General features: G+C 35.4%; 2 protein-coding genes and 2 non-coding genes across 4 annotated transcripts in view; 3 read left to right on the top strand and 1 right to left on the bottom strand.

The window, feature by feature from the left end:
- The first annotated feature begins 8,513 nt into the window (after positions 1–8,513).
- LOC141715809 (small nucleolar RNA R71) lies at positions 8,514–8,620 on the top strand. The gene has a single exon (XR_012572558.1). It is a non-coding gene; the product is annotated as a small nucleolar RNA R71 (small nucleolar RNA).
- Positions 8,621–26,173: 17,553 nt separating this feature from the next.
- LOC141716232 (small nucleolar RNA R71) lies at positions 26,174–26,280 on the bottom strand. The gene has a single exon (XR_012572949.1). It is a non-coding gene; the product is annotated as a small nucleolar RNA R71 (small nucleolar RNA).
- Positions 26,281–61,721: 35,441 nt separating this feature from the next.
- On the top strand, positions 61,722–67,736 carry LOC141712450 (auxin response factor 17-like). The gene is made up of 3 exons (XM_074515395.1): positions 61,722–62,160; positions 62,772–63,479; positions 66,878–67,736. Exons 1-3 carry the CDS (start codon positions 61,867–61,869, stop codon positions 67,601–67,603), a joined length of 1,728 nt encoding a protein of 575 aa, XP_074371496.1. The 5' UTR covers positions 61,722–61,866; the 3' UTR covers positions 67,604–67,736.
- Positions 67,737–71,260: 3,524 nt separating this feature from the next.
- Positions 71,261–72,089, top strand: part of LOC141712449 (uncharacterized) — a 3,751-nt gene continuing 2,922 nt past the window's right edge. The window contains exon 1 of the mRNA XM_074515394.1: positions 71,261–71,572. The gene's annotated coding sequence lies outside the window, so the exon portion shown is untranslated. The remainder of the gene's footprint in view (positions 71,573–72,089) is intronic.

Genomic DNA, 72,089 nt, shown 5'->3' with positions numbered 1-72,089 from the left:
TTAGAGTTACCCACTAATCATGCACAACGTACATGAACCTATGCTAGCATGGCAAGTTCTAAATCTCAAGATCCACCGTCGCTTCACAAGAGATTAACACCCTATCTTATATGTTCACGACGCACATAAGACGAATACACACAACCAATACTAGATATCATACAATCATCACACACTAAAGTATTAAACAATTAACTAAAGAATTCCATAATAAATCCGTTGCAACCCCATGATCACGATTAGCCCATAATAGCACTTATCGTCATCATGGGTTCATATGAAATCATGATAAACAAACACAAGAAAATAATAACTAAACTAATTATATTAAAACAGAGTACGTCACAAGAGTAAATAAGTTCAAAGTAAGAAAACTAGCATCCAACGTTACAACAAAACAAGAATCACAAGAAAATATGCTTCCTCTTCGTTGCGGTGTGCTAAATCGGTCTTCTTCCTTATCTCCTTCACTCCTTGCGTAAAAACACGATCTTCTTCAATCCACACTTGTGAAAACGTCTCAAATCTACTTATCTAATAGTCCCATAAAACTCAGATTACATAGAAGTGGAAACCAAACAGAAGTAGAAGTCCTGAAATAATATATTTTTTTCCCCGACCCTGCGCGGCCGCTCAGCATAGCTGAGCGGGCGCTCAGCTTGCTGCGCGGCCGCTCAGCAATGCTGAGCGGGCGTTCAGACCTCTACTGGAAAAAATCTGATTTTGCTCCGTTTCTTCGCCGTAATCTGCCCGTTTCTTTCCTCTCGCAATGGTGAACACATGCCAAGGCTTATTCTTGATGATTCCTCCCCCGAAATGCAACTAATACCCTGAAATGCATAAACACTAGAAAAACGCATCAAATACACAAAATACTTGATTTCAAGACACCAATTTAAGCCATTTTAAGACGCTCTAAGTGGTATAAAATGCCACTTATCACACCCCCAAACTAAAATCGATGTTTGTCCTCAAGCGTCACAGACTTAAAAACAAATATAAAACATGCATGAATGCAATCTATATGAAAATGCAGCGATCCCCCTTACTACAATTAACCAACCAAATTGCAACATCTCAACAAATGCAGTTAGACAACTAAAGATCAATAAACTCATGTAAACGGACATACAGCCAGAAACGTGGTGTGTGCAAATGCTTAACAAATATGCTTCGGAACTAGACCAATTATTATGACTCGACTATCCTCAAGGCAATCACATGATTATACAAAGAATAAAAATTCTAGGCACAAAGTGATATACAACACTACAAGAATTCTGGAGCTTATTACGGAATCATGCTTTTTATTCCCAACACAAATGCTTATTTGACCGTGCAATGAGTGAGGTCTACAAAAGACTTATACAATGATATCCATGTAACGAGCGTTAGGTTAGCGGATCCCAGACTCTAAAAGCCTTAGGCCACTAGGCACAAAGTCCCCTAAGAACTTAATAACTCGAATACCAAAGAGCCCACTCTTGATCAATTATGCATAAACTAAAATATATATATTTTTTTTTATAACTTCTGAGCAAGTGCGTTTCGCTCCATCTTGCTCAACCCTAGACTACTCGCACCATATGCGAGCCGACTACTAGCCATTTGACGCCTAGCCACACTAGCAACAAATTCCATTTTTTTTCTCCAAATTTTTTCTTTTTCATGCCTTTATCACTAAGAACCTATTATCGAATTCTAAGCATAATAAATAGATTGACCTCGAAAACAACCAAATCATAACAACAATCTAGCCCTTACGCATTCTCTAAGACTTAGTGGAATTACAAGTGTTTCTAGCATGCATATCAACCTACACGACTTAATATCACTTTAATGCTATCACTACACTCGCATCAATATCACAATTCAGTCGATCAATCATTGCAAAAGGGATCATGGCAAATGCATGAGCTATGTGACATGATAAACAATAAAAGCTATATATAAAAAAAACTATATGGCCTAAATTATGCAACTATATGAACTAAGCTATCATGAATATGCAGCTATATGACACACACACAATATTCCTTAACTACCACCCCCAAACTTAAAATCTTCACTGTCCTCAGTGAAGGTAGTAGAAAGGAACACAGGGTATACCTACTCGGAGTCATCATCATCATCACCCTCAGTGGGTGGAGTATCAGGCGGCGGGTATGCAGAGTCCTCACCAAAAACTGGCCACTGGATATCAGCTCCAAGGCCCCGAAAAGCAGTCCCTAACGCAAGGGTGAGCTCCTGAGCAAACCTGCTCTGCGTCTCATACATGGCATCCATCCGCCGTGAAAGCCTCCTATACTGAGCATCACCCAACCCAGCACCCTCCTAAGCTCTCGAAGAACCAGCCTTATCACGCCTTGGCCTAGCCATAGTAGCACCTCGTGCTGGATGCCCTCCTGGAAGACGATAACCCAGCCCATGCTCCTCAGGTTCACCACCGGTCCACTCCTGCATCCCATTCAGCGTCCCAGAATCAATCGGAGCTGCCGGCAACTGCAACTGCTCATGAGCCGGCCAGTTCACTCCCACTGCTCGACATAGCTTCGTAACCGTGGATGCATAAGGGATGTTCATATGCTTCGCTCCCCTCAAAAACTTCAGAATTCCTTGGTAGATAAACTCACCAAGGTCCACATAGTACTCCTCATTCAGAATTCCCCACAACAACTGTGCTCTCTCAAGTGTGACCTCGTGTGCATTCGAAGAAGGCAAAATATTAGCACAAATAAATGCATTCCATGCACGGGCATACCTGTTCATGGCGATCGCCGGAAAGTGACGATACTCATTAGTGCCGGTCCTGAAGGTCCAAACTGTGCCCGGTCGACAGAGAGTCGCACAAATCAAATCCAAGTCAAAATCCTCAGCAGTTTTTTCATTCCAGTTCTCCTCCTCGAGCTTCCTCTCTCGCTGTCCAATCACACGGCGAAACGCCGCAGGGTGATAATCAACTGTCAGCCCTCGGACCACAGAAAACCCATTCTTTTCGGCCTTCGCGTTCGCGTAGAACTCGCGAACAATGCTCATCGGTACCGCTTCGGGTGACTCACAAAAAGCTATCCACCCCTTCTCTGCAATCATGGGCAGCAACTCACCATCCCTCCCCGATGGTAAAAACCCTCTCTCCTTCAGAATCAGCTTCCCCAAAAGCCTAGTGTACTCCTCCTCCGCAGCTCTGTCAGTTAACCGAGGCCTTGTAGTAGTACCCCTCGATGAATCAGCAGTAGGAACTGTGCTGCTGCTGTCAATAGTATGTGCTCTCTTGGGTGCCATTGATTCGTGAATAAAAGTGTGTAAGAACTGAATTTTGGTGCTTGGGAGAGAGTTTAAGTGCAGGAAGTTTGTGGGGGATATGTAGGATAGGTGTATGTATATATAGGATGTGGAGTAGGTTAAATTAGATTAGGAATGGGGTTGAGGGATAAAATCATGGGGTAATGGGAAAAGAATTCGTGGGTTTATGGGCTGTGATGGGTTTTTGTGTTTTTTGTTTGTTTTTTTTTTCTGAACAGTAAAAAAAATTCTGGTACTCGACCCCTGAGCGGTCGCTCAGCAAAGCTGAGCGGGCGCTCAGCTTGCTGCGCGCTCAACAATGCTGAGCGGACGCTCAGGGGGTCACTGGAAAAAAAAAAATTCAGTCCCTGTTTTCTGATTTTTTTGTGTTTTTGGATAGGTTATTAACTTCTAAGGGTTCCTGTAACAACAATTCATGGGTTGCCTCCCACGCGGCGCTTCTTTTTCGTCATTAGCTTGACGTTTCGTACCCTTCTCAAGTAGTCAACAAAATGGCACTAACCACTTCTCGGTTTGCCATGTCCCCATAGTAGTGCTTCAAACGCTGACCGTTAACCTTGAATGCTTGGTCCGGATCATTCTCAAAAATTTCCACCGCTCCATGTGGAAACACAGTTTTGACAATAAAGGGCCCAGACCACCTCGATTTCAACTTCCCTGGAAAAAGTCGGAGTCGAGAGTTGAATAAGAGAACTTGTTACCCCAGCACAAATAACTTAGGATGTAGCTTCCTATCGTGCCACCTCTTCACCTTTTTCTTATACATTTTGTTGTTCTCATACGCTTGAAGTCGAAATTCATCAAGTTCATTAAGCTGAAGCATTCTTTTCTTACCAGCTGCATCTAAATCCAGGTTCAACTTTTTCAATGCCCAGTAGGCCTTATGCTCAATCTCCGCAGGTAGATGACATCCCTTACCGTACACCAACTGAAATGGTGACATCCCAAGTGGAGTTTTGTATGCTGTTCTGTAAGCCCAAACAGCTTCATCGAGCTTTAAAGACCAATCCTTCCTTGACGGACAAACAACCTTCTCTAGAATGCGCTTTATCTCTCTGTTAGACACTTCCGCTTGACCATTTGTTTTCGGATGATAGGTAGTAGCTACTCGATGATTCACATTATAATGCTGCATCATAGAAGTGAACTTACGGTTGCAGAAATGCGATCCTTCATCACTTATAATTACCCGAGGTGTTCCAAACCTTGTGAAAATTTGCTTATGAAGAAAATTTAGCACTGCCTTTGCATCATTTGTTGGTAAAGCTTTAACTTCGACCCATTTTGAGACATAATCGACTGCCAGCAAGATGTACTGATTATTTCAAGACGAGATAAAAGGCCCCATGAAATCGATTCCCCAAACATCAAAGACCTCGACTTCAAGCATCACATTTAATGGCATCTCATCCTTCCTTGTCAAATTTCCCACTCTTTGGCAACGATCACACCTTAAAACAAACTGATGAGCATCCTTGAACAAAGTAGGCCAAAAAAAACCTGATTGCAGAATACGAGCTGTCGTCTTCTCACCACCATAGTGTCCGCCATAAACCGTGGAATGGCAGTCTTGTAATATCCCCTCCGTCTCACAGAACGGGATACATCTCCTGATGATCTGGTCAGCTCCCTGTCAAAACAAATATGGTTCATCCCACATATACCACTTCACCTCATGCAGAAACTTCTTCTTTTGAGCGGATGTCAAATTAGGAGGCATTACATTGCTGACGAGATAGTTTACAATATCTGCAAACCATGGTTCTTCCTCCTGAACTGCGAACAACTGCTCATCCGGAAAAGATTCATTGATTAACGTCCTATCTTGTGAAGTAGAATCGGGATTCTCCAACCTAGAGAGATGGTCAGCTACTTGATTCTCAGTATATTTTCTATCCTTAATCTCTAACTCAAATTCCTGAAGTAAAAGCACCCAACGAATGAGTCTCGGCTTCGAATCCTTCTTGGAAACCAGAGAGCGAATAGCCGTATGATCAGTGAATACTGTTACTTTCGTACCAAGTAGATAAGATCGAAATTTCTTGAAACCAAAGACTATAGCCAAAAGCTCCTTCTCAGTAGTGGTGTAGTTCAATTGGGCCCCATTTAAAGTCTTACTCGCATAGTAGACCACATGGAAGAGATTTTTCTTGCGCTGTCCCAGAACTGCACCTACCGCATAATCACTCGCATCACACATCATCTGAAACGGTTATGTCCAATCTGGTGCTGTAATAACTGGTGCAGTGATCAAACTCTTCTTGAGAGTCTCGAATGCTGTCAAACATTCATCATCAAATTTGAAAAGCACATCTTTCTCGAGCAAATTACACAACAGCTTAGATATCTTTGAAAAGTCCTTGATGAATCGCCGATAAAAACCCGCATGACCAAGAAAACTACGGATTCCTTTCACAGAATTGGGTGGGGGAAGATTTTCAATGACTCCCACCTTGGCCTTGTCCACCTCCAGACCCTTGTTAGAGACCTTATGCCCAAGAATAATGCCTTCACGCACCATAAAATGACATTTCTCCCAATTGAGTACCAAATTAGTTTCCACGCATCTTTTGAGTACGGCGCGCAGATTATTCAAACATTCATCATATGAATGTCCAAAGACGGAGAAGACATCCATGAACACTTCGACATTATTTCCAATCATGTCAGAGAATATAGCCATCATACATCTCTGAAAAGTGGCCGGGGCGCCACATAACCCAAACGAAACTCTGCGAAAAGCAAATGTGCCAAATGGACAAGTGAAGGTAGTCTTTTCCTGATCCTCTGGTGCAATACAAATCTGATTATACCCTGAATAACCATCCAGAAGACAAAAATACTCATGACCCGCCAACCTGCCAAGCATCTGATCAATAAATGGAAGAGGGAAGTGATCCTTCCTTGTGGCTTTGTTCAATTTTCTATAATCTATGCATACTCTCCATCCTGTAACTGTTCGAGTGGGGATAAGCTCATTCTTCTCATTTACGACCACAGTGATACCTCCTTTCTTAGGTACACATTGTACGGGGCTCACCCACGAGCTGTCAGAAATAGGATAAATGATGCCTGCATCCAGCCATTTCAGAATTTCTTTCTTCACCACCTCCTTCATGATGGGATTCAGTCTTCGCTGATGTTCCACGGTTGGCTTACTACCTTCCTCTAGCAGAATTTTATGCATACAATATGAAGGACTTATCCCCTTGATGTCTGCTATGGTCCATCCAATAGCCGATTTGAATTCTCTCAAAATCCTTAAGAGCTTGTCTTCCTCACTACCTGAAAGGTCAGATGAAATAATAACAGGTAACGTAGATGAATCACATAAAAAAGCATACCTCAAGTGTTCAGGTAATGGCTTGAGCTCCAAGGTAGGTGCTTCCTCTATTGATGGTTTGAGCTTTCCTTCAACATTCTTAAGGTCAGAAGTACCAAGAGATTCAAATGACATGTCCATCTTTCGCTTCCAGGGAGAAGCGTTCAGATATTGTAATTGCTCGTTGCCATCTTCATCATCGCTGTCAAAATCCCCCACTAAGGCCTTTTCCAGTGCATCAGACATTAGCATGCGATCGAGTTCCGAAGTAACCGCGGAATCAATCACATCTACTTTTAAGCACTCCTCATCTTCTGTAGGGAATTTCATTGCCTTGAATACGTTGAAGGTCACATCCTGATCTTGTACCCGCATAGTAAGTTCACCTTTTTGCACATCTATCAAGGTACGGCCAGTAGCCAAGAAAGGCCTTCCCAAGATTATGGGAATCTTCTTATCTTCCTCAAAATCCAGAATAACAAAATCTGCAGAAAAGAAGAGCTTATCCACCTTGACGAGCACATCCTCCACTATGCCCCTTGGGTAAGTAATGGAATGATCAGCCAATTGTAGAGACATGTATGTGGGTTTTGGATCAGGCAGATCCAGCTTTTTAAAGATCGACAACGGCATCAGATTAATGCTTGCTCCCAAATCACAAAGGCACTTGTCAAAGGTCAGATTGCCAATGGTGCAAGAAATGGTGAAGCTTCCTGGATCTTTCAGTTTTGGTGGTAACTTTTGTTGTAGAACAGCGCTGGATTCTTCCGTGAGAGCAACGGTGTCAAGGTCATCCAGTTTCACCTTCCTTGAAAGAATACTCTTTATAAACTTCGCATAACTAGGCATTTGCTCCAGAGCCTCAGCGAAAGGTATATTGATGTGAAGTTTCTTGAACACCTCCAGAAACTTCCCGAACTGTCTATCCAGCTTTTGTTGCTGCAATCTTTTAGGAAAAGGTGGTGGAGGATAGAGCTGTTTCTCCCCTGTATTAGCCTCAAGCAGAGTGTGTTCAACAGTAGTCTTCCTTGGTTCCGTCGCTTTCTCCTTTTGCTTAGATTCTTCATCTCTTATTTCAGCTTCTACTTCTTTTGCCTTTTCAGCATCAGCAACTTTTCCAGACCTTAAGGTAATAGCCTTGACTTGCTCTTTAGCTTCCTTCCTGCCTGGTACTTCCGTGTCACTGGGAAGGGTGCCAGGTTGACGATTGAGCACTACATTGGCTAATTGACCGATTTGATTTTCCAAGGTCTTGATAGAAACCGCCTGACTCTTGCATAACAGCTTAAGTTCCTCAAAATTAGCACTAGTAGGTACAGCTGTACTTCCCTGTTGAGGATATGATTGCCTTGTAGCATACTGCTGTGGTTGCTGGAATCCAGGTGGGTTAAACTGTTTACTCACTCCTTGCTGATATGGTGGCTGAATAGCATTCTGATTATTCCCCCAACTGAAATTTGGATGATTTCTGTTGTTAGGATGATAGGTCGCTGGCACAGGCTGCTGTTGTCGCTGATAATTATTCATATACTGAACAGATTCGTTGACAAGAGAACACTGATCCGTAGCATGAGAACCTGCACAAAGCTCACAAACCATAGCTATTTGATTAACTCCATATGTAGCCAGAGAATCAACCTTCATTGATAGTGCTTGGAGCTGGGCTGCAATAACGATGGCTGCATCAACTTCCAGAATACCTGCTACCTTGCCTGACGTCATCCTCTGAGTTGGGTTTTGATGCTCATTTGCAGCCATCGTCTCTATAAGATTATACGCCTCAGTATAGCTTTTAGCCCATAAGGCGCCTCCAGCTGCTGTATCGAGCATGGGCCGAGATTGGGCCCCCAAACCATTATAGAAACCCGTGATCACCATCCAATCCGGCATTCCATGATGTGGACATTTTCTCAACATTTCCTTGTAGCGTTCCCAAGCCTCGCACATAGATTCTGTAGGTTGTTGCGCAAACTGAGTAAGAGCACTCCTCATAGCAGCAGTCTTTGCCATCGGATAAAACTTCACCAGAAACTTTTGTGCAAGATCTTGCCACGTAGTGATGGACCCAGCTGGTTCAGAATGTAACCAGTCTTTAGCCTTGTCCCTCAGTGAGAATGGGAAAAGCCTCAACTTGATAGCCTCATCAGTCACGCCATTATACTTAAAAGTGCTACAGATCTCGACAAAATTCCTTATGTGCATGTTGGGGTCTTCAATTGCCGCTCCTCCAAAAGAAACAGAATTCTGCACCATCTGAATAGTGCCCGGCTTGATTTCAAAGGTGTTAGCTTGAATAGCCGGATGAAGGATGCTTGACTGAATGTCATTAATTTTAGGCCGAGAAAAATCCATAAGAGCTGGATCAGCTTGAACAATACAATCTCCCAAGTTTACTGGTTCTTTCCGCTCAGTTCCTGAATCTGAATCCTCAAAATCTAACTTCTCCGGAATATCAAGAACTTCGTCTGTCTCCTCAGCTGTATCTAAAGTCCTCTTGCGAGCACGAGAACGAGTTTGCATAAACGCTTGCTAAAGTACCTGAAACACAACCGGAAACAATAATTAACTACTACGTCCTAATCACTGAGTCCTAATGACCAATGATGGTAAGTACATAAACTAAACAAATACGCCGAGTCCCCGACAGCGGCGCCAAAAACTTGTTAGGGCGAAAACACGCGCTAATATTCACGCAAGTATACACGTTCGCAAGTAATATAGAATACTTTCTAGTTCGTTCCCACAGAGACTCAGACTAAATTATTATCTAATTAAACTCACTCACCAATGTATGATTACTTCTCAATGTTAAGACACTAACACTTAAGATTGTTGATTAAATATTAACTACAATTTACTACTTAATTAATCACTTACTTAACACTTCAAATTATCAATAATAAAACACTCATGAGATCACAACTTCATTACTACTTCCTTCAATAGTCATTGTTATTACCTTTAGCATGTGACAGTGATGATATTAATCGAATAACACGAAACTGATAAAAGCCAACTTTCATTGTACTAATACCATTCTACCAAGCATCCACAATTAAGATAGAAGTTGAATAGTCATCAATTATGTTGAGTTCCTATATGTCTACAGAAATTGACAACATAACGATTTAAGCACAAGTTATTCCTTTTGATTACATAGGGTAAATAAAACTGTTAGAGTTACCCACTAATCATGCACAACGTACATGAACCTATGCTAGCATGGCAAGTTCTAAATCTCAAGATCCACCATCGCTTCACAAGAGATTAACACCCTATCTTATATGTTCGCGACGCATATAAGATGAATATGCACAACCAATACTAGATATCATACAATCATCACACACTAAAGTATTAAACAATTAACTAAAGAATTCCATAATAAATCCGTTGCAACCCCATGATCACGATTAGCCCATAATAGCACTTATCGTCATCATGGGTTCATATGAAATCATGATAAACAAACACAAGAAAATAATAACTAAACTAATTATATTAAAACAGAGTACGTCACAAGAGTAAATAAGTTCAAAGTAAGAAAACTAGCATCCAACGTTACAATGAAACAAGAATTACAAGAAAATATGCTTCCTCTTCGTTGCGGTGTGCTAAATCGGTCTTCTTCCTTATCTCCTTCGCTCCTTGCGTAAAAACACGATCTTCTTCAATCCACACTTGTGAAAATGTCTCAAATCTACTTATATAATAGTCCCATAAAACTCAGATTACATAGAAGTGGAAACCAAACAGAAGTAGAAGTCCTGAAATAATATATTTTTTTCCCCGACCCTGCGCGGCCGCTCAGCATAGCTGAGCGGGCGCTCAGCTTGCTGCGCGCCCGCTCAGCAATGCTGAGCGGGCGCTCAGACCTCTACTGGAAAAAATCTGATTTTGCTCCATTTATTCGCCGTAATCTGCCTGTTTCTTTCCTCTCGCAATGGTGAACACATGCCAAGGCTTATTCTTGATGATTCCTCCCCCGAAATGTAACTAATACCCTGAAATGCATAAACACTAGAAAAACGCATCAAATACACAAAATACTTGATTTCAAGACACCAATTTAAGCCATTTTAAGACGCTCTAAGTGGTATAAAATGCCACTTATCAAACACGGGATGCTAAAGATATGCTAAGCCATAAATGGAAGATCTATTTTTTTATAAATAGAAATGACAAGTGACAGTTTAGAAAAGCTAATAGCATGTTTTATTATCCATTATGTAAACTAGCAGTTAACTAAGTTATAAAGTTAACACTGGTCCTTTAGTCAGATGTAACAATTTAGATCAAATTTCTTGTAATATTCTCAAGAAGAAGCTAAGCTCTTTATCAATAAATAGTCTAGAAATTTTGTAGCAAAACAGTCTTAATTTTAATATAAAATTAAGTGAGTTTTGAAAATCTGTGTTCTTTATATTTTTGCAAGTTTAATCTCTGCATGAACACATCTCACTACAAGAATTAATTTACTTTGTTCAACCATAAAAAATTAAGAAAAGCTCCAAAATAGTAAAACACATTCACCCCCTCCCCCCCCCCCTCTGTGTGTTATTCATTTCCTAACAAGTGGTGTAACGCCCCCAAATCCGAGGTCAGAAGATTTGGTCGTCACTATGAAACCTCAATCCAAAATAACCTGTTTAATCAAAATTAAATGCCAGCGGAAGATATTTATCATAAATGACCCCAAACTAATCCAAGATCTTTTAAGGTTACAGTTCTAGAAACAAGATATCCAAATTCCACAAATAAATTTTTCACTTTCTTTTAAAACTCTTTTCAATAAATTCCAACTCAAAACTAAACCCACTAGTATAACTTCGAAATGAAGTATACTAGGCCCAAATAAAATATACAACTATATATAATATAATATAAACAACTTTATATAATAAAACTTACACTAATCCGTAAACCCTGGACCAACCACCTTCCAAAAGCTTCTTCTTTGCTTCCTCGAATTACGCAGCTAAACAGCGCAAGCTAATCCTCACTGGAGGTTAAATTTGAAAACAGGCAAGTATGAGCGAAAGAAATGCTCAGCAAGTTAATTATAACATATATAGGGTCATTTTGATATAAAACCGACATCTGCATCAGCGCAGAACATTTAAAAATCATAATTGCTGAATCATAAAATTATAGTAGTGGAACCCCAGAATTGATTCCTTAATTGTATTCAAAAACCCTTTTTATATTTTCCAGCGACGTGCTTCAGCAAGACTATGAATCATAACGAGAATAAAACTCGTAAAACAGTGTTTACGGAAATATCGTAAACCACAATAACATGAAACAATGATTATGGATTGAATCATAAACTTTACTCAAAACCAAACTCTTGAGATTAATACTTATTTTGTTGTCATATCAAATTAGATATCAATACGAACTTTGATGCTAACAACATTCCATACTGAAGTCAACCCTAATCATCTGTACTAATACCACATTTGATATTTAACAACAACATAAGTATCAGCATAAATCAGAATCTGAATCAAAACTGCATTTCACCGTTAATCCAAAACAGAAACAGTAGATAAATCATTTATTCTATGAATATCAAAACAATATCATACTTTAGATTGGAATCCTCGAACGACGGTGTGTTGCCGCCGGTGATCAGCCGCGGAGCAACACCGGTATGCCAAGTATATCCAACTAAACAAAGGGGCACCCAAGGCACATATCGGCCTAGCAAGGTGTTATATCCTGTATAACACATAGCTCATACTGGACCGCCGCCACGGCCTCTTACGCAACCATCCAATCTTAAAAACATTTTATTGAGAGGGGTCATAATACTCGACACCCTTAAAAACTTTTATTCCCCCATTTACTTGGGCAGAAAAACCAAAACAACATCATCTTTCTCAAAATCCAAAACATTTGTAAATCCAATAAGTTGATAAGTAAAATCACTTAGCTATTCTGAACATAGAATAGCAGAAGAATATTTGCATGATAATTCAGCGATATGTAAAACATTTATCGATTCTAAACTGAGAATAGGAAAAGCAACACTTGCATGATAAGATTTAAAATAAATATCACTTGAACAATAAGTGATGATAGGGATACTTGCATAATATGAATCGAATTAAACGTCACTTGAATGATAAGTGAGGTTAGGGTACTTGCCTTTGGGTTTTAGTAGTTAGTCACACTCGCAAAGACGCATCTATTCGGACATTCTGTCACAAGACATCTCTGTCCTGCTTTTCAACACCTTACTGATATGCTGCTCCTGCGATTGCTAGAAGCCAGATATCCACTTCCATTCCATCTCACTCTTTATCCAACATCTTGTCTTGATCAACTCAAATGATCCGCATCTATAATTAAAATATAGAACTTTAATTGTCTAATCGATAACCACTCGACGAACTACGCGTCAAAAGCCTAATGTCTACCCATACGATAGCCCACACATAAACGAAACAGTCAAACACAAGACTCTTGACCCACATACGCACATAATTCACATAGCACGTAAGCACATAACTCATGTATCACATAATTTATAACACACATCCCTCGATTCGTCAAAAGGTTCGACTCGGTATGTTTAAAACTGAAATCAGGTCAAAAATATGATTTATCGATGAATTAACGACTCAGAATCATTCGTAAAGCAAGTGACCTTTCGAAACAAAAGGGTTTGGGTCTTGAAAGTATTTTTATTGAAAGCAGAATATTTTTCTGAGTCTATACGCGTTCGTTTCGTATTAAACGGACGAACGGTTGATTTTCTACGAATAAAATACGAATTATTCAATTAATAATAGTATTAATTGAATATTTAATACTCTATAGATATTTTTAAAAGCCCAAAATAATTATTAGGAATTATTTGGCTTAATTATAAATAATTATATTTTATTTAACCATTTATAAATAAAATTAATTGATTAAATGAATTAATCAATCAATCAAATCCATAAATAATTAACTAAAATAAATTATAAATAATCAAATCAAATTTGAATTTTTTTTTAAAATAATAAAAGAAATTAATTTTTGGAATTAAAATAATTCAGTTAACTATTTAAAATAATTAACTAAATTAATTTTTGAATTTAAAAACAATTTTTGGAATTTCAAATGAATTTTGAATTATTTTCTGAAAATAATTCCCAGAAACATGTTTTGGAAAGGGGTCATCTTCTTTGATGGATCAAACAGGATATTGAAGGAGAAAGATGACCGGAAAACTTTGAAGAACTCGCCGGAATCCGGCAACCTTCAACCAAATCCGGCAATCCCCGTTTTGGTCAAAAACGAGTGCTAACACCACGGTTTTTAATCGTCTTCGATCTACAATTCAACCAGCAGCAACAATAACACAAAAATCATCTCATATCATCCCTGTAGCTCCGAATCAGACCACCATCACCATTAAAACCGACATGGAGCTCAAGAACTCCGGCGAAATCGCGAAACAAGCCAAAACTCCACCAAATCTTGCAATTTATATATCAAAACGAAGCTAAAATCATGTATAATCTATTCCTATCATCATAATCAACAACCAATTAACGTATAACCCAAAATATTGAAAAATACAAACTAACAAAACCAAAAACTCGACTATAACCCTCCGGCAATAGAATGAACACAAAAATGGTATGAATCGACTCTAAATAACATGTTAAAGCTAATCCTAACATCAAAAACAACCAAAAACTCCTGAAAATCAAGAACCCAATTCGTACTAAAATGATGAACTACGTTTTTTGAGCATTACTCCACCTGAGTTGATGATTCTGGTATCAAAATAACGGGCTCGAAGAGAGCTTCGATTCGACTACTAGATCGTCAAAAACGGAGCAACGGATCTCCAGATATCGCAAGATTAAGATCAAGAATGGATTGAAACCTCCAAGAACAAGTTCTTGATTTTTGTTTTTAATAAAAATAAAAATGAAATAAAAGAATAAATGGGCTATTTATATTTTCTGAAAAATAAATACCCCAAAATCAATTTAGGGTGTTTTTATTCCCTAATTAAAATAATTAAGTCCCAAAATTATAATTACGGGGAATAATTTTAAAAACAGTAAGATGTAAAATTCGTATCAAAATTTCCCAAAAATTGCAAATATTTCAAAATTGTAGAAATACTGGGTATTTGAAATACGATTGATTTTATAAAAATAAAAACACAAATTTTGTAGGGTTTGACGTCCCGGTGGGGTCCTGGTTCATTAATTTTTAAAACACAGAGACGATTCCTAAATTAACAGAAAACCCCGAATACCCATAAAATACAACCAGACTCACATAAAACGAGTAACGTAAGTAACCACGCGTATAATTTGCGGATCGATCGATATAAATACATTTTAAACACGTAACACGTATCCTATTGGATCATATAGGATTCAAAAATAGGTTACTTAGCCACTAAGTAATTATTAATACGATACAATTTAATATCAGATTTGGATAATTCTCAAAACTGGGCTTCTTATAAAATACCTTATACGAAAATAATGTAAAAATATCCCGTCTCTCGAGAATACGGGTTTTATTTATTACCGAAATAACTATCGTATCGAAAATTTTGCGTCGGCCGCACACGGGTCAAACCGTAATCCGGATTGAAAAAGTCAAAACACGGAAAATGTCCGGAATTACCAGATTAGATTAGGAAGGAGTTTTCGGAAGAGTTTCGGGTTATAAAAACGCAAAAACGGTTGAAGTCGGACGATTCCCGGCTTTATAAAATAATTTTGGTAATTATTCAGAAAATAATCAATAATTCATAAATCAATATAAAATCATATAACAGTCCAAAAATTACCAGAAAAATATCATAATTATCTATATTTTATTCTGAACATATAAAAATTCAAATATTCAAATAATGTCACATATAAACACCCAAACATCAATTCCATTTATCAGATAATTCACCAAAATTCACATAAAATCACATAAACAATTCTAGATAATTATAATAATAAGATTTGAAAATATGGAATATTACAATCTACCCCTCTTATAAGGATTTCGTCCTCGGAATCAGCAGAAGAGAGCACTAGGGATCTTCTAGCCAACTTTTCATTTCCAAATAACCTCAATTTTCCATAATCTCAAATAAATCTTGTATTCCTTGTATAATAAAACTTTTATAGGAGCTTCACCGTGCACCACTGTTCCATTCACCTCTTTTGACCAATTTCTCAATAGAATCACTTTTTACTGATCGCGAGAAAGAAGAATAGAAAGAAAGATAGAGAGAAGAAAATAAAGATAGATAAAGAGAGAAATAAAGAAACAGATTGACTTCGGTATATGCCACTCATATTTTAATCGCATTGCAGTCCACTGTCGTCCTTCGTAATTTCATCACATCGCCTTACTTTGACTTGGACAGGATACTCAACTTAACTTGATTGGCATACCTTCGAATATTTGGAATGATAAAATCATAGAATTTCAAAAAGAAGAGACTTTGACACCATGACGGAACCAAAATCTGAATTTGAGAAAAAGTATTGTTGAAATAAAAGAATAACTGAGAGATCAATATGATCAAACGAACTTGGTATTGCGTGTCCAAATTAAGACACTACTAAAGGTTGTTAACCTTCATGTATTCACAACACACACAAGTGATGGTGTCCCATCCAACTCCTATCACACAGACAGGTATACCTTGTGTCCCCTATAGTTAGAGTTGTTCATCTCAGTCAAAATACAAGAATATCAAAAGAATCCAAAATCAAATGAATAAAAGTGGAAAGATTTCAAAGCTGATATTTCTGAAAAAAATGAAATCCAGAGAACAAAAATTTTGACACCAAATGAGCAAGTGGTGTCACATCACCAAGAAACTATCCACCAGATAAGAAAAGTGGAAGTTCAATATCACAACTTGACAGAGCTATCAAAACCTGAACAATAGGCTTCATGACAACCTCTGGCACATTTAAAACACAGTTATGATTGAAAATGAGTGTTAGGGAATATATCCTCTAACAGATATCCCTTTATGAGAGAAGCCAAAAGAAATTATAGAAAGAGAAGGTATTGCCAAAGTCTTAATATTTATCTTCAATTTGAACTATCCTGTTGACTCGTCATCCGATTCTAGACACTTCTTCATGTTTTAAGGATATCGATAATCTTCATCATCGTCAAATCGTAGTCTCGAAAGATTCCACAATAGAAGTTTTGCAATTGCCAGGAGTTCCATCCAGCTCAGCACAACCATCTCAAACGAATACGCCTTATCTTAACTTACTCGTTGGTACTATATCCGATAGTCCAACAGGAACTCGATATGAGCTCAAACGTCCTCACATAGCTATACACACTCCTACACACTCTCGTTTCTAGTTTACTATAACCTCAGCTCTGATACCAACCTGTAACGCCCCCAAATCCGAGGTCAGAAGATTTGGTCGTCACTATGAAACCTCAATCCAAAATAACCTGTTTAATCAAAATTAAATGCCAGCGGAAGATATTTATCATAAATGACCCCAAACTAATCCAAGATCTTTTAAGGTTACAGTTCTAGAAACTAGATATCCAAATTCCACAAATAAATTTTTCACTTTCTTTTAAAACTCTTTTCAATAAATTCCAACTCAAAACTAAACCCACTAGTATAACTTCGAAATGAAGTATACTAGGCCCAAATAAAATATACAACTATATATAATATAATATAAACAACTTTATACAGTAAAACTTACACTAGTCCGTAAACCCTGGACCAACCACCTTCCAAAAGCTTCTTCTTTGCTTCCTCGAATTACGCAGCTAAACAGCGCAAGCTAATCCTCACTGGAGGTTAAATTTGAAAACAGGCAAGTATGAGCGAAAGAAATGCTCAGCAAGTTAATTATAACATATATAGGGTCGTTTTGATATAAAACTGACATCTGCATCAGCGCAGAACATTTAAAAATCATAATTGCTGAATCATAAAATTATAGTAGTGGAACCCCAGAATTGATTCCTTAATTGTATTCAAAAACCCTTTTTATATTTTCCAGCGACGTGCTTCAGCAAGACTTTGAATCATAACGAGAATAAAACTCGTAAAACAGTGTTTACGGAAATATCGTAAACCACAATAACATGAAACAATGATTATGGATTGAATCATAAACTTTACTCAAAACCAAACTCTTGAGATTAATACTTATTTTGTTGTCATATCAAATTAGATATCAATACGAACTTTGATGCTAACAACATTCCATACTGAAGTCAACCCCAATCATCTGTACTAATACCACATTTGATATTTAACAACAACATAAGTATCAGCATAAATCAGAATCTGAATCAAAACTGCATTTCACCGTTAATCCAAAACAGAAACAGTTGATAAATCATTTATTCTATGAATATCAAAACAATATCATACTTTAGATTGGAATCCTCGAACGACGGTGTGTTGCCGCCGGTGATCAGCCGCGGAGCAACACCGGTATGCCGAAGCATATCCAACTAAACAAAGGGGCACCCAAGGCACATATCGGCCTAGCAAGGTGTTATATCCTGTATAACACAAAGCTCACACTGGACCGCTGCCACGACCTCTTACGCAACCATCCAATCTTAAAAACATTTTATTGAGAGGGGTCATAATACTCGACACCCTTAAAAACTTTTATTCCCCCATTTACTTGGGCAGAAAAACCAAAACAACATCATCTTTCTCAAAATCCAAAACATTTGTAAATCCAATAAGTTGAGAAGTAAAATCACTTAGCTATTCTGAACATAGAATAGCAGAAGAATATTTGCATGATAATTCAGCGATATGTAAAACATTTATCGATTCTAAACTGAGAATAGGAAAAGCAACACTTGCATGATAAGATTTAAAATAAATATCACTTGAACAATAAGTGATGATAGGGATACTTGCATAATATGAATCGAATTAAACGTCACTTGAATGATAAGTGAGGTTAGGGTACTTGCCTTTGGGTTTTAGTAGTTAGTCACACTCGCAAAGACGCATCTATTCGGACATTCTGTCTCAAGACATCTCCGTCCTGCTTTTCAATACCTTACTGATATGCTGCTCCTGCGATTGCTAGAAGCCAGATATCCACTTCCATTCCATCTCACTCTTTATCCAACATCTTGTCTTGATCAACTCGAATGATCCGCATCTATAATTAAAATATAGAACTTTAATTGTCTAATCGATAACCACTCGACGAACTACGCGTCAAAAGCCTAATGTCTACCCATACGATAGCCCACACATAAACGAAACAGTCAAACACAAGACTCTTGACCCACATACGCACATAATTCACATAGCACGTAAGCACATAACTCATGTATCACATAATTTATAACACACATCCCTCGATTCGTCAAAAGGTTCGACTCGGTATGTTTAAAACTGAAATCAGGTCAAAAATATGATTTATCGATGAATTAACGACTCAGAATCATTCGTAAAGCAAGTGACCTTTCGAAAAAAAAGGATTTGGGTCTTGAAAGTATTTTTATTGAAAGCAGAATATTTTTCTGAGTCTATACGCGTTCGTTTCGTATTAAACGGACGAACGGTTGATTTTCTACGAATAAAATACGAATAATTCAATTAATAATAGTATTAATTGAATATTTAATACTCTATAGATATTTTTAAAAGCCCAAAATAATTATTAGGAATTATTTGGCTTAATTATAAATAATTATATTTTATTTAACCATTTATAAATAAAATTAATTGATTAAATGAATTAATCAATCAATCAAATCCATAAATAATTAACTAAAATAAATTATAAATAATTAAATCAAATTTGAATTTTTTTTGAAAATAATAAAAGAAAATAATTTTTGGAATTAAAATAATTCAGTTAACTATTTAAAATAATTAACTAAATTAATTTTTGAATTTAAAAACAATTTTTGGAATTTCAAATGAATTTTGAATTATTTTCTGAAAATAATTCCCAGAAACATGTTTTGGAAAGGGGTCATCTTCTTTGATGGATCAAACAGGATATTGAAGGAGAAAGATGACCGGAAAACTTTGAAGAACTCGCCGGAATCCGGCAACCTTCAACCAAATCCGGCAATCCCCGTTTTGGTCAAAAACGAGTGCTAACACCACGGTTTTTAATCGTCTTCGATCTACAATTCAACCAGCAGCAACAATAACACAAAAATCATCTCATATCATCCCTGTAGCTCCGAATCAGACCACCATCACCATTAAAACCGACATGGAGCTCAAGAACTCCGGCGAAATCGCGAAACAAGCCAAAACTCCACCAAATCTTGCAATTTATATATCAAAACGAAGCTAAAATCATGTATAATCTATTCCTATCATCATAATCAACAACCAATTAACGTATAACCCAAAATATTGAAAAATACAAACTAACAAAACTAAAAACTCGACTATAGCCCTCCGGCAATAGAACGAACACAAAAATGGTATGAATCGACTCTAAATAACATGTTAAAGCTAATCATAACATCAAAAACAACCAAAAACTCCTGAAAATCAAGAACCCAATTCGTACTAAAATGATGAACTACGTTTTTTGAGCATTACTCCACCTGAGTTGATGATTCTGGTATCAAAATAACGGGCTCGAAGAGAGCTTCGATTCGACTACTAGATCGTCAAAAACGGAGCAACGGATCTCCAGATATCGCAAGATTAAGATCAAGAATGGATTGAAACCTCCAAGAACAAGTTCTTGATTTTTGTTTTTAATAAAAATAAAAATGAAATAAAAGAATAAATGGGCTATTTATATTTTCTGAAAAATAAATACCCCAAAATCAATTTAGGGTGTTTTTATTCCCTAATTAAAATAATTAAGTCCCAAAATTATAATTACGGGGAATAATTTTAAAAACAGTAAGATGTAAAATTCGTATCAAAATTTCCCAAAAATTGCAAATATTTCAAAATTGTAGAAATACTGGGTATTTGAAATACGATTGATTTTATAAAAATAAAAACACAAATTTTGTAGGGTTTGACGTCCCGGTGGGGTCCTGGTTCATTAATTTTTAAAACACAGAGACGATTCCTAAATTAACAGAAAACCCCGAATACCCATAAAATACAACCAGACTCACATAAAACGAGTAACGTAAGTAACCACGCGTATAATTTGTGGATCGATTCATATAAATACATTTTAAACACGTAACACGTATCCTATTGGATCATATAGGATTCAAAAATAGGTTACTTAGCCACTAAGTAATTATTAATACGATACAATTTAATATCAGATTTGGATAACTCTCAAAACTGGGCTTCTTATAAAATACCTTATACGAAAATAATGTAAAAATATCCCGTCTCTCGAGAATACGGGTTTTATTGATTACCGAAATAACTATCGTATCGAAAATTTTGCGTCGGCCGCACACGGGTCAAACCGTAATCCGGATTGAAAAAGTCAAAACACGGAAAATGTCCGGAATTACCAGATTAGATTAGGAAGGAGTTTTCGGAAGAGTTTCGGGTTATAAAAACGCAAAAACGGTTGAAGTCGGACGATTCCCGGCTTTATAAAATAATTTTGGTAATTATTCAGAAAATAATTAATAATTCATAAATCAATATAAAATCATATAACAGTCCAAAAATTACCAGAAAAATATCACAATTATCTATATTTTATTCTGAACATATAAAAATTCAAATATTCAAATAATGTCACATATAAACACCCAAACATCAATTCCATTTATCAGATAATTCACCAAAATTCACATAAAATCACATAAACAATTCTAGATAATTATAATAATAAGATTTGAAAATATGGGATATTACAAGTGGTATCAGAGCAAAATCTGAAAGTAAACAGATTTAAGATCTTGGAAGAATGAATACACAGAAAATCAGTAGTATCAAAATTCCTACCTTTGACAAAGCTAACTAAACTCTTTGGAAAAAGAAATGTTGATGTTCATCAAGATGGCCAATTCACTCTACATTCAGATCCTCAAGGATGGACCTTTCATTCCTAAGGTTAGAATTGAGGAATCTACAGATGGAGACAGGATTATCCCAGCTCTTTATGCTCCAAAAGATCCTGCTGAGTATACTGATCCTGAAAAAGAGAAAGTATCCCTGGATAGTAGATTACAGTTAATATTAATTGAGTCACTTGACAATGTGATGTACAACAATATTGTCAACTGTGACACTGCCAAGCAAATATGGGAAAAGATTGAGATTCTCTGTGAAGGAACTGAAGAAGTTAGGTCAAACCAAAGAAGGATACTGATTTCAATGTATGAGGGTTTCATGGCTAAGCCAAAGGAAAGCATTACTGATGTGTTTGAAAGATTCAATAAGCTGATAAATGACATATAACTTCATGACAAATACTATGAAGCTGAAGAAGTGAATCTAAAGTTCCTGCTTACTCTCCCTGATCATTTGGAACAGAAAATCTCAGCAATCAGGGAAGGGAGAGACTTAAGCAGAATAACACTGGAAGTTCTATATGGAATTCTCAAAACATATGAACTAGAGATGATTCAAAGACAATCATTGAGATCTGGTCAAGGACATGTTGTGGATGGCTCAAGTGCTTTAATTGTAAATGAAAGTCAAACATCCAATGATGAACCAAGATCTCAAACTCCAGTTGCCTCAGCAAGAGAGCAAAGAACAAATGATTCACAAGAACAAGTCATTCTGGAATTGGAAAAAGATGAGTTCTATACTCTTGAAGAACATGATGAGCTAGATCATTCAATGGCTTATTTGGCTAGGAAATTCTCTAATATTAGAGTAAAGAAGCCAAGATACTTCAAGAATAAAGGACAGTCTTTCAACAAAGACAGCAGCTGGAAGAAAAAGGGAAGTACAATTCTGATAGCAAGAATGGCTACAAAACTGGATTTGTTGACAGATCTAAGATAAGGTGCTTCAATTGTGATGAACTGGGCCACTTTGCTACAGAATGCAGGAAACCCAAGAAGGTAACAAAAGATAAAGCTTATCTTGAATTTGAAGCAAAGTATGAAGCTCTTCTGAAGAAACAGCAAAGCAAAGCTTATATTGCAGAAGGTAAAAGTTGGGATGACTATGAAATTGATGAAGATGAAGAACTTGGAAACTATGCACTCATGGCTTTGGAGCAAGGATAATCATCCTCATCTATATCACAGGTACCAACTCTTACCACCACTGATTTAAATGTGAATCAATATAAGGAAAATGTTGAGAAGATGAGCACAGAAATGTTTCACATTCACACAAACATGGTTGCTGCTAATGAAGAAGTTAAAAAATTAACTAAGTTGAATGAGAAGCTTGAAAATGAAAAAAAAAAGAAACTAAATTATTGACAATGGAGCTTGAAGCTTTGAAATAAGAAAATGGTTATCTGAAGAACAAGCTCAAGTGTGCAAATGAGATTGAAGTTGTGCTAAGGGAAAAACTAGAGAAAAATGAAGTAAAGTTGAAGTCTTTCAATAATGTATCTGAATTGGTTGGTCAATACCATGAGAAAATCAAACCATGTACAAACATTTCTATTGGTCTTGATTATGATGCTTTGAACAACAAAAAGAAGAATATAAGGGACAAAGAGAAAGCAACATAGAATGAAAATGTTCTAGCAATGCTGAAAAAGGTTGGGTCACCTATGTTCAAGGCTTGTGAAGTAGACTTCAGTGAAGAAGAATTGATTATCAAGAAAGAAATTGCAGATGAGGATAATGAAAAGAAAAATGCAAACTCAACTCAATCTTCTAAGGCTGAAAAAAATCTCATAGACAATCAAAACACCAAGACTCATGTCAAAGGAACAAAGATTGAAGATACAGGAAAGAAGAAGAAAAATAGAATTGGGAAAATAGGGATAAACAAAATCAATGATCTAGCTTATGTTGCAGATGCTCCTGGAAAGAAGTGTGAAAAATGTGGCTCTATAAATCATCTAACTCACCTTTGTAAAATGGTTGTTAGTAAGCCAACTGAAGGAGCTTGTAAATACAATAAAGCTGATTTAAATGATCCCTACTCATTTTGTGATAAGTTTGACTACATCCCTTGCAACCTGAAAGTGATGAAGAGTTGCCACAAACTGAGAGTAGACCTTAAAGAAATAAAAATTGAGTCTACATCAGAAAGGGAAAATGCACAACAATCTTTGAACTCTATTTTATCTGAAATAACTCACTTTACTTCTGCTAAATCAGTTAAAAGAAGAAAGTACCTAACACTGCATGGGTCACTAAACATACTTGAATCTCATTGTGTGTAGGGCAAAGTGAAGAAAGTCATATGGATAATTGACAGTGGATGCTTTAGATATATGACAGGTGATAAGGCCCTACTATCACAGTTTGAGAAGAAAGCTGGCCCATTGGTGACCTTTGGAGACAACAGCAAAGGATTCACAATGGGATATGGCAAGATTGTTTCTGAAAATATTATCATTGATGATGTAGCACTAGTAGCTGGTCTTGAAGTGAATCTTCTCAGTGTTAGCCAATTTGTAGACAAAGGCTTTGAAGTTTTATTCAACAAAGAAGAATGCACTTTTATGATAAGTGGATTTTATATCCACTTGGAACGCTTTATTACAAGCTTAAATTGGTGTTTTGGACTCAAGTTGTTGGTATTTAATGTTTTTTTTGTGTTATTGCATTTCAGGTATCAGTTAAATGAAGAAATGAGCTTTTAAAGAACATATGATGAAAATTTATCAGATTTGGAATCCAAGGTCATTGTCAAGTTGTAGAGAATCTCATTAGCTTCGTGTGGGCAGTTGAATCGCCTAATTCTGATGAGTAGAACTCAATTTATGGCCAAAACAAGATTTATCAGAATTTTTCCAGACAGGCGTGTGTCGCGCGGCCGCCCGTTGGTGGAGGCGCCCGCCTGGTGTGCCGCGCGGCCGCCCGCTGATGCGCGGCTGAGTTCGCTGATTTCACTGAAAAAGCCATTTTTGAGTGGAATTTGACGATTTTAAGGGTTCAGGTCCAATATGGGCTTATATATATTTTAAAAAAAAGGTTTTCATCATCCGGGAATATTGGGATACCAAGGAGAAGACCTAGAAGCACAGAACAACTCTGAAAAAGAAGATCTTGTTTTCAACTTGTGATTCTTTGAATTAGTTATAACTTTGGATGCTCGTTTTCGTTCTTGTTGAACCTAGATCTCGTTTATTCATACTTTAATTATTATTCAGTTTATTAAGACCTTGTTTATACCATGCTTTCATTAGAACCCATGGTGACGATGAGTTCGATTATGAGCTAATCGTTATCATGGGATTCTAGCGGATTTACTTATGGATTTCAATAGTTAATTATTTGATATCTTGGTTTGTGGTGATTGATTGATATCCTAGTATTGGTTGTGCTTATTCGTCTTATGTGCGTAGCTAACATATAAGATAGCGTGTTAATCTCTATTGAAGCGGCAGTGAATATAGAGGTTTAGAACTTGCCATGCTAGCATAGGTTCATGTATTGTATGCATGATTAGTGGGTAACCCTAACCGTTTTACTTGCCCTATGTAATCAATATAGATAACTTATGCTTAAACCGTTATGTTGTCAAATTCTATAGACATATAGGGTCTCAATATAATTGGTGCATATTCAGCTTCTATCTCTTTTGTGGATGTCTGGTAGAATGGTACTCGTGCAACGAAAGTTGGCATTTATCAGTTTCATATTATCTGATTAGTGTAATCACCATCACATGCTAAGGTTAAGAACGAAAAGGCTATTAAATGAAGTAGTAATGAAGTTAGAATCCCATGTTTGTCATATATAGTAATTCCACCTCAATTCTCTTAGTTAATATTATTTAGTATAATCTCTTAGTTTAATCAAAACCCAATTTTTTATTTGTCTTAGCATTAAGCGATAACCATACATTGTTGCATAGGTGCATAAATTGAACTTAACCTAAACCAGTCTATGTGGGAACGAATCTGATTTATATCTTATACTACTTGCGAACACGTATGCTTGCGTGAATTTTAGCGCGTGTTTTTGCCCTAACAAGTTTTTGGCGCCGCTGCCGGGGACTTGGTATTAATTTTTAGTTTATGTCCTTGTCATCAGTGGTCGTTAAAGTTCACTGCCTCGGATTTTTTTACTTTCACGGTTTATTTGTTTGTGTTTCAGGTACTCATTACAATGGGAGATCCAGCAGCACGAACGAAAGCCTTGATGGATTTTTCTCAACCCAAGATCAATGACATTCAATCTAGCATTGTTAGGCCAGCTATCACAGCTAATACCTTTGAGATCAAGCCTGGCATAATTCAATGGGTGCAGAATTCAATCCAGTTTTGGGGTATTTCAACGGAAGATCCCAATATGCATATTAGGGATTTCATTGAGATCTGCGACACCTTCAAGTTCAACGGTGTTTCTGAAGATGCTATGGAGCTGAGACTGTTCCCATTCTCTCTGAGGGACAAGGCTAAGAGCTGGTTACACTCTCTACCAGCTGGTTCAATTACTACTTGGGAAGATCTTGCTTAGAAGTTTCTTACTAAATTATTCCCTATGGCGAAGATAGCTGCAATCAGGAATGCTTTTACTCAATTTACGCAGCAATCAGGAGAATCTTTATATGAAGCTTGGGAGCGCTACAAGGAGATGCTTAGGAAGTGTCTTCATCATGGAATGCCTGATTGGATGATCATCACTTGTTTTTATAATGGGTTGGGAGCACAGTCCAGACCCATGATCGATGCAGCATCAGGTGGAGCCTTATGGGCGAAGAGCTATAAGGAAGCTTATGATCTAATTGAACTGATAGCAGCTAATGAATATCAGTATTCAACCCATAGATTTCCATAGGGCAAGGTAGCAGGAGTTCTTGAAGTGGATACAACTATGGCTATCACTGCTCAACTGAAGGCGTTGCCTATAAAGATCGATTCTCTGGCTAACTATGGTGTTAAGCAGATAACCAGTGTTTGTGAGTTGTGTGCAGGTCTGCATACGACAGAGCAATGCGCTATATCTAGTGACTTAGCTCAGTTTGTGAGCAACTTTCAGAGATCGCAGCAGCCAGTTCCTGCCACTTATTATCCTGACAACTGGAATCATCCTAACTTCAGCTGGAGCAACAATCAGAATATGATGCAACAACCGTTCCATCAGTTTGGAAATAAGCTATTCAACCCTCCTGGTTTTCAGCAACAAATTGCACCAAAATAACAACTCCAAATTCAATAACAAAATCATGATGCAGGTCTATCTTCGAATGAAAAATCTGAATTGGAAGAGTTGAGGCTTATGTGCAACAACCAGGCTCTTATATGCCAAAGCCAGGCTATTTCTATCAAGACTCTGGAGAACCAAATAGGGCAAATTGTTAATGCCTTATTGAATCGACCACCAGGAACGCTTCCTAGTGATACAGAAACAAATCCAGGCAAGAGGGAAGTTGAAGAGCAGGTGAACGCCATCACCTTGAGGTCTGGAAAGGTCGCAAGCCCCCAAATTCAGCAAGACGAAGAGCCTAAAAATCTCAAGATTCAGAAAATGCAGTTGTGGCTGGAGAAGAAGTGTAGAAGGAAGCAGAGGTAGAACTAAGGAAGACTACTATGGAACACACTCCTCATGAGGGTAATACAGGGGAGAAACAGAAATATCCTCCACCTCCTTTTCCTAAGAGGCTGCAGAAAAAAAAAGATGGATAAACAGTTTGAGAAGTTTTTGGAGGTGTTCAAGAAACTTCATATCAACATACCTTTCGTTGAAGCTCTTGAACAGATGCCTAGCTATGTGAGGTTTATGAAAGGTATTCTGACTCGGAAAGTGAAGCTCGATGACTTAGAGAATGTTGCTCTAACGGAGGAATGCAGTGTTGTGCTGCAACAGAAGTTTCCTCCGAAGCTTAAAGATCCTGAAAGCTTCACTATTCCTTGCACCATCGAAAACTTGTCGTTCGATAAGTGTTTATGTGATTTAGGAGCTAGCATCAATCTGATGCCCTTATCTATCTTCAAGAAGCTTGGTCTGCCTGATCTGAAACCAACATACATGTTATTGCAACTAGCTGACCGTTCCATCGCTTATCCACGAGGTATAGTGGAGGATGTCTTGGTCAAGGTGGATAAACTCATCTTCCCTGCTGACTTTATAATTTTTGATTTCGAGGAAGATAAGAAGATTCCCATTATCTTGGGAAGAACATTCTTGGCTACAGGCCGAACTATGATCGATGTGCAAAAAGGAGAGCTTTCGATGAAGGTTTACGATCAAAAGGTCACTTTTAATGTGTTCAAGGAAATAAAGTTACCCATAACTAAAGAGGAGTTCTTTAAAGTAGAGTGGGTCGACTCTGTAGTAAATTCGGAACTTGAGCAATTGCCAAAGTTAGAGACCTTAGAGAGATCCTTAATAGGGAAATCAGTTATTGATGACAAGGAAGGAGCAGAGCAACTGCAGGTTTTGAATGCACCTCCATGGAAGAGGAAGTTGGATATGCCATTCGATTCTCTTGGGTTAGCAGAGCTGAAAATTTCTCAGGAGAGTCTCGAGCCGTCTATTGAAGATGTTTCCACAATTGAGTTCCACCCACTACCAGATCACTTGAGTTATGCATTCTTAGGTGCACCACATTGTAAGGGCTTGGGATATATATTTGATGATGTAGAGGGTAGCCGAACGAACTCTCCAATGCCTACATAGGGTTCTTCTCATGTACAACAGGTAGTTGATAGGACTGGTATTGGTGATGAGCAGTATAGGTGAGTAATTAGGCGTATGGAGGCCATGCACGACATTCACCGTCGTTTTGCTACAGATTTGACACAGGCTTTGGGTACTGTTATCCGAGACACTGGTGGCGAGGTTGATTGGCCATCTGATCCTCCACCCGAAGAGGGTGACTCTCCTGCTAATTAGGTATGCCTGAAATCCTTATTATTACCTTCAATGAAGACAATGCAAATTTTAAGTTTGGGGGTGATAATGTAAGGATTAGTAGTGTTTGTGTGTCCATATAGATTTATATAGATTCATATTGCATGTTTAGTTGTACTTCATTCATATTTTTGCATGATTGTTCACATAGGACATATTTATTATTTTTATGTGATTTCATATAGTTACATTTGCATGCATATTTAGTATGATCCCTTAAGATGAACTATGATATTTGATAAGTTGATGTTGATTTGAGTGTGGTGATGACGAATATAGGGATGTTTAAGTCTTAATGAATTGATTTGCATGCCAGAAACAAATATTTTCACAAAGTCTTATAGGGTTGCTTTTGATCTAGATCATGATCATACTTGTTTGTTGTTGAGATTTAATCACTTGGTTATATTTAGAATTTGTGATATTCTCGTAATGACGTAAAAACACTGATTTTTTTATCTGGAGAAAAACTTGGATTTCATTGCTAGTTGTTGTAAGGCTAGGCGTCAAATGGCTAGAGCCGACTCATATTTTTATGAGTAGTCTAGGGTTGAATGAGATGGAGCGAAACGCACTCATTCATAAAAGAAAAAAAAAGAAAAAAAAAAGAAAAAAAAAAGAAAGAAAAAAAAGTATGTGTTTATGCATAATTGATCAAGAGTGAGCTCTTTAATACTCGAGTTATTAAGTTCTAGGGGACTTTATGCCTAGTGACCTAAGGCTTTTATAGTCTGGGATCCGCTAACCTAACCCTCGCTACATGGGTATTATTGCATAAGTCTTTTGGGAACTCATTCATTACACGGTCAAATAAGCATCTTTGTTATAATGTGTTCAATAATAGTGTGAATCCTTCTATAACTCTAGTAGAAAGGAGGTGTTGTGAGTCATAATGTGTTTATTGTCTATTCTGTTTATAAACTTTTGATTATTTCGATGATAGATAAGTTATGGTTATTGATCTAGTATCGAGAGATATCTATTAAGCATTTCACACACGCACGTTTCTGGTTTGTGAGTTGGTTTGTGGGATTTATTCGAACTCTGTTTTAAGTCATTGCATTCTTAGGGCTTATTCATTTGGTTATGTTTATTCTGAGGGGATCGATTGCATTATCATTTAGTTGTATTCACGTAGTTGCATTCATGCATTAGGTTTGTTTTGTAGTTTTGAGTCTGTTTATGCTTAAGGAAAAACATCGATTCAAGTTTGGGGGTATGATAAGTGGATTTTATATCCACTTGGAACGCTTTATTATAAGCTTAAATTGGTGTTTTGGACTCAAGTTGTTGGTATTTTGATGTGTTTTTGTGTTGTTGCATTTCAGGTATCAGTTAAATGAAGAAAGGATCTTTTAAAGAAAATATGATGAAAACTGATCAGATTTGGAATCCAAGGCCATTTTCAAGTTATAGATAATCTCATTAGCTTTGTATGGGCAGTTGAATCGCCTAATTCTGACGAGTAAAACTCAAGTTATGGCCAAAACAAGATTCATCAGAATTTTTCTAGACAGGCCTCAGGCGCCCGCCTGATGTGCCGCGCGGCCGCCCGTTGGTGGAGGCGCCCGTCTGGTGTGCCGTGTGGCCGCCCGCTGATGCGCAGCTGAGTTCGCTGATTTCACTGAAAAAGCCTTTTTTGAGTGGAATTTGATGATTTTAAGGGTTCAGGTCCAATATGGGCTTATATATACTTAAAAAAAGGGTTTTCATCATCCGAGAAGATTGGGATACCAAGGAGAAGACCTAGAAGCACAGAACAACTCTGAAAAGAGAAGATCTTATTTTAAACTTGTGATTTTTTGAATTAGTTGTAACTTTGGATGCTCGTTTTCGTTCTTGTTGAACCTAGATCTCGTTTATTCGTACTTTAATTATTATTCAGTTTATTAAGACCTTGTTTATACCATGCTTTCATTAGAACCCATGGTGACGATGAGTTCGATTATGAGCTAATCGTTATCATGGGATTCTAGCGGATTTACTTATGGATTTCAATAGTTAATTACTTGATATCTTGGTGTGTGGTAATTGATTTATATTCTAGTATTGGTTGTGCTTATTCGTCTTATGTGCGTAGCTAACATATAAGATAGCGTGTTAATCTCTATTGAAGCGACAGTGAATATAGAGGTTTAGAACTTGCCATGCTAGCATAGGTTCATGTATTGTATGCATGATTAGTGGGTAACTCTAACCGTTTTACTTGCCTTATGTAATCAAGATAGATAACTTATGCTTAAACCGTTATGTTGTCAAATTCTATAGACATATAGGGTCTCAATATAATTGGTGCTTATTCAGCTTCTATCTCTTTTGTGGATGTCTGGTAGAATGGTACTCGTGCAACGAAAGTTGGCGTTTATCAGTTTCGTGTTATCTGATTAGTGTCATCACCATCACATGCTAAGGTTAAGAACAAAAAGGCTATTGAATGAAGTAGTAATAAAGTTAGAATCCCATGTTTGTCATATATAGTAATTCAACCTCAATTCTCTTAGTTAATATTATTTAGTATAATCTCTTAGTTTAATCAAAACCCAATTTGTTATTTCTCTTAGCATTGAGCGATAACCATACATTGTTGCATAGGTGCATAAATTGAACTTAACCTAAACCAGTCTCTGTGGGAACGAATCTGATTTATATCTTATACTACTTATGAACGCGTATACTTGCGTGAATTTTAGCGCGTGTTTTCGCCCTAACATTTTATCAGCAAGAAAACTGGTGAAGTTGCTCTGAAAGGAGCAAGGAAAGGAAGCTTGTTTGTTGCAGAATCGGACTCAACAAATAAGGATGGTATTTGATGATTCTACACCAAGGCATCAGAAGAACAAAGCAAGCTATGACATAAGAAGCCGTCTCACTTGAATTTCAAGGCAATAAACAACTTAGTCAAAAAGGAGTTAGTGAGAGACATGCTCAAACTGGAATTTGCTCAAGTTGAAGTTTGTGAAGCTTGTCAGAAAGGAAAGATGAAAAGATCTAGTCACAAGTCAAAAATTGTGAATTCTATAAGTGCACCCTTGCAACTTATCCACATGGACTTATTTGGGCCAGTGAATGTCTTATCAATTTCAAGGAACAGATATGCACTTGTGATGGTGGATGATTTCTCAAGATACACTTGGGTATAGTTCATGTACTCTAAAGATGAAACTCTACCCATCATAATTAAGCACATCAAGAAGATAGAAAAGCAGGCTGAAGATTACAATTGTGTTAAAAGACTGAGAAGTGACAATGGAACAGAATTCAAAAATGTCACACTAAGTGAATTTTGCAAAGGCAAAGGCATTGTTCAAGAATTCTCAGCTGCCAGGACACCTCAACAAAATGGAGTAGTTGAGAGAAAGGACAGAACATTGGTTGAAGCTGCCAAAACAATGCTGCAAGATGCCTAGTTGCCAACAAGTTTCTGGGAAGAGGCTGTTAACACTACTTGTTACACTCAGAACAGATATCTCATTAACAAGGCACATGGAAAGTCACCTTACTCAATCATGTCTAAGAGGAAGCCTACTATAAAGCATCTTCATGTATTTGGAAGTAAGTGTTATATTTTGAAAGACAAATCTGAATATATGGGAAAATTTGACTAAAAGGTTTTTGAAGCAATTTTTCTGGGATATTCACTGGAAAGAATAGCCTACAAAGTCTATGTGACTGATCAAAAGAAGATTATGGAGAGCACATATGTGATATTTGATGATGACAAATGTCCAGGCTTGAAATGCCTTGATGATAATGAAGTTGAAGCCCTGGCATTTGAAAACCTTAACATTGATAGTGACTCTGATGGAGAAGTTGAAGTTGATGCACATCAGATATTAAATGAAGAGACTACTCAACAGGAAAATCATGAAAATGGAAACTCATCTCAAACACCTGAATTTGAGAGTACAAACTCAGGAGGAGAAAGAGAAGAAGGATCCAGCAGTCATACCAATAATAAAGAAAATAATAAAGGCATCAGTCAACAAACTCATACAAGGAAGTGGGATATGAGTCACACTAGTGATGCAATTATTGGTGATCCTACTCCCGGTGTGAAGACCAGGAGTGCAACTGCTAAAGAGTTCCTACATGCATGTTTTCTGTCTCAAGTTAAACCTAAGAAAATTGATGAAGCTCTTCTGGATCCTGACTGGATATCTGTCATGCAGGAAGAATTGAATCAGTTTGAAAGAAGCAAAGTCTGGAAATTAGTTCCTGCACCAAAGAATAGAAGCATCATTGGAACAAAATGGGTGTTTAGGAACAAGATGGATGAAAATGGTATAGTTACTAGAAACAAAGTAAAGTTAGTTGCAAAAGGCTACTCACAAGAAGAAGGAATTGATTATGATGAAACTTTTGCTCCAGTTGTAAGACTTGAAGCTATAAGAATTTTCCTAGCATTTGCTGCACATTCAAACTTCAAAGTGTATCAAATGGATGTCAAAAGTGCCTTTCTGAATGGTGAGCTACAAGAAGAAGTTTATGTGCAATAGCCACCTGGATTTGAAGATCCAAAATTTCCAAATTTAGTGTACAAATTACTCAAGGCTCTATATGGACTAAAACAGGCACCTAGAGCTTGGTATGACACACTATCAGATTTCCTACTGAAGCATGGTTTTACTAGAGGAACCATAGACAAGACTCTCTTTTACAAGAAACATGGTGAAGATATGATCCTAGTTCAGATTTATGTGGATGATATCATCTTTGATTCTACTAATAAGAAGCTTTGCCAAAGATTCTCCAAGCTTTTGCAAAGTGAATATGAAATGAGTATGATGGGGGAACTGAGTTACTTCCTTGGACTTCAAGTCAATCAAAGAAGTGATGGATATTCATCAGCCAAACTAAATATGTCAAGGATATATTGAAAAAGTTTGGAATGGTTGATTGTTCACATGCATCTACACATATGTCTATTGCTACTAAGTTGGATGAAGATAAGAAGGGCAAGAGTGTAGATATCCCAAGCTATAGAGGGATGATTGGATCATTGCTTTATTTAACAGCAAGTAGACCAGACATCATATTTACAACATGTTTATGTGCAAGATTTCAAGCCAATCCAAAAAAATCACATTTGATGGTTGTAAAGAGGATTTTCAGATACTTGAAGGGAACTCCAAACATGGGATTATGGTATCCTAAGGGAACTGGTTTTGCAGCTGTTGGTTACACAGATGCAGATTTTGCTGGATGCAGGGTTGATAGAAAAAGTACTAGTGGAAGCTGTCAATTTCTTGGACAAAGACTTGTATCCTGGTATAGCAAGAAACAACAATCTGTATCAACTTCTATAGCTTAAGCTGAATACATAGCTGCAGGAAGTTGTTGTGCTCAAGTGCTTTGGTTTAGAAATCAGCTAATGGATTATGGCCTAGTGTTACACCAGATTCCTATTATGTGTGATAATACTAGTTCTATATCTATAGTAGCTAATCCAGTTAATCATTCCAGGAAAAAGCACATTGATGTTAGGTACCATTTTATTAGAGAACATGCTACAAATGGTACCGTTGATCTCATTTTTGTACCAACAAAAAAATAATTGGCTGGCATTTTTACTAAACCTTTGGATGAGCAACCTTCACTAGACTCGTAGGTGAAATTGGAATGCTTAATTCTTCATCCTAAGACAAAAACTTAGCTAATGTTTTGCAGCAGATTAATCTCCAGTAAATCAATAGTAATTTGATTTTATTGAAAATTAACTGAAGTGTGAATTATAAATATTTTAGAAATCTCTGCATATTTGTATTTCAAATTAAATTCAACTTGGAATTTTTTCAAATTCTAAGTAAACTGCTCAGCTGTTAATTTACATTCTTAATATGTAAAATTAACACAAGGTAGAAATACATAAACCAAAGGCATATTTGTAATATGTAAAATTAAAAATGACTTATCGATAAGTCCTTGTAGAGTTCTCTAGTAGTGTTTATTCAAGAGTTCTCTACAAGTACAATTTTTGACTTATCAATAACTCAGAACTGAGATCATTTAAATTAATAAATTATTTTGGTAAAATACTTTTGAAAATTTATTCTAATTTTATTTTGAATTTATTTAAATAAAAGTTAGAATTTGTTCAATCCACGTCTTGGACAAACTGGGTATTTATTTGGCATCTCAATAAGTCAAGTTTGAGTTCTCTGAAAGAGTAATTTAAAATGACTTCTCGATATGTACTTCTTTTCTCAAAATGACTTCACGAAATGTCTATTTTTGAGTTCTCGACAAGTCATTTACTTTTACTATAAATATCCAGACTTCTCGAATACATATTTTAACTTGGAATTTCTCAAAATTCTAAGCAAACTGAATATTTATTAATTCATATTCTAAATATATGAAGTTCATAAATAACAGTTCAAAAGAAGCAAAAAGTATGAAAACTGAAATAATTTAATTCATAAATTATGTTCAGAAAAATACTTTTGACATACTTTGTCTATATTTACTCAGATTTATTGACACATGTACTTGCTTATTTTTTTTTAAATGTGGAATATGTTAGTCTAATGTAAGTAGACTAGTACATTATATGTGATGTTTTGAGAATGCTGATAATAGTTAAATTTATTTGATTATATGTTAATTATGTGTTTTGAATGATTCCTTATCAGTATTTGTTTTGATGAGTCAGCTAGTGTAATATATTGCTGTAGGAGGGGTCACTTTTTGTGTAGGGAGTACTTGTTTTTTTGCATAGGAAATAGTTATCCTAGAAAGTGAACTAAGATTCTTGAGTACTTGCATGGGAATAGTAACTAGTCATTTCTAACTGTCTAGTTTCTCGTAAAGTATGCTTGTGTGATTATTATACTTATTAACCGAGAAATTCAAGAGTCTCTTGGTTTCTCTCTTTTCTCCCTCTATAAAATCAAACCTTTCACTCTTCATTATTCTTTACTACTTTCTTTCTCATCAAACACCCTAGTCTCAAAACTCACTTATTGTTCACCTCTCTCTCTCTCCAATGGATGCCCCAGTCTTTTACAAGCTTTTCAATGGAGTTTATCAACCCGTTCATCACTTGGCTGACAACCAAGTTTACTTTGACCCTATCGGACTTTGTGTCCATATCAAGGGGGTTGTTTGCAGCCCCTTTGATGTTCCACTTGATGTCTTTGACGAACTCTCGTGGGACAATCAGATAAACTTCCTTTTCTTTGAGGGAAAAGTGTCTCTGGAGCAGGAGAGACATGCCAGGGTGGCGGAGCAGCAATGCCTTACTGCTCTGGAGTTGCAGGAGAGGATCATCTCTCTTGCACACTCCATGTCCAGAGCTTACCAGCGCCGGGCAAGGAGGATAGAGGCCGAGAAGAAGAAGCCTAAACTATAGTAGTTAGGATTATGATTCACTTGGTGTAATCTATATCTTAATGTACTATGTTTTTTATTATTAATAAAAATTCTCTTCTTCTCTACCAATTTTTTTTGTTGCTTGTTGTTTATGTCATGATTGCCTTGTGTTTAAAACTCAATTGATTATTATCCTTCATGTCATAGTGCTTGCAACTATATATCTCAATTCATATGTTTGATTAAAATCCAAAAAGATAAATATGTTCAATGTATTACAGGTCCAACACAATCTATTCAGACAACAATAAACCAATCAACAAGTATTTGTGCTAAACTACAGCTAAAACATTTAAAAACCAAACACAAACACAAACTCAAACACAATCCCACTCAGGTGACTCTCAAAAGAAACTTGTTTTATAAAAGGACAGAATCCTCAAAATGTTCTTCAGTTGTTTTGTTGTTTGAGAAAAGAAACCACCACAAACATGGAAATTCATTAGTTTTTTTCCATAAATATCAATAATGCAACTTCATGTGCAAAACAGTCTTCACAGACTGAAAGGTTTGAGGATAGTACTCCTGAGGGGGAGCTATCTAAATCATCTCCAATTCAATTGGAGGTTCCTCAAAAAGGAACAACTTCCATCATAACTCTAGAAGAAGTTGCCTTAGCAGTCAAATCTAGAAGTACAATTGCCTATGACAATGTCATGAAAAAGGCAAGTATAGCACATTTAAGTGCCAGTGTGTTGTAAGACACACAACGGTTTGAGGTTGGTACACATTGTGATGCCCTCAATCTCGGGGTTAGGAAATGAGGACCCACACACCTTTAATCTAATAATTAAATAAGCATAAACCCCGATTAACTACTAATAGGATCAAACAAGATAAAGTATGAGACAAGATTACAACTACCAATCATAAAATATAATAATATTAAATAAACATAATCGATTCTGGCTTGGAACCGATAGATAACCCATTGTATCTTTACAATTCTCTGGCTAAGCGCTTGCTCACTCAGAAATACCACTACCTGCTCTGGCAACCGGAAGCCCTCAACACGATAGGGACCACCAGGTACGCTCTTACGAGCAGTGCGCCTAAGCCTGACCATCTTCTTGCTTAACTGCCATGGTTAGATTAAAACAAAACATATGAGTATAAAACTCAGCAAGTAACTATAAAGCAGTTCTACGATATGAAATCCATAAATATACTTCACCAATCTCAGAGCATTCTACTTTATTTGTTCTAGGTGGCAGATTTCCATCTTTTGGGTTAAGGAATGATTATGAAGGAAAAATATGGGGCTTTCAAGGAACAAGGCTCAAAGCAGTGTGAAAGCCGACATTCGTCACAAATCATTAAAGGATCAGAACAGATCTTTCAGAAAGGAAAGCAACAGTATTTCACTATATGAAACCAATTATATGATCAACAGATTAAGATCAGGGTTCACGAGCTTTAAGCTTCACAATATCATAATCAACTCTTTTCAAAGCGATATAAACCATTTTCATTTTCAAGAATCAATTACTGAACAGGATGTTTCAGTTCCATTTTAAATATCAATGTAGAACCCTTGATTGGATCACTTTATCTTTCCATTTCATTATAATACGGGTGATCAGCCCGTACCGACCTCCATCCGGTCTTTAAGGTACCAATCGGCATAATTTCAGCCTTAAATTGGACTAGCCCCGCTAGCCTCTTACCATGACTGGACTAGTCCCACTAGCCTCTTACGTCCCAATCCAATCCATCAGGAATTCGTTTGGAAAACCTTGAGTTGGAAAAAGTAGGTTTTTCTAAATTCATTTTATCATTACCAAGAATATGAAATCATTCAGACTCTTTCGAGTCGAAACTCATTCTTAAGTCAAATTTCAAGAAAACAAAGTTAAGAAAGTGATTCAAAGACAAGCAAGGAACAACTCTAAGGATTCTGAATCAGGGATAACAAGGTACTTAAATCAGAAGGATCTCTGTTTCAAGTATCAATAGGGTGATCAAGAAATAAGGTATCATTAAAAAGGGTTCGTAAAGATAATTATAGGGTTCAATACAATCCATGGCTTAACAAATAACTTGAACAGAAAGGACAGGTTACCAAAGGGTTGAATCAGTAAGCTTATCAATAACAGTTTATCAAGATCAAAAACAGGGTATCTCAAATCATTAACAGTTCCATACTCTACATGGTATGAACAATAACCTCTCTATAACTATTCTCACAAGTAATGAGAGATACTTGCCTGAATTTGCTTTCCTGAAGGTTGAACTACTGCCACCTAGTATACCCTTTCATTTCCTAGCCTGAAAGCCCTCATGCTCTGAATCTACAATAAAACCAAAATCTTAATCAGTTTCTCAACTCTCGTTCCCAGAATGATTACTCAATACGATAGCTCGATTATACCCTTGACTTAAATATACGAGTATAGCTTATACACATAAGCACACAACACATCACACGTCATATACTTTACTCTTAACCTATACACCTTTATATACTCGACAATCGACTTATAAACATCCTTATCTCAATTCGAAGTCAAATCATACTTTATATTAGTACACATAGCTCTTTATACTTGAAATTCTTATACGAATAAACAAACGACAAAACTTACAATAACGACCCTAAAGTCATCTTTAAACCAACACGACAACCATAGTTAACACAAATCAATCATCCCCTTTCTTTTATACTTTAATTCGAACCAAACATAGTAAATCAAGCAAAATCTTACATACAATCCTTAACTAATCTTCATGATCAATTCAAACACTTAAATTAGAATTTGACCTTTTTAACTACTATAAACCATTCGGCCATTCTACAAACATCACCCAAAATCAAGTAAATTTTCATACCAAATCCATATAACACATAATCAATCAAACATTCACTTAATCCAACTTAATATTCTCATAAAAATAACCATATCATTCGTATTTTCAAGAACAACCAACATGCATTCAATTTGTTGATCTCATACATAGCATGCAAGCATCTTTACATGGTTTAATCCTAAATTCTAATGAATCCAAGCAAGAACAACACACCAATTTAATTCTTCTTCCTTTATCAATAAAAATTCGAACCAAGGCAACCTATAATCTCATATTTATATTCGAATTTCTCATCCTTAATTCCATTAAACACTCTATTTAACGTATCATTTTCAAACAACCATCAAACAATCATTTTTATCAACTATAATCAATCCATTTTTGATAAACCAAAGCCCTATGTGGCTTTTACATCAAATAAACACATGCATGATCTAATTTAGCTTTAAATTCATCTAATCATTCAAATCAAATCATAATTCATAGACTTAAACTTCAACAACTCATTCCTATTAAGCAATTATCAACTTAACTTTTAGAAATCAAAATCTTTTTTTGAAATTCAAACAAACCAAGCATGCAAACACCAAAAATCAAGTTTTGTTGAATTAGAGTTCAGTTTTACCATTATAACTCACCACCGGTTCACCGGAGTTCATCATCGGTGGTGGTGGTTTCTCGGTGGTGCCCCATTTCGGGGTTTCCATCCTTGAAACCTCTGATTTATGCACACACAAGGCTTATGCAAGACTCATTTAGCTTTGAAAATCATTTTTCAATCATAAAATCACCTCCTTAAGCACATATTGGATCATATATACATACGTACACACGTATCAAGCATGAACACACACACACACACATCGAGCCTGCATGCAAGTGGATATACACACATGCACACTCTAATACCTACTTATATGTGTTTATCAAAAGATTTTGAGAAGTATTGGTGAGATTTATCAAAGGAACAAGTAGTATATTAAGAGAGAAAAGAGAGCCGAGAGATAGAGAGAGAGATAGAGTAGCCGAGAGAGAGAGAGTGAAAAAGAAAGAGAGAAAAGAGAGAATGGTGTGCACGGGGAAAAAAGAAAAGGAAGGGGGGGATGAGTTTATAAATAATAAGGATAAGTGCAATTTAGTACTTCTCTAATTCCCTTTTTAAATTGATTTTCCTTTCTCTTTTTACTCCCATAGAATATTGGTGAAATAATAAATATATTTCTCTCAGAAAGTTGAAAATTATAGCGATTGACAATTTTAAAACGTAGATCTCGAAATTAGCTTTTCAACCATTACTCATAATAAGATTTTGAGCGAACGGTTGATTTTATATGATTTTCGTAAGTTCGTGCTAATAATAGCATTTTATCACATAAAAATCAATTTAAAATGCAACGACCATCAAATAAATCCGTTCATCATTTTTAAAAAGTCTCTAGGACTATTATGAAGATAACAGAATAAATCCCATGCTTTTATCTTACTCAGATAATTTTATAAAAATACGCGAAGGTTAAATAAACCTTTATTTAAATCAAATAATTCCCTTAAATCCATAAAAATGTCAACAGATCACGTAATCATGCATACAGACAAGTAAGCACACATAAGAACACATCTCTACTCATGTCTGATCATAAAATTTATCTTTCTTTAATATTATTCCCTTTTACGCGTTCCGGGTCACGTTCTACCTGACGGCCCAACGCTCAGCGTTTCAATTACGCTTCTCGATATCGACCGACACGTCACTAGGACGAAATACTTTACTTACACATTTCATTCACATAATAACACATACTTCATATTTTAAATATGTTAACCCTTTTTTAGGACGGGTTCCGTTCTATCTGACGGCCCGACAACACAGCTTAGCTCCTAAGCTGACTCTTTAAATTGGAACGCTTTTATTTACGCTCCTAGATTCTAATATACAGTAACGACGATTAACCAACACTTAATCACATAATCATAATTACTTCACATAAATCTTACTTTATTCACTTAATTACGTCACAAAATTCTCAGTCGTCACACATATGGTAGTAACCCAATCAAATCCCCTTCAATTCAATTGGAGGTTCCCACTGTAAGTGGAGGACAACACTCTGTCAAAACCACAGAGCAATCTGTGAGCTACACTGTGACCCTGCTCACAGGTGTTTCTGATGATTTATTCACCTCAAAATCTTAAATTGGTATTCACGCTTCTGATGAAATGAGTATGATTAGACCTATATAGATTACCCCTAATCATATGATCACAGATAACTCTTCTCAGTCACCTCTTATTTCTGTAAGTCAAACAACAAATTGAGCCTTTTATGTGAGAATGAGAGAAAATATTGAGAGAAAAACAGAAAATAAGATAGGCAGGATCCTTCCTGGCAAAAGGAGAGGTAGATGAGTGTCTGGATTTAGTAATCCTTGTGAGGAAACTCTGACTCTCAAAAGTCATGAGAATGGTGCAGTGAGAAGTAGTGAGACTACTTATTCAAAAGAACAGAGAGTTTAGGACCTTTGTTACTAACAGACTTCTTTTGCAGAACTAAGTGAAACTCATATTCTACTTGATAAACTCATCACCACAGATGTAACTGAAGCTTGAAGCTGCAGACAGTGTTCTAAATGGCCAATGACAGCAGCTTAGACAATGTACATCTAGATGGATCTTTCTACCTAGAGATAATGTTAAAAATGGGGATAATATGTCTAAATGCCAAAACAGCTGATGGATGTTGCCAGATAATAAAATTATATTCTTCATAGGGGGAGAAGAATAAATCTAAATGCAACTCGCAAAAGAAGACCAGATGGGGAGATTAAATTCTGACCAAATGGGGAGATTAAATTCTGCATTTAGCTAGAGTTTTGACATCATCAATCAGAACTTGTGCATAATTCCATAATGAACAAGTTGGGGGAGATTGTAATATATAAGTGATGATGTCAAAGATCATTGGAGATAACAATATCATTAGTGTCTCTGATCAAAGTATGAAGCAAGCTAGATGGACATCTGATCTTAGGAGGAGATTAATGAACTGCTATTTTTGGTAATCACTTAAACTTGGGGCCAGCCCTAAGTAAGTTATATTGTTATCTTAATTTGTATTTTGTACTTGTAACACTTAAAGTCTGTAAAAATGCAAAGGAGCAGACTGAAGTCTTTTTCCTGAAATGATATCAAACCTAAGGATTATATCTGGAAGAAGATCAAGAAGATCATGCCTCAGAAGAATTTTAAAGAAACTTGGAGTTGAATAAATCTGTTTGGAGAAAAATACTCTAAGTCAAGATCTCTACAAGTCAAAGATTTAATGTTATAGAGAAGTCATTCGAGAACTCCAGAATGGCTTATTGAGAAGTCAGGATAGCTACTAGAGAACTTACGAAGATATCGACAAGCCAAATTGAAGAACTGAAGATTGGAGATATCGACGAGTCATTCCTTCACTAGAGAACTCAGAGTTATCGACAATTCTACATTCAGTAGAGAACTCTGAGTTATCGATAAGTCAAGTTCCACTAGAGAACTCAGAAATATCGATAAGTCAAAATTCTCTAGAGAACTCTGAGATATCGGCAAGGTGAATTTGACTAAAGAACTCTGAGATATCGACAAGTCAATAAGCCACAAGAGATCTAAGAGTTATCGATAAGTCAAAGTGAAGATGTGAAGACTAGAGTTATCGATAAGAGTTATTGAAAATGTCTTGGGAAGTGATTTATCAGGACCAACTGATGGTGTGGATGAGCTTTTGATGGATGTAAAAGGACATGGTCCTTCTTGGCTTGTAGGGAGAACTGTCACACCTGTCAAAGGTTCTAGCCTGACGAAATCAAAAATCAGTGACTTGACAGAAAAGATTAGGGAAGAAGTTGCTGCAGAATTGGAAGAAAAGATGAAGCAGCAAAAAGAAGAAGTTGACGCAAAGATGAACAAGAAGCAGGAAAACTTTAATTGGGCGCTGAAAAAACTAGGTAAAGCAAACCCTAGCCTCAATGTCAATATGGCAGAGCTATGCGCCACAATTTCAAGTGACCACGATGATGGCACTCTTGTTACCATGGCCACTCCTATTACCGGAGGTGGTTCTACCTAGTCAGAAGCGTTCTAGAAGCATTATCGTTCTACTTTGTTTTTCTCAGTACTACGATGTTTAGATTTTGAAGTGTGTAACTTTAACTTGTTAATACTTTCGCTTTTGTTTTATGGTTGGTTGTTAATTGGTGGTATGGGGATGGTAGTATGGTGATGGTGAAGGTAGTGGTGTTTATTTGGGATAACTGATGCTATGGTTGGTAGACAATGTTGATTGTGTTGGTTTTAAGACTATGGTCTTATTTATGGGCATGCCTATTTGCAAATAGTTCCTTGTAATATTTTTTGTAAAAGCTTTGCGATAGATCTTTTATAGTGTTGCTAATAATCAGTCAAAATGTGTTACAAAAAATATTTAAAAAAATATATAAAACCATTTAAAAAAACGTTGCGAAAGGGTTGCATCATTACCCCACATGTGGGCCCCACAATATTATACTGAAAGCCCAAATTTTTTTTATAATATATTAGTGATGTTGTCAAAGATCACTGGAGATAACAATATCATTAGTGTCTTTGATCAAAGTATGAAGCAAGCCAGATGGACATCTAATCTAAGGAGGAGATTAATGAACTGTTATTTTTGGTAATCAGTTAAACTTGGGGCCATCCCTAACTAAGTTGTATTGTTATCTTAATTTATATTTTGTACTTGTAACACTTAAAGTCTGTAAAAATGTAAAGGAGCAAACTGGAGTCTTTTTCCTGAAACAGTATCAAGCCTAAGGATTCTATCTGGAAGAAGATCAAGAAGATCATGCCTCAGAAGAATTTTGAAGAAGCTTGAAGAATTTTGAAGAAGTTTGGAGTTGAATAAATCTGTTTGGAGAAAAATACCCTAAGTCAAGATCTCTACAAGTCACAGATTTAATGTTATAGAGAAGTCATTCGAGAACTCCATAATGGCTTATCGAGAAGTCAGGATAACTACTAGAGAACTCAAGAAGATATCGACAAGCCAAATTGAAGAACTAAAGATTGGAGATATCGACAAGTCATTCCTTTACTAGAGAACTTGAAGTTATCGACAAGTCTACATTCAGTAGAGAACTATGAGTTATCGATAAGTCAAGTTCCACTAGAGAACTTATAGATATCAATAAGTCAAAATTCACTAGAGAATTCTGAGATATCGACAAGGTGAATTTGACTAAAGAACTCTGAGATATCGACAAGTCAAGAAGCCACTAGAGAACTAAGAGTTACCGATAAGTCAAAGTGAAGATGTGAAGACTAGAGATCTCGACAAGCCTAAAATCTCTTATAGAGAACTGAAGACCTCTACAAGCCAAACTAAACATAGAATACTAGAGAGCTCGATAAGTCAGTATACTTATCGAGATGTCAAGTGTTTTATAAACCTAAACTGGAGATCTCGAGGTACAATCTCAAAGTACAAAATTGTAGATCAGTTGAATATCCAAGATAAACAATCAACAAATAATCCAACAGCTGGATTGACAAGTCTACAAAAAGCAGTTTGAAGAATGTGCAAGATTAATGGCAAAGATTAACTGACAGAGGAAGATTAAAGTGAACACGGGATGCTAAAGATATGCTAAGCCAAAAATGGAAGATCTGATTTTCTATAAATAGAAATGATAAGTGATAGTTTAGAAAAGCTAATAGAATGTTTTATTATCCACTGTGTAAACCAGCAGTTAACTAAGTTATAAAGTTAACACTGGTCCTTTAGTCAGATGTAACAATTTAGATCAAATTTCTTGTAACATTCTCAAGAAGAAGCTAAGCTCTTTATCAACTAAGAGCCTAAAAATTTTGTAGCAGAACAGTCTTAATTTTAATATAAAATTAAGTGAGGTTTAAAGATCTGTGTTCTTTATTTTTCTGCAAGTTTAATCTCTGCATGAACACATCTCACTACAAGAATTAATTTACTTTGTTCAACCATAAAAATTCAAGAAAAGCTCAAAAACAGTAAAACACATTCACCCCCCTCTTTGTGTTATTCATTTCCTAACAATTTTCTATAACAGATAAGCAGGGGTTGCAATAGGGTGTGTCGGGGTTGCAAAAAAGTGCTTTCCCAACGGCTAAAATTGCAACGCAAAAAAAGTGTTGTTATAGCATTTTTTGTCCTGTAGCAACGGTTTTTTGGCCTTTAGTAACGGTTTCTTGGAGTTGCAGAATCCAATGTATGGCGTAGTGACTTCTCGATAGACTTCTTGACATTTCTTGATATGTGACTTCTTGACATTTGACTTAGAACATTTTTCAATCTACAACATTATTAGTCATCAAGCTGTTTATCTTCATTCTGAGACATGATCAGGCTTTATCTTTTTTCAGAGATTTATTTCTAGCTTGTTGGCTGTTTACTGAAAAATACTCTAATTTAGTCTATTCAAACAATTTTATAGACTGAAGAGATATCATGATAGATTACATAAAATTCCAAGTCATCTAAGTCTTAGGATTGTCAATGTGACTTAGTCTTGTTATGTTAAGGCATGTCTTGCACAACAAGATAATTCGTTCATCGATGTAATGACATTGAAATTAGATAAAATAAAAATACTATTTATTTTGATTAAACCAAATTATACTATTGATCGAGGTTAAAATAGATTTTAAATCAAAATAAGTACAATCAGTTGAATTTAGTCGGTGTAATGGAATTCGGGTTAAAATAAAATAATAAATACTAATGATTCGACTAAAATTTATACAGTGTACTTGTAATTCGTCGCGTAATAATTACATGTAGCTAAATATATTTTTTACTATTCATCCAGGCTAAAAATTTATAAAACTAATCCAAGGTTAAACAAAATTAAAATCAAAATAAAATCAAATCAACTAAAATAAATAATATGTATGATTAATCAGAGGTAAATAAAAGTATATATTTTTCCAGCCTTAAACAAAACTAAAATCAAACTAAATATAATTACAGTAAAACCTCGATAAATTAATATCTTTGGGACCATGAAAAATTATTAATTAATCATAATATTAATATATTGATAAATTAATAATTTATTAATTTATCGATATATTAATAATTTATTAATTTATCGAGATATATTATTTAAAATTTTATAACATATACAATTCTAAGAATAATAATTTATTTTCATCTATTGAATACTTAAAATAACATTAAGAAATATTTTTGAATTTAAGTAAATTGAAAGGATTCACTTATTTAATTAGATTACGTAATGTCCCGAAGTTCTCAAAATGGTTCAAGTCAGGGCCCTATCTTTTCTAGACCAGACTTGGTCTTATTTACCATAACAATAAAAGGGACCTTATTTAACTAAGTACATAGTTGGAGTCAGTCTCACGAAAAGATGTCCTTAAATCAACAATTACATTATGTATTTCCTCTTGTAACATGAACATAGTATGTCAGAGCTCCATAATGCATTAAGAAAGATTCAAGATGAAGTACAAGGCGACATCAATTTTCAAAAGAAGTAGGTTAAAATTGAGCATTACTATAAAAGTGCATCCTAGAGATCTATAATTTTGATGTAATATGTAATTATTAATTTATATATTATATGTACTAATAAAAAAATATTATCTTATAAATTTAGTGAATTATTAATTTAGCATAAAGGGCTCGGCTCGGGGTTACAAGAAATTATTAATTTAACGAGGTTATTAATTTATCAAGTATTAATTTATCGAGGTTTAACTGTAGTTAGATTTGATCAGTATAATTGGGGTCTCGGGATAAAAAAAATTAAGATATAAAACTAAAGAGATTCATATACTATTGAACAGGGATATAAGTTATCATTTAAATTAAAAAATAACTACATTTCGTAAACACGCATTAATAACAATAATACTATATATTTCAATTAGTAATATTATTATTTTTTCAAATTTAAATATCTATAAATAAAAGAATTAAATTATATTCTTATTATATAATATGCATAACGGGTATCTTATCTAAGGTAGTTATGGTCCATGTACTATCAATTTAATATGGACCGTTAGATCTTTTTGCAAATGTACGTGCATTTGTATAATTACTATCAAATCATATCACATAAAAAAATTCGAATGAACAAATTTCACATCTTGTGAGTTGTAATTCAACTTATATTTAAAAAATTACACGATATTACAAAAAAAATCGTGCATCGCACAATTTCTAACCTAGTATAATATAAATTGTTGTGCAACACGTGCCTTAATATAACAAGAATAAGTCATATTGACAAACCTAATATTAAATTGACTTGTATTCTTTAAGTATGTAAGAATGTTAAAGAAGACTATACTGAAATATTTTTCAGTAAACAACCAACAAGTTAGGAATAAATCTCTTGAAGAAGATCAAACATGATCATGGCTTAGATTGTGTATATATATATAGCTTGTGAAGAATAATGTTGTAGATTGAAAAATGTTTTAAGTCAAATATCGAGAAGTCATAGATCAAGAAATATCGAGAAATATATCGAGAACTACTCAAGCTTATCGAGAAGTCAAGTTAAGCTATAGAGAAGTCCGTTGTGGATATGTTGTGGGCTTGATGATTTCATTAACAAAATACCTTAGTAAATTTTACTTAGTGAAAAATGTAGCACTCGACGGATAAGGAATATAGTCCCGACGGATGACTCAATATAGTCCCGACGGATGATAATCAATTATCCATCAAGTGAGTAGCTTATGTAATAATGAGTCTGTAGCACATTTCTGTATACACCTTGTTTAGATTCTGTAGTAGCACTCAAGACATGTTGACTTTAATTAGATATGCAGAATAGGTTGATTAATTGTACATAGATGATGTCTTGTAATTCTGTATAAATGAAATGAAGTCAAGTGCCAGATTGCTACCCAATGGATAAACAACAATGCCACTCGACGGATGATCAACTAGGCAACCCGACGGATGATCATGTACCTGACGGATAATCAATTCAAACATCAGTTGATAATGACAACACAGTCACATGCGTCGAGTGTATGCAAAAGGAATGTGGAAGCCTATTCAACTGGGTTTTAGAGAACAAAGAAGCATTGCCATTTCCATGCTATTATGAAGATATTCAAAGATGCTGGAATAGAGTAATGAAGCAGCATAGTATTAGACTTGATAGGTTTTGTTTTATTATCTTGTCTTATTATTTTGTAATCTTGGTCATATATAAATCAAGAAGTAGCAAATAGAACAACAAGAACACTAAACAAGAAATTCTAAGAGAAACATTTGTAAGCTGTATTTTTAGCATTTCTCTAGAAACTTAGTTGTTCATATTTGTAAGCAGCTGTGAGCAAATCTTGCTACACAGAGTTCTCTTGATATAATATATCTCTGGTGGATACATTCAAATGCACCAAAAAGTTTTTAAAGACTTGTGTTTTTAATTACATGTGTTTTGATTCATTTCAAGTTATTATTCCGCACTTTGCAAATCAATTCACACAAAAAGAGTTCCATTCAACCCCCTTCTGTAATTCTTGTTGCATTGTTAGGGACTAACAATTGGTATCAGAACAAGCTCTTGATAAATAAAGAGTTTAAAGATCACAACAAAACAGCAAGATGAACAAGAAGGATGTTGGAGTCAAGATTCCTTTTCTGGATAAAGATAATTACCATCATTGGAAGGTAAAAATGCATCTCCATTTACTTTCTAAAGATGAGGCCTATGTTGATTACATAGAGAGAGGCCCTCATGTACCAATGAGAGCTGCAACTGGAAATGATCCATCAGTCCCCAAGCCAAGGCATGAATGGTCTGATCCTGATATTGAACAAGTCAGGAAAGATAAGAAGACCATGAATATCCTGTTCAATGGAGTTGATGGTGACATGTTTGACAACTTCATCAATTGCAAAACTGCCAAGGAAGTTTGGGATACTATACAGATTATCTGTGATGGCACTGAGAAAGTAAGGGAAAATAAGATGCAGCTACTTATTTAGCAATATGAGCATTTTCATAGTGAAGAAAGTGAGTCTCTCACTGACATCTTTAGTAGGTTTCAAAAACTACTAAATGCTCTGAAGTTGCATGGAAGGGTCTATCAGATAAAAGACTCCAATCTTAAGTTCCCTAGATCTCTTCCAAAGGAATGGAAACCTATGACAGTCTCATTGAGAAACTCTCAAGATTACAAGGAGTTTACTTTGGAGAGACTGTATAGCATCCTGAAAACTTATGAGCTTGAAATAGAGCAAGATGAGAGGATGGATAGAGGAAAGAAGAAAGAAGGATCCATTGCACTAGTTGCTGAGTTAGAGAAAGAGAAGGAAATGAAGATGGAAGCTGTTGAATCAACTTCAAAGGTCTGTGAAAACAAGGGCAAGGGGCTGGTAGCAGAAAATGAAGATTCTTTGAGCCAAGATGACATGGAAGATATTGATGAACATCTAGCATTTCTTTCTAGAAGATTTGCCAAGCTCAAGTTCAAGAAGAACTTTGGAGTAGCTAAGCCAAATAGAAACATGGTGGATAACTCAAAATTCAAATGTTTCAAATGTGGCTTAGCATGGCACTTTTCCAGTGAGTGTAGAAAGTCAGATTCCAGCAAAAAGAAGTTTGAGACTGTGGATTATAAACAGAGATACTTTGAGTTGCTCAAACAAAAGGAAAGGGCTTTCATTACACAAGAAAATGACTAGACAGCAGATGGTCTGAATGAGGATGAGGATGTCAGCTATGTCAATCTAGCCCTAATGGCCAAGTCTGATGAAACAGAGACAAGTTCTTCAAGTAATCAGGTAATCACCACTAACCTTGCACATTTATCTAAAGCTGAGTGTAATGATGCAATAAATGACATGTCTACAGAATTATATCATTTGTGTGTTACACTTAAGTCTCTTACTAAGGAAAATGCTAAAATCAAATAAAACAATTTATTTTTAAGTGAGAGGAACAATGTGCTAGAGTCTCAGTACATTGAATTTGAAAAATGGGGAATTGAGTGTAAAATTGCTAAGGATAAATTAACTGAGTCCTTGAAGAAAGAAGAGATCTTGAAGAAGCAGCTTGAACGAGAACAGGAGGTGATTAAGGCATGAAAAACATCTAGAGATGTTCATGCTCAAATCCCCAAAGTTCAAGGTATTGAGTCCTTTTGTGATGCAGCCTGGAAGAAGAATAAGGAGAAGCTGGAATCCAATCCGGTTGAAGGATTGCTAACAGATGTAGACTCGACGGATGATGAGGGTCATCCGTCGGATAACAAAAAGGGTTATCCGTCGAGTGATATAAATCCTCATCCGTCGACTGTGAGCAAATCTGTGAGTAAAGTCAAACTTACCAAGTTAAATGAGAAATATGGATCAGTTTCCAAGAATTTTGTTCCAGGAGAATCCAGTCAAGTAAAGAAGGAGAAAAAGGCTAAAGTTGGTCATATGACTGTCAAGCAATTGAGTGACAGACTGGAAAAGATTGAGGTTAAAACAGAGGCTAAAAGGAAAAATAATAGAAATGGTAAAGTAGGAATTAACAAGCATAACAATTACACACCTGATAAATATGCTCCAAGAAAAATCTGTGTCAAGTGTGGTAGTATAAATCATTTGTCTGTTAATTGCAAAACTGCCATGCCTACTTCCATATTTGTGCCACCTCATTTTCCCAACATGAATGCCATGCCTTCTATGCCTATGAATGCTATGTCTACGCAGAATATGAATGCTCAGTTTGCTAAAATGCCATTTGCACCTAATCATTATTATGTTGCATTTAGTATGCCACAAATGCCATTTAGCATGCCTTACTGGAATAACATGTTTACTAATATCATGCCATTCCCTGTTAATCAAAATATGCATGATAATTCTGCTGTAATGAATGGTTTTAAAGGTCCAACTCAAATGACTAACGATGAATCTGATATCCCCAAGTCAAATGAGATCAAACCTAAGAAAGAGAAAAAGAAAGCTAACAAGGCAGGACCCAATGAAATTTGGGTACCAAAATCAACTTGATTTGATTTTGATGTGTGCAGGGAAACAGAAAGAATCTATGGTACTTGGATAGTGGTTTTTCAAGACACATGACTAGTGATTCTACCCTGCTCACAGAATTCAAGGTGAGAGCTAGCCCAAGTATTACTTTTGGAGATGACAGCAAGGGTTATACTGTGGGATATGGCTTGATTTCAAAAGACAATGTCATCATTGAGGAGGTTGCCTTAGTGGATGGTCTCAAGCACAATTTGTTGAGTATCAGCCAGCTTTGTGATAAAGGCAATTCAGTAACCTTCAGCTCAGAAGCCTGTGTTGTGACTAACAAGAGGAGCAACAAAGTGGTTCTCACTGGTGTGAGAAAAGGAAATATGTACCTAGCTGACTTCAACTCATCAAATGCAGAATCTATTAATTGTCTTCTCAGCAAAGCAAGTCATGATGAAAGTTGGTTATGGCACAAGAAGCTATCCCATCTAAACTTCAAGACCATGAATGAACTAGTAAAGAAAGAACTGGTTAGAAGCATTCCTCAAGTGGAGTTTTCTAAGGATGGACTGTGTGATGCTTGCCAGAAGGGAAAGCAAATTAAAACATCATTCAGAAAGAAGCTTGATTCAACAATTGAAGAACCTTTGCAACTGCTACACACGGATTTGTTTGGACCAGTCAATGTGTTGTCCATCTCAAGGAAAATATTTTGCCTAGTAATTGTAGATGATTTCTCAAAGTTCTCTTGGACATATTTCCTAAAGTCTAAAGATGAGGCTAGTGAAATCACCATCAATCACATAAAGCAAGTCAATAATCATCCTGATCTCAAAGTTAGAAGAATCAGGAGTGACAATGGAACTGAGTTCAAGAATTCTGTTATGAGAGCATTTTATGAAGAAAATGGGTTTTTGCATGAATTTCCAGCAGCAAGAACTCCACAACAAAATGGAGTAGTAGAAAGGAAGAAAAGATCACTTATTGAAGCTGTCAGGACAATGCTTGAAGAATCTAAATTACCAACATATTTTTAGGCTGAAGCTATAAATACTGCATGCTACACTCAAAATATTTCTCTGATTAATCAAGCAAAATACATGACTCCCTATCGATTGTTCAAGAACAAGAAGCCAACTCTAAATTTTCTTCATGTCTTTGGCTACAAATGTTATATCTTGAGAAATCAAACTGATCAGAATGGGAAGTTTGATGCTAAAGCATATGAAGGAATTTTTGTTGGATATGTTGTTGGTAAAGCATATAGAGTCTATAATCTAAGAACCAACATTGTTGTGGAATCAATACATGTTGTGTTTGATGATAAAAAGATTGAAGGACTGCAAGATGGAGATTACCATGAGAGCCTCAAATTTGACAATGTGGAGATGGTTAGTGATGACAGTGATGATGAAAGTGATCAAGAAACAGTATCAAAGGATAATGCAGAAAAATCTACTACCAATGAAGCACAAAATTCAACATCTATCGAGTTGCATAATGCTTCATCCGTCGGGAGATAATCTGCTTTATCCGTCGGGAGACAACCAGCCTCATCCGTCAGTACTCAAAATTCACCATCTGTCGGGTCATCAAAAGAAGCTGGAAGTCAGAATAGATCACTTATAGAAAGCTCCCCTTTCTCAAATCAAAGATCCATTAACTCAGGGGGAGTTTCTAATAATCAAAACTCAATCACACATCAAGACAACAATGAGGCCTCTTCATCTAGAGCTAATCTACCTCAATAAAGGAAATGGATAAAAGATCACCCCTTTGAGCTCATCATTGGTGATATATCTTCTAGAGTTCAAACAAAAAAAGCAACTCAAGAAGAATGTCTATACAGCAGCTTTCTTTCTAAGAAAGAACCAAAGAAGGTAGAAGAAGTTTTGTTGGATCTTGATTGGATTTTAGTTATGCAGGAGGAGCTAAATTAATTTGAGAGGAATAAGGTATGGAAGCTGGTGCCCAAGCCTAAAGGAAAGAATCCAATTGACACCAAATGGGTATTCAGTAACAAGATTGATGAAAATGGCATAGTAGTCAGGAACAAAGCTAGATTGGTTGCTAAGGACTATTGTCAACAAGAAGGAATAGATTTTGATGAAACATTTGCTCCTGTTGCAAGACTTGAAGCCATCAGAATCTTCTTAGCTTATGCAACCCATGCTAATTTTAAAGTCTATCAAATGGATGTCAAAAGTGCATTTCTGAATGGAGATTTGGAGGAGGAAGTCTATGTGAGTCAGCCTCCTGGTTTTGAAGATCCAAATTTTCCAGAATATGTTTACTATCTTTTGAAAGCACTTTATGGACTGAAGCAAGCACCTAGAGCCTGGTATGACACTTTGTCAAAGTTTCTTTGAGAGAATCACTTCACTAGAGGTACTGTAGACAAAACTTTTTTTTTTAGAAATGTTAGTGGCTCTAGTATACTTGTTCAAATTTATGTAGATGACATTATTTTTGGCTCTATAGATGAAAAACTTTGCAAAAAGTTTGCCAAATTTATGCAAAGTAAGTATGAAATGAGTAGGATGGGAGAACTAACTTACTTTCTTGGTTTGCAAGTTAAGCAAGTTAGTGATGGAATATTCATTAGTCAAACTAAATACATTTATGATCTTTTAAAGAAGTTTGATCTAATGGATTGCACATCTGCAAAAACTCTCATGGCCACTGCAACTAAGCTTGAATTAAACACTACTAAAAAGTCTGTGGATATCTCAAGTTATAGGGGCATGGTTGGCTCACTTCTGTACTTAACAGCTAGTAGGCCAGATATAATGTTTGCTACATGTTTGTGTGCTAGATTTCAGGCTGATCCTAGAGAATCTCACTTAGTAGCTATTAAGAGAATTTTCAGATATCTCAAGGGAACACCAAAACTTGGCATTTGGTACCCTAGAGATTCTGGTTTTGATCTAACTGGTTATTCAGATACAGATTATGCAGGTTGTAGAATTGATAGAAAAAGTACAATAGGAACCTGTCAATTTCTAGGAAACAAGCTTGTGTCCTGGTTCAGTAAAAAGCAAAATTCAGTTTCTACTTCTACAGCGGAAGCTGAATATATTGCTGCTGGCAGTTGCTGTGCACAGATTTTGTGGATGAAAAACCAATTGCTAGACTATGGTCTGCAAGTGGAAAGAATTCCCATTTTCTGTGATAACACAAGTGCAATTGCCATCACTGAAAATCCAGTACAACATTCAAGAACAAAGCACATAGACATCAAGTACCACTTCATAAGGGAACATGTAATGAATGGTACTGTGGAACTACATTTTGTTCCAAGTGAAAAGCAGCTTGCAGATATATTTACCAAGCCACTGGATGAATCCACCTTTTCAAGGTTGGTAAGTGAGTTAGGTATGCTAAATTACTCTTAAATCTTTTCAGATAATTTTCAAGTTATAATGCAGCCAGAAATTTAATTGGTTTTACAGTCTTTGATGAAATTTTGGCTAAGTCAAAATTTACATCTCGACGGATGATCATTATCCATCGAGTTTGATCATCCGTCGGTATATGTTTTATTAATAAAATCAAATACTTATATGTAATATTTTATGACTCGACGGATAACTGATTTATCCCCATCCGTTGAATTGTCTGAATCTTAGTCGTTAATTCCTTGAACTTTATCCATCGAGTATACTTACAGTTTATAAGTATAACACGACGGATAATTGAAGGAATTTTTACAGTTTATTTTTAAACGGCTATTTTGGGCAATTCTTATTGGTTACTTTATTTTACTTTATTATTTTTGACAGTTATTTTTGAGATAGTATAAAAGCTTAATTCATTTCCATTACTTTTCTTTTATCATTCTCAAATCATCTGCTCTAAATTCTCTCTTTCTCAAAAGCAATTATCATCTCTATCTCTGCAATTTTCACTCTCTAACAATGGCACCAGTCGTCAAGATCATGTCACAAACTGGATTCATCTATGAGAAGAACAACTTTATGGCTCTAGTAAACAAGGGGATTCAACAGTCTGGTGACTACCACAAAATGATGGATTTTATGAAGAACTGCAAACTCAACTATGCCATGCTAGAATCACCCACCATCTTCTATGAGGTTGTTGAGGAAATGTGGTCAACTACTGTGTACAACTCAACTGATAAGACCATCACACTCACTATTAAAGATAAAAAATTATGTATTAACAGTGATGTTGTTAAAGCATGTTTCAAAATTCCTGATAATACTGTAACTTCACCACACATGGACACTGACATTGTTAATATGCTTAACTTCATGAACTATGCACTCTCTATTTCTAAGTTAAGTGAAATTAGGAGGTTGGATCTTAGGAACGAATGAAGTTATCTATGTGATGTAGTTACTAAGGTATTCTCTGGTAAAATCAGTAATTTTGATTCTGTCAATATCTCTATGCTTAACATGCTTTACATGCTACTTACTGATAAGTACTTTAACTTTAGTGATCTTGTTTTGTTTGAGTTGGGATTTAAGTTAGGAGAGTTAAATAAGAGGGTAAAATGTTTACTATGCTAGATTTTTCATGATGTTAGCTAACCACCTCTTTGAGGAAATTGTGCTTGAGAACCCAACCAACAAACTAGATTGTTGGGTTCAAGAGAGAAGAATTATTGCAGATTTGAACAAGGCAAATCATCACAAAGAGGTGCCACTCTTCTATTTCCCTGTAATGGAAGCACCTCAGGTAAGTGAGATAAGTTCATCTATCTCTACTATTCCAACCTCACAAATTTCTTTGCAATATAATGTAGCTATGGCAACTGTGTCAATGACCCAACAGTTGCCAACCCAAGCTACTAAATCCAAAATTTTAAAATCCAAGTCAAAGAAAGCCCCCTCTGGTATCTCTCAAAAGATGCCAGTTGCAAAATCCACCAAATCTAAAGAGGGGAGTGTGAAGGTGGGTAAGGTAGGTGAGGGACAGGGTGAACATCAAAGAAACCCTAAGGATAAGGTTGGAGAGGTGAGTGTTTCCCAGCCTAGCCACACTATAGTTTCCCAACAGACTGCAGTGCTTAATAAGGAAATTATCTCATTGCTAGTTGCATCCTCCCAAAAGGATGTGACTATTGAACAAAGCTCTCAGCCAAGTGTACAGGCCAAAGGGTAAGGGACACAAGCTCAACCCAAACCTATACAAGAAAGAAGAAACCAAAAACCCTTGGGGATGCACAGGGTTCACACACTGTGCAAACTGGTGCTAAAGACACAGTCACTGCACCTTCTCTAAGTCAATTTGATGTGGCTCCAATAAATGTGGAGTCACAACCAAAATCTTTAGTTATAGAAGCACCCCAAACACCAAATTCTCCCATGAACTCTCTGGATGTGGATATGATCAACACATCAATTCCCGATTCCCCTTCTTTAACTCTGTTGGGGAAGCCAAAATCTAGTGCAAGTGAGCATCATCTTTTGGATGATTTGTTGGCTCACTTGCCAATTCTTTCAGGAACCATTGAGACATCTATGCCAAAATTTTCATCAATCTGCACAGAATCCACAATAGTTTCCACTCCAAACTCATTTATTCCTACTCTCTTGATGGATATTGTTCATCCATCGAGTAGTGATTATATCCCGACGGATAAGCTTAACAGCAGTTATCCGTCGGATAGTCAAACTGCTAACTCGACGGATATCCCTTATCTGTCGAGTGTCTCTGCACAGCTTCCAATCTCATCAATTATCTCAAGTGCAGAAGACTTAGTGGTAGTACAATCACTCCTAGGATTGAGGGAATGGAGTGAACTGAGTGAGAGTCTGGGTTGCTCCCAGGAAAAAGGAGAGGAAAAGAGTGAAAATATGCAATCCAGTTCTTCAGGATTGGAAAAAGAGAGTGTGTGGAGTCCCACCTTAGATGGTGAAGGTGAGGGTGTGAGGGTGGGGAGCCAAGGTGAGATCTTGATGCAACAAAAGAGAGAAAATGAGAGAAAAGCAGGTACTGAAGATATAAGGATGGATGTTATTGTAAGTGAGTTAATGAATATCCAGGATGCAGACAGTGAGGGACTATCTCAGCAACCTCAAGTTGTTATAGAACCCACCTCCCTTGATGCTGACACATTTACTCACCCTGTTCCAGCATATCAACTTCTAGCTGAACAGGGCAATGACAATGCAGAAAGGATGCTTAACTTGGTGCACACCACACAGTCAATGCTAAGGGCTAAGGATGCCATCACAGCTTTGCCCTCTACAGCTGGTGATGTTGATTATGAGACTGGTGGTTCAGAAGATTTCTTTGGAGGTGAAGGTTGAGATAGTGAAGAAGAGCCATTAGACATAGAAGGAGAAATAGGTTCTAGTTCAAGATCAGGCATGCCATCTTGGGTATTTTCAAAACACTGTGATGAACACTACTTGAAGACAACCCTGATTCAACTCATAAATCAGATAAATTCTGCTCTTCAAACCACCACAAATGCCAACACCAAAAAGCTCCTTCAAGCACATCTTGCTTCTCTGCAACTGCAACAAATTCAAAGTTTTCAATATGCTCGAGATGTTAACACTATCAAAGGTGATATTGATGAGATGAAAAAGGCCATTTCTGACAAGATGGACTCTAAACTTCCAGAAGCTACAATGCTTGACATCAAGAGACAACTCAGGAAAAATTCTGATCTTACCTCAAAGATAGATGCCTTAGATACAAGAATGTCAGCAATGGAAGCATCTCTAACAGCAATTCATCTACACCAAGCACAACAGACAGACTTGCTTCAGAAACTGATGGCTGCACATACCTCCTCTACTCAACTTGTTGATAACAAAAAAGGGGAGAAAGAGAATTCTAGGAGTGAGGGGGAGCAAAAAGTGCTCAATATTGAAGTTAGCAAAGTAATTGTGCCTTCAATTACTTTCACCAAGCCACCAGCCAAAGATAACATTGATTTGATAAATAAAGCAGCAGCCAATCTAAGAGTAGCTGAAAAGGAGCAGTTGATTCCAATCAACTGGGAGAAAATTGATGAGGATATTCAAAAGAAGTTTGGGCTAGCAAAGAAGCCAGAAAAGTCAGCCATTCATCACTCTCAAGTCAGGAAAATCTCTGTGAATGAATGAGCATGAAATATCTGGAAAGAGGACAACCATCCTGCATCAAATCTCCAAAGGATGAAGTACTTTTGAAGCCAAGGGTGAATTATCCAAGAACCTCACTAAAGAACCCTTTGGACACAGTGTATGAGACACCTAAGCCTGATGAGAAGAAACTGTTGTCAAGATCCATTGCCTTCTACAAGGATCCAGCTGATTCAGCTTTAAAAAGGGGAATTGCTAAAATTTTCAGAAATGGTAAAGAGATTTTTGTGGTGGCTGGACATCCTCAATTTGCTGAAGCAAAGAGAGAAGAAAAGGCAAGATTGAAGCAAGAAAAGAAGCAAGCTGCTCAAGATGCTAAAAAGACTAAATAAAAGAAAGAGCAAGCTGCTATCTTGGCCAAGCTACAAGCTGTGAAACCAACACAACAAATTCCTACTCAGCCATCTTAAATCACTGAATCTCAAGATCCAAAGAAGCAAGTTGAACCACAACAGAAGAAATCTCAAAGATACAAAGAATTGGCCAAAAGAACCAAAAGGAAATTGAACTTTGCTGGTAAGGAATTGGGGGATCAGTTTTCCAAGGAATTCACTCCAACTACAACTCAAGCATCAAAACCCTCTGTGGTATTTGAAGACATTAAGGTGGTGGATCCCTACAGGAACACTCATGGTGAATCTATTGTGCCTAAGGATGAACCAATAGACTGGGAAAGTCTACCAATTCCTGACTTTAATTTGTCAATCCTTAACAAGCCAAAGAGAACAAAGTCAAGAGCAGTCAAGAAAGTGAAGTTGTCACCTCTCAAATCCAAATCTCTAATCAAAGCTCAATCCAAAGTCAACAAGGGAGATTACATGTACTTATGTGACATCAAGGAATTCTCTGATCTAAACCTTTATCTAGATGAACTGGAAGAAGTTAGAGGGATTGATGCCTACATGAATCTACCTGAAAGGTTAATTTTCAAGTACAGTGGAGGAAAGGAGATTCAATGGCCACTTCACAGGATCCTTCAAGAAAGCCAATATGTGCTGATAAAGGTTTATTCATCATTCAAGAAGAACTTTGGATTCAATGTAACTGCAAGAAGACTGATTCTAAAGAAGATTGAAGAGCTGGGGAGTATTAGAGCTAAAGATGCACTCCCAAAGACTCTAAATATTCCTTATACAGGAAGAAGAGTGCATCTAAGGCCCTACTGGCTGATGGAGTTCATGGATGACAAAGGGGTTAGAAGATTTTTCAGATTAGAAGACCAATTGAGCATCTCTAGTAATGAGACTCTTTTGGAGATGCAAGAAAAGCTAAATCTCTCAGAATCTGATGAACTGGAATTCCACAGACAGCTCCAAAATCAGATAGAAGAAAATAACAGAAAGCTTGGAAAGAGATCCAGACCTTCAAGGAACTAGATAAATCTGCTCAGGCTAGAGGAGCATCTTGAAAATGACTGTGAGCTAATCTTTGTACATTTTGTTATTTGAAGCACTTTACAGTTTTATCTACTTACTTTTAAAGTTGTATTTTTAGGGTGTTTTTGTTATCATCAAGTTTCTCTTAATTTATGGCCCAGTAGACATAAATTGGGGGAGATTGTTGTGGATATGTTATGAACTTGATGATTTCATTAACAAAATACCTTAGTAGATTTTACTTAGTGAAAAATGTAGTACTCGACGGATAAGGAATATAGTCCCGACGGATGACTCAATATAGTCCCACCCAACGCATGATAATCAATTATCCATCGAGTGAGTAGCTTATGTAATAATGAGTATGTAGCACATTTCTGCATACACCTTGTTTAGATTCTGTAGTAGCACTCACGTCATGCTGACTTTAATTAGATATGCAGAATAGGTTGATTAATTGTACATAGATGATGTCTTGTAATTTTGTATAAATGAAATGAAGTCAAGTGCCAGATTGCTACCCGACGGATGATCAATAAAGCCATCGACGGATGATCAACAAAGCCATCGACGGATGATCATGTACCTGATGGATAATCAATTCAAACATCAGTTGACAGTGACAACACAGTCACATGCGTCGAGTGTATGCAAAAGGAATGTGGAAGCCTATTCAACTGGGTTTTAGAGAACAAAGAAGCATTGCCATTTCCATGCTATTATGAAGATATTCAAAGATGCTAGAATAGAGTAATGAAGCAGCATATTATTAGACTTGATATGTTTTGTTTTATTATCTTGTCTTATTACCTTGTAATCTTGGTCATATATAAACCAAGAAGTAGCAAATAGAACAACAAGAACACTAAACAAGAAATTCTGAGAGATATATTTGTAAGCTGTATTTTTAGCATTTCTCTGGAAACTTAGTTGTTCATATTTGTAAGCAGCTGTGAGCAAATCTTGTTACACAGAGTTCTCTTGATATAATATATATCTCTGGTGGATACATTCAAATCCACCAGAAAATTTTTAAAGACTTGTGTTTTTAATTACTTGTGTTTTAATTCATTTCAGTTATTATTCCGCACTTTGCAAATCAATTCACACAAATATATATTTTAAGTTGGAACACTTTTAAACCAAGAAAAAGTTCCAAGAATTCCATTCAACCCCCCTTCTGTAATTCTTATTGCATTGTTAGGGACTAACAAAGTCATTTCTCTTGTAGATAAGTCATCTCACATATAGAGAAGTCACTTTGTCTATATAGAAGTCAAGTACATGTAGAAAAGTGGATATATCGACAAGTCAAAATGCATGTAGAGATATGGAGATGTCGACAAGTCAGATATATGTAGAGAATTGGAGGTATCGACAAGTTAAAACGCATGTAGAGATATGGAGATGTCGAAAAGTCAAAATATATGTAGAGAAGTGAAGATATCGACATGTCCTTTTGTACTTAGAAGATCTCGATAACAGGTTCAATTGCAGAATGCAATCTATCATGAAGATTTTCAGGTTACCAGTCAACAAACCATTCTTTCATTAAAATGGAAAGTAGCTTGAAGACTACAAGATCAAGGATCAAGATGAACTGGACAAATGAGTGTAGCAGACATGGAAGATTGCATGCAGATATGCAGCACTTGAAATAGAAATAGACAAAAGAGTTTTAAAAATTATGTTTATCTATTTTATTGCAATTTATGTAAACTGTGCATGTTGTTCTATCAAGTATGACACAGGTCCTTTATTCAAGGAGTAATCAAACAGTCTAGTTTTAATTGTATTCTCTTAAGAAGTTGTTGCGTTCTTTAATATTCAAGAACTCATATTAGTAGCACAACCTATTTGATTTTTAATAAAAGATCAAGTGAGTTTTGATAATTATTTCTCTGTATTTTTACAGTTAATTAATTATCACTGCAAAATACTCTAATCCGTTAAGTTCAAGGAAACTTAAATACTTAACTTGATTTTCTTGAAAACAATTATTTTTTTTTATTAAATATGATTCAAAAATCACACATTCACCCCTGCATTTCATACCCTACATAAATATATATATATATATATTTAGAATATAAAACAATTTATAAAAATTAAAGTTCTCAATAAAAACTTAACATCATAAATATTTACTCCACATATATATATATATATAAAAGTTTTAATGCTCGATACCAAATCTGCCGATTAATTTACAAAACACAAAAATTTACCATAAAAAATGAAAATGTTAAATTCAGAACTCATTTTTAACATCCTGAACAAATAAATTATGACAAGACTAAATTGCCCTTTTTAATGTACATCAATAACTCCCAAAAATTTTAATGTGAGGTCAATATTTTCTAAAATTAAAAAAAAAAACTCTGAATTTAACATTTTCCTGAAAAATGTAGGTAAATTTGGCACTAACATACTTTATAAACATGACATTGACATGCACGAAAGCACCCAAATAAATCCAACAAATACATTTGATTACTACCCCACAAAATATATTTAAGTTTGTTACAGCCTTCAACACACCCCTCTTTTTCCGACCCTAGACGCCACTAAACACACTCCCACAACTTCAAATGTATAAACCCTAAATTACACACACACACACACACACACACAATTCTCACTTGCTCACTACTAATCACTCCATGGCGACTAATCGGCAGCTGCTTAAAGTCGAGTCGGCGATTTGGCGAGCATGTGCCGGAACTTCCGTACACATTCCGGCGGTCAATTCTAGGGTTTATTACTTTCCTCAAGGCCATTCCGAGCAATCGGTGTCCACTCCGTCGTTCTCGCCGCTCGTTTTCTCGCGTCCGTTCACTCTCTGTCGCGTTCTCGCCGTTGGATTCTTCGCTAATCCCGAGACTGATGAGGTGTTTGTTAAAATGCATCTCCTGCCTGTTACTGCTGATCAAACTGTGATTGTACAAAATGAGCAGGTAAGTGTTTATCTAATTGTTTTTACTGTTTGATTGTGTTTTTTTACTGATCTGGTTAGGATTTTTTACTGCAGTTACTTATTTGTTAATCATATGGTTTGATTGTTGATTGTTTAGGTTATGTCATAGATAATTGTTGTTTATATGTGTTGTTTTTACTGATTCGTTGAGGATTGATTGATTATGGAATGTAGTCAATTATTTGTTAATTAGTGGTATGTTTTTGTTAATTAGCGGTATGTTTTTGTTAATTGTTTGGTTTATTTGTTGGATATGTTGATTATTACTAATAAAACCTCTGTAAATTAGTGATCTCGAGCCGGGAGAATTTTAATCAAATAGTCGAGGCGAAAATGCTCTGTTTATATTGTAATCTATGTTACTGTCGTAATAATATGCTAAGTTATTAACGGAGTTTACAGTTAGTACATATTTTATCAGTTATTTGTTATCATGTTTTTGTTTAGGGTGATGAACTTTGATTGATATGTTTTTTTTTAATTGTTTAAATTTTTTGGTAGCGAGTTATTGTTTTTATTATTTCTAAGGTTAAGATGATTTCCTATGTGTAATATGGAATTGAAATTATTAATGGTGGATGAATTGTATAGGGCGATGTAGAGGATGAGAATGATGTTGTCTCCTTCTCTAAGATTTTGACTCCATCGGATGCGAACAATGGTGGAGGATTCTCGGTCCCGAGGTTTTGTGCTGACTCGATTTTTCCACCGCTGAATTTCGAGGCTGATCCACCTGTCCAGAACCTTGGTGTGAGGGATGTGCACGGTGTTGTTTGGGAGTTTCGCCATATTTATAGGGGTACGCCCCGTCGCCATTTGCTGACTACGGGTTGGAGCAAGTTTGTGAACAATAAGAAGCTAGTTGCTGGGGATTCTGTTGTGTTCATGCGAAACCGTCGCAATGGTGAGATTTCTGTAGGGATAAGGAGGGCTGTTAAAGCTAATGCTGATTGCAATGGGAGGTGGAATTATTATGAGGACAAAAGAGAGAGGGAGGGGTTTTCTAGAAATGTCAGGGGTAGGGTTGCTGCGGAGGCAGTGGAGGAAGCTGCCCAGTTGGCTGCCAAAGGATTAAGGTTTGAGATTGTGTATTATCCTGGTGCTGGATCTGCAGATTTCGTGGTGAAGGCAGAAAAGGTAGAAAGGTCCTTTTCTGTGTTTTGGACGATGGGAATGAGGGTGAAAATGGCAGTGGAGACGGAAGATTCATCAAGAATGACTTGGTATCAGGGGACAGTTTCATCTGCTGTTCTGCCAGATAATGGGCCCTGGCGAGGTTCTCCTTGGCGGATGCTTCAGGTATATTGATGTATATATACTTGTTTGTCGTTTCTTATTGATTTTTATATAGATAGATGAAATTTGTGTTCTCAACATTTGTACAATTTCCATCATGGTGCATTGCCAAACACTAGTTGTAAGCTTCTAGACATCTCCATTGATTATCATTTATTAGACAGCTAGAATTGGCAGTTAATGTTTTTATAGGCATATACATTTCACAATTAGTTTATATAAAATCACTTATTTACTGTTATTTATAACTCTAATGCTACAGTGGACATAGTGATTAATAATTTGGCTATGTATATATATATTCTCCTTGGAATGCTTGCATGCATAATCTTGCTTCATTTAATATTTCTCTAGATTCCCATGCCTTTAATTTTTGTTACGCAGTAGGCACCTTTTTCCTCCACTTACTTTAGCTTATCAATTTTTTACAAGATGATTATATGTATTAAGGTTTAAGTCTCAGCGAGGAACTGCCTACATGAGTAACCTTGGAACCAGTAGATGCGTTGTACTCCCTCAGTCTCACTGGATTGTTTACGTTACTTTTCGGCACGCTTTTCAATGCTCGTTTAAAGTATACTTCCATAATATTTTTTTTAAAAAAATCTGAAAAAAAGTTTCATGTTTAAACTTTTATTCAGATTTTTTTTAAAAAAAACATTATGAAACTATACTTTATTGAAGCCTCGAAATACGTGCAAACAGTGTACGTAAACAACTCAACGGGACGGAGGGAGTAATGTACATGTAACATGTCAGTTAAATCAGCAAGATTTTGATCGTGAATACTAGAGGAACTTATTGACCATCTTACACATTTGTCAGCACCAAATGTTCACAAGCCCAAATCCTCATTGTTCCATTAGTTTGAGCCCAAAGGCGATTCACAAAATCCTAGTGGTTCTGGATATTGTTTATAGTCTTTTAAAAAATTTAGTATGTTGCCAACTGATATAAGAAGTCAGAGTATATCTTAGTTTAGATAGAAGGGAACTGTTTCAATATCTTTTAAATATGTTAACCTGCATCTTGAACTATGTATCAAGAACCTCCAAAGCAGAATTTTTTTTTCTCAGGGGTAGGGTTGGGATGCGTCGTGCATGTAAGCAAACACTTGCCACCACATTGCTTTTGAGCATCAAAATTTACTGAATATAACAAATTGAGAAGACCTAGCATGTGATTTAGGCAGAATACTTTAGGATGGACTGTATTGGTTGCTGTTTGGTACGTGGTGCGGGTTTTTTAATTTCCCTTTTACCAACATTTAATTTTTATTTTTGTATCATTCGTTTACAAACATCGCTAAGATTACAATAATAGCTTTCTTACCTGAATTGTCGTTGACCCTGTAAAACCTAGTTATCTTGCTTGGTCCAAGGACATGTATACATTTGCATGAGAGATGAAAATAATGCTCTCTCTTCCGCTCTCATTTGCGTTATTTTCTTAGATCATTCCTTTGTGAATTGGGGTTTGCACACGGTGATGCAGAAGTTACACATTGAACACATGCCTTGGTGGTGAAAAGGTAGACACGCGAGAATTTTACTCGTGCCATAGAGCGTGGAGGTTCGACTCCTCTCCAAGGCATAATTTGGGATGTTCAGTTGAAATTAGCTGTATGCATTTTGCATACGTTGCATGAGTATGTAGGCCTCTTATTTTATATTGCCACTAGGCTTTTTTATTTTTCATTTTACTCTCCCAATTTTTCCAATGGTTGCACCATTGTCTAGTCATCTTTGTGCATGTGCAAAATGCATGTTTCAATCATATGACTGCTGATTGAATTTATTGTTGGTGTACTTATCCTTGTTTGCTTACCATCCCTTTATTATTTTGCAAACTATGTGCAGGCGACATTTTTTTTATCATTATGGAAGAGTATGGCAAAACATGTACATGTACTTCTTTTGTGCCTGAGCCTGATGAATCTCAATAAATATAGAGTTCACTTTTTGAAAAATATACTGTTCTCATTTGCAATATATGTTTTCTAATTTGCCTTGAGAAATTACTGCTTGGGGTATTAAGTTGTACTATCTGCTTGGCGTTTATGCACTTTATGGTGTTCTCTTGTTATATCGTAGGAAAAGCTATTTGTTATTAACTTGGAATTGTATTTACTCATGCTTGTTATGGTATAAAAACATTTGTGGTTAAAGGTGATGTATTTTGCTCACTATTTTTTATTGGGGTTAATTATCAAATAGGTCACTTACTGAGTCAAATGTATCAAGTGAGTCACTAATTACAAAAATGACTCAAATGAGTCACTCATTTAAAAATTTATATCAAAAATATCATTATATCGTTAGTCGAAAGTTTCGCATAGTTTTTATGAATGATATTACATCCAAATGAAAGGTTCCGAGTTCTACTATTTTAGATAATATTGTTAGATTTTTAAAATTTCATCAAATATTTATTTTTAATTTTCTGGTTGTTTTATTTGATTTAAATAAAAATAAATAGTAGATAAATTTTTAAAAATCTAAAAATATTATCTAAAATAATAGAACTCGGAATCTTTCATTTGGATGTAATATCATTCATAAAAAATGTGTAAAACTCAATATATAATACTTTTAAGAATTTCGACTAACGATACAGTGATATTTTTTATACAAATTTTCAAATGAGTGACTCATTTGGGTCCGTTTCATAATCAGTGACTCACTTGATACATTTGGACGCAATAAGTGACCTACTTGATAATTAACCCTTTTTTATTGAGTTTCCAAATGATAACTTTTTTTTTACCCAAACTCTCGTGTGGTGGTGATAGTTAGAAGGTACGGCAAGGTCTGCTGTGATATTCATTCTAACTAGTTTACAAGCCGTCCTGGAATCCATTCTGCAGCCTGACAGTTGAAATATATATTCAGTGGTTTATGCTATATGTTCTCTTAATGGTTATACCTTTAGCTGTTCAATTATGAGAAAATAAGGCACTACAAGAGAAAATCATGTCGTCCTGCATTGCATCGACTTTCTATTGAAGTCAAATATAATCTTTGTCTACATATCTGCAACTTTCATGGTTTATTGGTTAACCTATTACTCTACATGTATACATGTATGATGACATACGGATTACTTTAACGGTACCTTGAAGAAACTATGAACATCTTTTTTTGGTATGATATGGAAGAATCGAGGAAAAAGAAAGTGGTTTTTCTTCTTAGCAATGTTATACTTATCTAGTGCAAAACGGTATGTAGTAATGTAAGTTGGGGATGATGAAAGAGTCTTCTTGAGTCTTGACCAGAGATTCAAGTAGGATGTAGTCTTTCGGTAGGTCAAGTTTTGGATGAAAAATATAGAAGTGAATTAAAACCCCCTTATATCTTTACGTCTTTATGTCTGATTTAAGTTCTCGTGTTTCTGTGTCATAGGTTACATGGGATGAACCTGAAGCTTTGCAGAATGTGAAGAGGGTGAGCCCTTGGCAAGTTGAGAGTGTTGTGGCAACACCATCACTTCATACAGAATTTCATCCTGCAAAGAAATGTAGACTTTCTCAGGATCCAGGGTTGCTATCTGATGGAGACAGAGAACTTTTATTTCCTATGCCATGCTTATCATCTCATTCATTGATGGGGCCCTTGAACCCATCATGGATGAGTTATAATTCCTTCCCTGCTGGCATTCAGGGAGCCAGGCAAAGTCAAATTTGTGTTTCCGGTGTACCTAATAACATTTCGGAAGCTAGTCAACAAATTTGCAGTAACTTTTTCGTTGGCGACACGTCACCAACGGCAGAAACTACTGAATTGAATATTGGTGGTACACAGGTGGATAATTTATCACCTGATAGTCATAGCAGCGTGCATTTCTTTGGCAATGAGCAAGTTGGTAAACGAAAAGTCAGCAACTTTCCGCCAAAAGTTGGAATTAGCTCATTCCAGTTATTTGGTAAGATTATACACACGAGTAATCCTGTTGAAGGGGGTTTCGATGATGTAAAATGCACTGGAGAAGATGCCAATAAAATTTATAGAGAAAGCGGTGTGGACCACCCTTCAAATCGTCCTTTAACCTATCAATTTACAGAGTTCTGCAACACAGGTGATGTCCAATGCCAAAGAGACTCAGCTAGTGAAGATGTTTATTCTGAATGAATGCCTTCTAAATTAAAAGCTGTATCATCGTTGGTTAAGTTAGTATCCCTGTCTCCTGTTTAAACATTCATCTTGTAATGCTAATGCTAGACCTAGACATCTGTCCTTTTTAAATTTTATCTCTGTTTCCTCTTGTTCCGGTTATTTGGTCCCCCGGAGGTGAACAGCAACTTGCTGCAGCAGCTCTGCAACTAATTCCGAGTTCAGTGAAAATGTTTCACTTGGCATTAATTTAAGGAATGAATTTTTGTAGTAAAACATTTTTTGTATTATTATTCTGTAAAGTTGAATTTAGTGGTTTTTTCAATTTTAAATTTATTGCAATGGGACCAGCTAATGTTCTGATGTGAATCTTAGTATGTTGAATAGTATTATCTGACATCAAAGATATTTAAAACATTTTTCAGTTATACTCCGAGCATGAAATTTACATATTAAAATTAGCTTACGATATTAATAGGTGCGGCCTAGATGTTATAACTTGTAAATCTTTCAAAAAATAAAGTAAATATTTAATTTCCTCGACTTATTCCTAATCTATTATATATATAATAGAGCAAATAGGGGCTATCTATTATTTATATATATAACAGAGCAAATGGGAGTTCAGTGAAACAATGAGACAATTAAATCGAAATGACTTTTGTACCCCTAAGATGTAAAATGTCATTTTAACCCCATCATATTTATTTCGTATTAATACCTCAATTATTATAACATATTAAATTCTCTACCCATTAATAGCTAATCTTCATTAAACCGTAATTAATAGCTAATTATTTTATTTTAAGTAATATATCGTATATAAAAAGATGTAATATAATAATAAATTATTGATATTCAAAAAATTACAAATATTACGTGATTTCGTGACATCAAATTTTTAGTAAAATGACATATTTCATGTTAATTATTATGAGTAGTTGATAAAATAAATTATTTATCATTAACTAATTTTAAAGTACATGCAGACCTTCTAATTTTAGAGTACTTGAAAATCATGTTGAGTAAAGAATATAATGTATATTATCAAATAATTACTCGCAAATCGAATCACATGTAAATCATGCACGTGTTTTACACGAACTTCCTACCTACGTACTAAATAAACATTACACATAAATAATGGATGTTAAACTCTGAACAATTATTTCTAATTTAATTTTTTAAATAACTAAAAAATAATCGAACTTCATATGTACTAAACGAATACATCACACAAGAATAACACATGTTAAGCTCGGAACAATTATTACTAACTTAATTTTTAAAAAACTTAAAAATAATTAAAAACTAATTAAAATTATACATAATATTTTAGAACATGCGTGTGACTCGCATGGGTTATAAATCTATTTATCGTAAATATGCAGATATATCTAATATTTTAGAAAAAATAATTATTATTATAGAAATTGCCCGTGCCTTTCACGGGTTAAAAAACTAGTTATATATATAATATAGCAAATAGAGGGTTGGGTGAGATAATTTATTCCAAATTACGACGATTGTTCGTGGAGGTTTCCGCAGAAAGACCCCTTGGTTCTGGCAAACGGATCACAATTACAGTTACCCGATAGCATACCGCTAATTTACCCCTCAATAATAAATACAAATAATTGTCAAATTTAATATCATATATTAATTACACTTAAATCATTATTACTCCTTATTAATAAATATAAATAATTATCATATTTAATAATATATATTAATTGCACCTAACTCATTAGTATTAATAATTTTATATATGTTATCATTTATCATTGAATATTAACAACCTATAATTCCAACAAAAATACTTGTATGCATCAAAAACCCCAGGTTCAAAGGGGTAAATACATTAAAAAGGATATCTAAAATTTAATAATATTTGTCTGTATATATACTAAATTTTTATTTTGTTTGAAGATTTTATATAAAATAAATTTATTTTCAGTAAATAAATTTAATATGTTAGATAATCTGAAAATGACAATGTTAGTGTATCAAGTATTAAATTCAAGAAATATAATAGATATTCTTTTTATATATGAATAAAAGAGTGGGTTATGAGGGGGTTTATAATAAAGTTGAGATTCTTATTATATGACCAAATCGAATATAAACTAAAACTGGTTTGAAAATTTTGAATATATATAATAAAATATTAAAATATCAAATTCATTACAATTACATTAATATTTTACAAGTGAATCATTTTTCTTACATTAAACAATTTAAAGTTTTTTCAGAGGTATAAGTCAAAGAGTTATAAGTTTACTATAATGTTATGGAAATCGAAAATTTCGTCCATAAATTGCTAGAAGTCAACCAAACAATATTATAGAGCAAAATCGAAGCATACAACATTTTTGCCATTTTTGATCAAAATCGACAATTTTCCGGTCAAAATTTGAGGAATTAAACACACGATTTGAGGTTATGAAGAGAATAAAAGGAAAAAGAAATATACTCATCATCGAGTTGGTGAAAAATGACGATTTTAAATGAATAAATCAGACGGTTTTCGAATAGAAATTGAAAAGACATTCGAAGGAGAAGAGAAATGCGTAAAGATGATTAAAACTCTTATTATTTTAATAAATAATGCACACAAAATAATTTTATAACTTAGTACGGATGTACAAATGCAATTTTACACATCTCAAATATAATTATTTTACTTATATATTTTAAAAAGAATATAAAAATATGTTCGATATTATTTCGATTTAGCATTTCCATAAATTCTCGATTTTTGATAAACCGTAAATCAGTAGTTCAACTGATTTAGTCCATTTTTCAATTTTCATAACCATTGATTATTGATCTATCTATTAATATATTTATTAGAAAAAAATAATGTATATTGAAAAATGTATTTATATTGTCAATTATACCATCTTATATTTAATATGCCGGTTTTCATATCCAATTATTACATTTTCTAATATGGAAAGTAAGATTACCTCATATTCATTGTATTAACTAATTGTACCATGTAAACAATTATAATAACTCTTTAATTAACTCCGCAATATTTCATTCTTACGAGTTGTAATTATTTTCATGAGATATGTGTATTTTTATTTGTATTATATTTTAATCGTATATTTCGATTTCATTTCCGCATATTCAATTCAATTTGAGAAAAAACACATTAAGTACAATATCGATCTCAATTTCATAAAAAGAGATATTTAGTTAATCGATGCATCATAAAGCAACATGAATATATCGTCGATAATTACAATCAAAATAATATCAATTCACGCACTATTGAACATGCCGTGCATTCCACGGGCTATAAAGCTAGTTTTTTAAAACCCAGGGAAGAATATGTAGAAAATTGAGAAGAAATTTCTTGTACTTAAATATTTCGATACATCGAAATTTCTTATCTATATTTCAATTTTTTATTTTATTTAGATGTTGCGTCATTTTTTTAATTGTTCAATATTTTTAATGATTGTCATATTATATTATTAAAGAGAACAGATTCTTTAAATTTTATACTAAATTATATGGAAACAAAATATTTTAGCCCATATTCAATTTTACATATATTTAAAAGAAATATACCCAGCAGATCAAAATAGCAATAGTCGACTTCTGTAAAATGAATTCTAATGACAATTGACAAGTATAAAAAAAATCAAGTTAAAAGAAAAAAAAACATCTAGAGGTGAGCAAACAATCACACGAGCTCCTCAATTTCAAGGAAGGCCTTCCTCTTTCTACTCTGCTCTTGGTTTCATCACACTATTGTATTACAATGGCAGTTTCTCTCTCTAACAATTTCTCTCTCTACAATCCTCCAAAAACCCTACTTCATAAAAAACCAACCCCTTCTCTTGATTTTAATCCTAGTGCTATTTCTTTTTCAATTAGTAAAACCCCATCTCCATTTTATTTTTATCAAACACTAAAACCCCATTCTCTTTTAATTCTTCATTTTCAGTCAAAGCTTCCAACTTTTCTTCTCAGGTACTCTCTTTCTTCATATATATATCTGCATGTATGTATATTTAATTCTTGGGTTTGGCAAATTAACAACTAATAACTTGTAGTTTGAATTTAAATTAGAAAAAGGAGATTCCTTTTTTTTTCCTTCTTGATTTATTTTAAGTTTGACATTGCTGACATGTTATTTATCTAATTGCTTTGTGAGATATGGTTGTTGAATCGAGAAATTTTAATTGAAAATTGATAGAAAATAATGTGTATCAGCTCGTATGAGTGTACCTTTAACTTTATGCGAGCATGTGTGGATATAAATATTGTTACATAAAAAAGATTATCTTTATGTTGTTTTGGAATTTTGAAGAAATGATTAGTAGTTGTTTTTTTGTAATTGTTGAAATTTAAAGTCTGGCTTTTAATTTCTAAGTCATGTTAGAGGTCCCGAAATGTTTAGTGCATTGAAATTAGTTGTAATTGTTAAATTTGTGTGCACCATTTTGCATATATTACGAATTGCCAGCATTGCCATCATCACTTGATT

The sequence above is a fragment of the Apium graveolens genome, chromosome 3, assembly GCF_009905375.1.
Source record: "Apium graveolens cultivar Ventura chromosome 3, ASM990537v1, whole genome shotgun sequence".
Taxonomy (NCBI): Eukaryota; Viridiplantae; Streptophyta; class Magnoliopsida; order Apiales; family Apiaceae; genus Apium; species Apium graveolens.
Note: the sequence above shows the minus strand (reverse complement) of the source record. Positions and strands in the feature narration are given on the sequence as shown.

Excerpts from the sequence above, each read along its gene's own strand:
- LOC141712450 (XM_074515395.1), top strand. The coding sequence starts at position 61,867 with ATGGCGACTAATCGGCAGCTGCTTAAAGTCGAGTCGGCGATTTGGCGA. Across the intron at positions 62,161-62,771 it reads TGATTGTACAAAATGAGCAG|GGCGATGTAGAGGATGAGAA; the intron begins GTAAGTGTTTAT and ends TGAATTGTATAG. Across the intron at positions 63,480-66,877 it reads CTCCTTGGCGGATGCTTCAG|GTTACATGGGATGAACCTGA; the intron begins GTATATTGATGT and ends TCTGTGTCATAG.